This window comes from Pyrgilauda ruficollis, unplaced genomic scaffold, assembly GCF_017590135.1.
Source record: "Pyrgilauda ruficollis isolate IOZ18807 unplaced genomic scaffold, ASM1759013v1 scaffold38, whole genome shotgun sequence".
NCBI classification, from domain to species: Eukaryota; Metazoa; Chordata; class Aves; order Passeriformes; family Passeridae; genus Pyrgilauda; species Pyrgilauda ruficollis.
The window spans coordinates 6,877,984-6,948,347 of record NW_024525267.1 but is presented as its reverse complement, the minus strand read 5'-3'; the positions used below and the strand labels follow the sequence as shown (position 1 = coordinate 6,948,347).

At 43.3% G+C, this 70,364-nt stretch overlaps 4 protein-coding genes and 1 pseudogene across 11 annotated transcripts in view; 4 read left to right on the top strand and 1 right to left on the bottom strand.

The window, feature by feature from the left end:
• The first annotated feature begins 3,364 nt into the window (after nucleotides 1-3,364).
• Nucleotides 3,365-14,077, top strand: GPR132 (G protein-coupled receptor 132). 2 transcript variants are annotated; one of them, XM_041476349.1, is made up of 2 exons: nucleotides 3,365-3,797; nucleotides 12,232-14,077. In XM_041476349.1, exon 2 carries the CDS (start codon nucleotides 12,256-12,258, stop codon nucleotides 13,363-13,365), a length of 1,110 nt encoding a protein of 369 aa, XP_041332283.1. In that variant the 5' UTR covers nucleotides 3,365-3,797; nucleotides 12,232-12,255; the 3' UTR covers nucleotides 13,366-14,077. The 2 variants fall into 2 exon arrangements, with proteins under 2 accessions (XP_041332283.1, XP_041332282.1); XM_041476348.1 differs by lacking the exon at nucleotides 3,365-3,797 and adding an exon at nucleotides 10,350-10,406.
• Nucleotides 14,078-26,560: 12,483 nt separating this feature from the next.
• LOC121358201 lies at nucleotides 26,561-29,457 on the top strand (annotated as a pseudogene).
• Nucleotides 29,458-31,116: 1,659 nt separating this feature from the next.
• CDCA4 (cell division cycle associated 4) lies at nucleotides 31,117-38,786 on the top strand. Its single transcript, XM_041476372.1, has 3 exons — nucleotides 31,117-31,230; nucleotides 34,412-34,492; nucleotides 36,804-38,786. Exons 2-3 carry the CDS (start codon nucleotides 34,454-34,456, stop codon nucleotides 37,557-37,559), a joined length of 795 nt encoding a protein of 264 aa, XP_041332306.1. The 5' UTR covers nucleotides 31,117-31,230; nucleotides 34,412-34,453; the 3' UTR covers nucleotides 37,560-38,786.
• A 7,182-nt stretch (nucleotides 38,787-45,968) lies between these two features.
• On the top strand, nucleotides 45,969-60,128 carry LOC121358231 (SERTA domain-containing protein 2-like). 5 transcript variants are annotated; one of them, XM_041476266.1, is made up of 5 exons: nucleotides 46,075-46,099; nucleotides 47,443-47,549; nucleotides 47,750-47,848; nucleotides 48,851-48,969; nucleotides 56,556-60,128. In XM_041476266.1, the coding sequence occupies exon 5, from the start codon at nucleotides 56,560-56,562 to the stop codon at nucleotides 57,409-57,411; it is 852 nt and encodes a 283-aa protein (XP_041332200.1). In that variant the 5' UTR covers nucleotides 46,075-46,099; nucleotides 47,443-47,549; nucleotides 47,750-47,848; nucleotides 48,851-48,969; nucleotides 56,556-56,559; the 3' UTR covers nucleotides 57,412-60,128. The 5 variants fall into 5 exon arrangements, with proteins under 5 accessions (XP_041332198.1, XP_041332199.1, XP_041332200.1 ...); XM_041476267.1 differs by lacking the exon at nucleotides 46,075-46,099 and adding an exon at nucleotides 46,180-46,601; XM_041476265.1 differs by lacking the exon at nucleotides 47,443-47,549 and having other exon boundaries at nucleotides 45,971-46,099.
• A 5,604-nt stretch (nucleotides 60,129-65,732) lies between these two features.
• The window catches only part of CLBA1 (clathrin binding box of aftiphilin containing 1), a 10,370-nt gene continuing 5,738 nt past the window's right edge, over nucleotides 65,733-70,364 (bottom strand). For 2 of the 3 annotated variants that reach the window (XM_041476416.1, XM_041476415.1), the window contains exons 4-6: nucleotides 69,265-69,394; nucleotides 67,387-67,500; nucleotides 65,733-66,407 (exon numbers count right to left, since the gene is read on the bottom strand). In XM_041476416.1, coding sequence (XP_041332350.1) covers nucleotides 66,240-66,407; nucleotides 67,387-67,500; nucleotides 69,265-69,394 — 412 coding nt within the window. In that variant the 3' untranslated portion in view covers nucleotides 65,733-66,239. The remainder of the gene's footprint in view (nucleotides 66,408-67,386; nucleotides 67,501-69,264; nucleotides 69,395-70,364) is intronic. The other variant, XM_041476417.1, reaches the window with a different exon arrangement.

Below are 70,364 nucleotides of genomic sequence, written 5' to 3'. Positions count from 1 at the left end.
AGGGCATAATCAGTCACATTCAACTTAGTGGATTTCCACCCCTGAGGCACACAGTACATCACCACACCAGTGAAAAAGGAGAACTGCCAAATTTCTACACACCACTCACCAAACCAGGCAAACTTAAAGCAGGAGGGCTTTCCAACACTGATATGAAATGCAAGCAGCACTTATGCTGCCTGACTAAGCAGCAGGAATCTGACTGTGTCAACCTGCCCGTCACATGTAGGAAAGCCACTGAATCAAAAATCTTAGCAACTGACAGCCCCATGTTGTTAATTTCCAGCAGCAGGACTTGCATTCCCTGCAGACTGCATGCAATGGATTGGTGTGCATGATCAGACAGAAATCCTTGCAAGCTCTGTGCTGGGCTCAGCTCAGTGGTTTTGCCACTCAGCTGGCCTGGCTGCCAGAGCAGCACGTGCATGCACCTCGTGTAAAAAAACCACTGCAGGTAGAAGGAAGTGGCTGTGAGGAAGCTGAGCTTCAGTTTAATAAAATTTAACACATCCTGTGGGAGATCTAACCTGTGGTTGAACCTGATACAGACTGAAAAAAGCACCATCTTTTGTCCCTGTCCCAGACTAACAGCATCACAGACAGCCCAAGTCTGAGATTCTTGCTAGACAAGCTACTGAGATTCTGTGCTAGGCACAGCTGTGGATCACACTTGTGCAGGGGCACTCATACAGTTCTTTAGCCACAGGAGCACAGAGCAGAATTCAGCGCTTCTTAACCCCTGGACTCTGCTGTCCTAGAGACTCTTGGGCACTTTCCTGCCTTGCTTACAATTAAGAAAGTCTCTTTTGCCATCCTGTATATTCTGCACTCGTCAGACAGGTCTGCAGCTCTGTTCCCATTCAGTGCACTGCCTGCTAACAGGAGAAGAGACAGACATTTGGCTGTTTCCTTCTGAGACCTGTACTTCAAGATACTGTTTTCATTTCCTCACTTCCCATGCTGCAAATTTAAAGCCATATTCTATAATTTTCAAAAAAAAATGAACCTTGGTTACCTACAAAAAAAGATGCACAACTGTACAAAATTATCTTTCTGGATAATTTTTTGCAATATATAACCACAACCCTGTATTCAGTTGCAGGTGGAGAAAGGAGAGGCAGATGATCTGACATTTCCTCCATTTATACGTTCTTGTTGGTCACAACCAAGGGAAGATAACATTAACACAGAGCATTTCATACACAGTGGAACAGAGAAATATCTCACCTCTTGATAGTTTCTAAATGAAAGAAAAGGGGAGTGAACAGCTCAAGCCTAAATGTCTTTCAGACACATTGGATCCCATCAGTTCTCCACAGTATTTCTGTTCACTGATCAGTGGTGCATAAGCAATTTCTCTGTCACAGTGCTGTGAAAATAATTTTTAAAAAACTCTGTGTTATATAGAACTGAGTTAAAACAGGGCTAGACCCTTTTCTCTCTTATTGTTTGGACAGTCACTGTACCTCAGCAGGAAAATGATAAAGAGTGCATTGAAAACATCACTTACACAGTTTACCTTGCTTGAACGTGCTACCTTAAAGGCAACTAGCTAAATAGCACCCAGAAATTAAATTGCAGAAAGAAATATTCTCAAAATGCCCAATCTGAACTCACTGAGGTTAAAAGAAACATTTCCATTTAGTTCAGTTGGATTTGGCCAGAGAGTTTCTGCACTCTGCTTTAAATGGCTCTTCATCTGATCTTTTTTTACTGACTAGGTGAGACATCAGTACAATGCAGCTCAGACCAAAATTTATATTGCTGTACTGTTTGTATTATCTCTACCAAAACCAGAGTAAACTTACTTGACATGTTTGTTTTGGTCTAGCCACCCACAGAAGGTCTACCTTGGTGTTCATCTCCAGTCACAGAAGATCTTATCAAAAGTTTTTGAAAGCATCTTCCAATATGAAATCTTGCATCAGTCTCCATCTTGCAGGGGAATGGTTGTGGGTGATGTCAGTTGAGGCTGTACTACTGAGAGAAGCATGAAGAAGATAAATAGCAATATTTTTCAAGTCTGACTGGAAGATTCAAGGGCACAGAGATGGGTCATCTTTCATTTCCCTACGGAGGACCATGCAATTTTCAAAGTGTCATCATTAAATCCAGCTGGAAAATGCAAATGTGTCTCTGACTCTCCTAAACCAAACATCAGGGAGAAAACAAGCAGGCAGGTATTTGACCCCACAGCTGATTGCAGCCAGATGGGAACCGTGAGCTGGTACATCACAAATACCACAGAGGAGCCCCTGGTCTCTGTGAAAACTCCAGTTCTTCAGGTCTGAGAGCACTCTGCTCTTTTCTATCCCACATGTCTGAATGAAAGACAAATACAGAGACAATCCAGCTGCAGTCATCTCAGAAACATAATTCCTTCGTTGTGTTTTCCTTTGGGTTTGATTTCTACACAGAGAAGGAACAACATGAAATCACACATTTGAGGCAGTGCACAGAGACAGGTTCCAGCAATATGTCCAGTCAAGCTGAACTGGTACAGACAGAAATTTCACCTCTTCTCCTCCGCAGATGGAAACCAGCTTCAGCCTCTTTTTTCTGGTTCTTGAGAATAAATTGCTCTTTACAGAAAGACCCATCCCCAGAAACATTCTCCAGAACCAAAGTAACTTTTTTATACCAGAATGAAAGTGCATACCAAACATTTCTTTAATTTTCAGAAGAAATGTTTCACTTCCAGTACAGATACCAAAAGTAAATTCAGTTCTCTGCTTGCCTTAGGTTGCCACCCTACAGATCCTTCCTGTCCCACCTTAGCCCTCAGCAGTCTGCAAGCACTGACAGACCCTCGTGGGGTCCTGTGAGCACCTCACTCAAAGTGGCACTGGTAGGAGTTGATGGAAAAGTTGCCTGAAAACTTGATAAATCTGGTCATAACTGGCTTTGACTGAGTGACACACAGCATCTGCAAAAACACATGGAACAGGTTCTCACAAACAAGGTCTACGCTGGCAATGTAACATTGGGATCTTCTTCCTCCTTCACATAAAGCCTGAACTAGGGCACTTGGTAAAGATCATATGCTCCTTCTTAACATTGCTCTTCACTATTAAGAAACTCCCGCAACTCAATTCTTCTTCTAGAAGGTGTTTAAAGCACCATCAAATCTTCTTTAGCATTCTCAGCCTTCTCTATCCCAGCTGGCACCAGAATAAGCTCTCCCTCCGATCACCACGCCCTTTATTGGGCTCTAATACTGTTTCCCGTTTTTCAATACCCAGCCAATTCACACATATTCAGGTGAGTTCATTCCCAGAGTGGGAATTTCCTCCACTGTAGGAATCAGCATCTCCTGCAGGTGCTCTGCCCCTGAGGAGCCACAGGGCTTGGGGCAGTTCATCAGTCCCTTGTCACCCTGGGGCATGTTTGCAGTGATTTAGGTGCACGTCCAGAACAGGAACCCAAAAAAGAGCCTGGCAGTCACCAAAGCAACCTCCCACCCGCTGCACAACCTCCCACACTTGTGCAATTCTGTACAAGTGACAGAATTTGACAGCAAACTCTTAATTTTTAAGGCTGCTTCTCCTCCTAGGTGCACTGCTGGCACTGGGCAGCCGCTGCTTTCTGTGCACGCCCAACTAGAAGTGACACACTTTTGGGGACTCTGATGAAGCTGTGCCCACAGAACCTCTTTTAGCTCACAGCACTTAGGACTGCACGTGGCATCGTCAGCTACTTCCTGCAGCTCTGTCAGAGCAGCCTCCGAGCACGGCACGAGCTGGAGCACTCCAACCTCTCCTCTGCAAAAACCAGGGGAAAAAAAGGAAAGAAAAAAGGTAAGTGTTCCATCTCTGAGCCAAGGCATTGCTTCTATTTGGCAGCGTTTCCCTTTGTTCTGTTTTGGCCTCTGTTTCTCCATGCCGTGTGTCTGTGCTCAAGAAATGCAGATTGTGTTGAAGCCTCACCAGAGTCTAAGTCTCCTTGTGACTGATGTAGTTACTGGGTCTGTATTAATTAATTGCAGTTGATGCAGCCCCTCCTGCCTGTCTTCCTTGTGAATTCTCTTTCCTATAAAAACATATTTCTCTTAGAAATCAACTTTAGTTCCAGTCAGGGATAGATGATTACTAGGACTGAAGGATTTTGGAAGAATAGAGGTTGCTGTGAGGTGAGCTTTAGCTGTTACTGCAGTGCATGAGCCATGAATACAGAATTATAATAGAAATACGAATGCTGGGGGTTTTTTCAGGAGAATTCACATCCAGCCTTTCCTCTCATCCTTACTCTGCTGGAAAAGCAAGGCAGGTATTTAATTGTCAAGTTTACCTGCTGGTCTATAAAGACTAATTGGATACACTACATTCCTTCTTTTTCTTCACCTTTTATTCACACAGCACTGCTGATATCTGGCGCTCAGGGATGTGGAGACTAACTGGAGTTTAAATTAACTTTTTTTTGTCAAATATTTTCAGAGTTGACAACTTTTCCAAAGACCAAAGAGCATCTGGGTTTATTTTAAACCTGTCCTTCTCATAGTCCCATTTAGATCTGCTACTGTATCTAAACCAGCAGCTCTTTAACTTCCAGCAACTTCGTTGTGGGGAAGAGAGGTGTAGGGGGGAAACAGAAAAAAAAACCAAAAGAAAGCAAAAAACCACAAACCCCACCCCCCCCCCCAAAAAAAAAAAAAAAACCCAACCAAAAAACAACAAAAACAAAACAAAACAAACAAAAAAAAAATCCAATTTATTCCGCTCATTAGTACACAATGGGCAAGACTGATTTTCTTCTCAGAATTTTTCCAAAGTTCTCTGCACAGGACACTCTATTTAACGAAATGTAAAGTTTGAATTGGGCACCCCCTCTGTACAGATTTCTACCTGAAAGTGCAGACAGCTCTTTCAGGTTCAGCATTTCCCAAGCCTCCTGGGAGACACTGATCTTCCAGCCTCGCCACGATCACACAAATAATTTTGCTGTCAAGTGTCAGAATGCTTTGGGAAATGTCTGCTAACTGGGATTTTTACATCAATAACTTCCAGGAGAGACCCTAAGTGTGCCAACAAAGAATGAGGTAGGCGTATAAAGAGGCAGAAGAGATCAGAGATGAGGATGAGGATTCAGACAAAACACCACAGATTCAGCAGAAGTGAGTGTGCTCACAAAGATGTCAGAGGTGTGTGTACATGCAAAGAGGAATCTTTGAGCGCCACAGGTTTTCTGGTATCACTGAAGTCTTAAGGGGAAAGCCCTGCTGTTGGTATGGTAAGGTAGCTACAGGAGGTGACCTAGATGTCAAAAAGGAAAATGGAAGTTCTCCAATTAGTGGAGAGCAAATCAGAGGACAAAAAGGAACAAAGAAATTGTGTTTCACAGTAAATGGAGAAGGAGGAAATATTTGTTTCTAAGTTCAGAGCACTGTTAAATACCATTTGTAGGCACTGTTAAAAATAGGATTGTTTCAAGTAAAAAAGGCATCGTGGTTTTTGCAAGGCTTTACAAACCCTATTGCTCAAAGACATCTACTTTAGACAAAAGTAAAACAATTCTGAGATTAAACTAGCTAGACTAGTCAGTAGCAGCCATTATGTCAGTGAGCCCAGGTCTAACAGATCATTAAATTATTTTGGGCAACTCTTTGCTCTGTTTTTCCCCAGCACCATCTTTAGTACTGATGGGGATGCACCACAGCAGCTTCCATGCAGACCCACGAGGGCAGGGCCAGGATTCCTATCAGGGAGAGATATCACAGGGTCAAAGCTCAACAGTATCTTCACATTTTCCTCCTCCTGGAAAGAGAAGCCATCCTGTCTGTGCTCACTCTTTGCAGCACAGATAAGCCATGCTCTGACTGGGGGATTGGACAGGGATGAAAGAGACAAACACACCCTGGGGATGAAGAAAGAGCCTGTGATCCCTGTGGCTGCAATGATTGCAGTGAAGGTGTCAGTGTAGGAAAGAGGGGACACTTGTGGATTTGGGAGTTTGATCAGATGTGCTTGGTTATGAATATGCTCAGCAACTCCACCTGAACAGTTTCTACCCCAGAGATGATTTTGAGTCACAGTAGGTTGGGGTGGACATGGCCTTTCTATGGACTGGGCCTTTCTATGCCTCTAAGTGTGTTTGAAGGCCTGGAGGCTAAGAATAAGGAGGATGATATCCATAAGGGGATAAATCCTAAAATCTAAAGGATAACAGAGCACCACTTTTTAAGGGGAACAGTGGTGGGTTTGGACATAGGTCTTGGTGCTTCTTTGTTCAGCTGCTTGAAGTCAGATTTTCCTTAAACCTGGTAATAAAACACATCCATCTCTAACTGTGTCAGCATAGCCAGACCTCCTCACCTTGTTAAAACATCCTTCTCTGATATCTCAGCCTGTTCTCCAACATCCCAGACTGTTCTTTTAGTAATCCAGAGCAGTATACATCCACTTCTATACCCTTAGTGCCAAATCTGCTGGTATTTGCCTGTGCTTCAGCATCCTTGAGCACTCTGATGCAGGAGAGAGGAATGGCAATCACCACTCTCATCCACTTTTTCTAACACTCTGTAGTTTCAGCGCAAGCCAGCAGGAAAGTTTGGTCAGCTGGGTTTCCAGATGGGCCCCTTCTTTAACAAAAGCTGTATAAAATTAGCCCAAATGACAAGGTCACTAATTAAGATGCAGCGGCTTTCGGGAGTCACGGAGTGCTTGGTGGTTTCAGGTGTGGTGAGGTGTGAAGCAGAGCTGCTCTCACTTGCTCACTTTCACTGATGCTGCTCCAACACCTACACTCACCTCAGCCTTTTGGCTTGACAGGCTTTACAGTTTAGCCCCAAATTTATGACAGCTTTTCTGGGCTTCCTGATGCTTCTCCTGGCCATGGATCCATTCCTCTGGCTCTAGGATCTTTTCCACACAAGCTGGTGGGTACCAGGGAATAAACCTTCCCTGCAATAGCTGCACTCTGATGCTCTCAGGGAGGACTGAGAAACTTTGCTAGGTCTGAAGTCCCAAAATCCTGACTCATAGCCTTTGAATCATGAGACCAAAGCCCCCTGGTACAGGTGGATTTTGGGGTCTATTTTTCACCTGTGAACTTCCCCTACCTACAATGTTTAAGGAGTTTTACCTGCTTTTATATACATTGAATAACGTGGCCTTAAACCCAGTACAAGCATCTTTTGTCAACATTTCTCCCCCACCCAGCAGACATTCTTCTCTCCTGTGCAGTCCCTCTCCAGGTAGCATGGCACTAGGACACCCAGATTAAGGAAGGATCACGCTTTAAAACTGGGCCTTTGTCAAACCTGGATTATGCCAGCTCCCCTTCGTAATACCACAGCTGCTCATTTTAGCAAATTTAACACATTTAGTACTACTGTGGGATTTCTAGATTGTGGAAAGGGGGAAGTGGATGTATGGATTTATGTAAAAACCTGCACTTAGGTATTTAAAAATCTATCGTCATTGAGAGTTCACATCTATGAACAGTGTTATCTTGAGGTAAATCAAGTATCTTTCCCTCCTCAGGAAAGATTGCTGAGCTGCTCCCCTCCTGAAAGGCAATTGATTAATAACTTCTCTCTTCTACCATGTATCTTCTTTATTATCTTCTTTATTTTTATATTTATTATTATCTTTATTTTAATATCTTTTTAAGACTGCTTATATCTGCATTACATCTCATATCTGCAATATAGAATTAAATATAAAGGCTGTATAACTAATCCCAGGGTCTTGCTGCTTTCAGCCTACAAATGCTGAAACTTGTTTTAACCAGCACTAGCCAAGAGAGGGGTTATCTGCTCCACCAGTGGAAGAAAGATATTTTAGGGCAGAGTTGTGCTCAGGCTGGATTCCCAGGATAGCTTTAAAACACATTTTTTTCTAAACAGAGTTTTGAAACTATATAGTGCCAAGATTATATATTCGTATATTATTTTCAAATTTGAAACAAAGTTGCTTGAAAATACATGGGTTTATGTTCAAATTTCAAATTGTACAGCTTCAAATCCCGCTGTGTTGTATGTGTCAGTAAAAATGATTGCTCTGATGGGCAACCAAGTGGAGCCATGACTGTTTCTCCTTTTTATGCTGAGATTTGCTTATAGGAATGACTTAATTTACTAATTTCTTTATTAATAATGGAAAAAAATAAAGCAGTTCACTGACTTGCTGGGCATGTGGGCCACGATCTGTTTCTATTCAAAGACACCACAAACACTTTTCCTTCTTTCAAGAACAGCAGAGCAAATAGCACAGCAATTTCTCAGTTTCAAGTTAAGAGACACAAAGGTTTATCAGTTGATAATTTACAGGCAATTATTGTAAGTTCTGCATGAGGAGAAGCCCAGGTTCAGACACTGGAAGGGTGACACTGCTGGTGACAAGCACTGTAGGTGGCATAAATGTCACATCTGGGAGCTGATGTGTTTCAATATAGATTTGAGTGTCCAACTGACTTCCTGCTGGCACCCTCGTGTCAAACCCTTCCAGCACCACATTCTACCAAGGAAAGCACACAGAATCCCCAGGAGAAACTCAGGGCCTCTTCCACTGAAGGCTCATTTATGCTTTGAGGCACTCAGGTTGTTTTCCTCTACAGATACTGGGGGACAGGAAGGAAAGTGTGAAGGGAAAGTTTGTTTTCATTTTAACCACCATAGCAGTTATTTCACATTGTTCCTAATATCCACATAAATGCCTCAAAACTTTAGGCTGTAACAATAATCCCTGGAAGAGATGGATGATCAGAAAAAATATTAGAAAATAAAAAATATATTAATGTGCTTTGCTCATGTAATTGTATTCATGTTATGGATTTTACTGTGTCTTTTTTTTTTCTTCTGTTCCTGTGTATCTCAGGTGAGTTACTCCAAAGACTTTCAACCATTCTCTGTCCAACTATTGTGCTTTTTTTGACTTACCCTTCTCTGCCTTGTAACCATAACTGTAATTTTCTTTTTTTTTTTCTTTTTCTAATAATGGCTATTTTTATCACTCCAACTTCTCCTTTGGAAACTCAAAGAGTTTCACATAAGCGATTCATACACAAACAACAGAAAAGAAAAAAAAAGACAAAGTAAAGCCTTTTGCTTTCCTGCTTGTTTTCATTTCCCTTCTTTTACACTTCAGTGTTACTGAAAAGACTTTTCTTGAGAAAAGATTAATGCAACTGGCCAAAATGAGCAGCAGGAGCCACTGCATTTTAGGAGTATGAAATGTAATTATCTAAATGTCTAACACCATGGACACAGCATAAGAAAATTAGAAGAGTGTAAATACAGAGGAGGCATGCAGCAAATCTTAGTACATTACCCCATCTTCCAGTGATTTGTGCTCAGGTGCTTTGTGACCTCTCAAATATATTAATATTTGCTCAGGTGCTTTGTTATCTCTCAGTCCTGGAAGATGAGATGTTTTGCACACCTTGAAGGTGAGAATCATGCACATGACAACTGTGGTATGTCTCATGCAGTGACTCTCACATAGAAAGAAGCCTCAGAGTGCTGACAAAAATACATTGAGCTCCTGATGCAAAACACAGCTGCTGTAACACCTATGACTTGGGAGACCTAGCAGACCAGGAGAGGCCACAAAAAGGTGAAAACAGCTACTGTGGAGAGGCTTGCTCAACTGAAGGATACAGGGCAGCAAAGATAACTCACTCTGAGCTCCTGATGCGAAACACAGCTGCTGTGACACCTATGACTTGGGGAGACCTAGCAGACCAGGAGAGGCCACAGAAAGGTGAAAACAGCTACTGTGGAGAGGCTTGCTCAACTGAAGGATACAGGGCAGCAAAGATAACTCACTGGAAAAGTTTGTATCACACAAATGCCTTCTTGGATATTGTTCATTCCTGCCATCATCACTACGTTTTATCCTTTATAAATGCTTGAAAATTGGTGGGTGTGATAAATCTCTTGAGTTCTGGTGTTCAAACCAAAACTGATCACCACAAATATTAATAGAAAATGGTGCGTAGTTTTTTTCACTGGTGTAATTATTACTGGATTTCATTTGAATTAATACTTGAGATGCAGGTTAGCCTCGACATCCCAGAGGAAGACAAAAATGGGAATCGTCTGGGCTGAGAAAAGCATCAAACTATTAAACTCTAAAGGTCTGATAGGAATGTCTTTCAATTGAAGAGGGCTGTAGAGGCACAGAGAAGTTGACTTTAGTCACAGGGTGGAAGATGTTCCTTCCTTCCTGTAGTAACACAAGGTGTTACTTCCTTCCCCTTAAGGGTGTGTCAACACAAGAGAAAACGTCACCAGGATAAATGTCATAAATTGTCTGCTGAGTGCTGCTTTGTGATCTTCAGTTTGAGGAGGAAACCTCTCTGCAGGCCTGGAGAACTGAGTGGAGGCAAGTGAAGCTGTGAACTGGAGGTGGATGCAGTGGCCAGTGGAAGAAGACTCTTCCCTGGACAGGGCTGAGAGGCTGGAGAAGGTGAGGAGTGGAGCAAATGGGTGGCCTCCTCTCCTCCTTCCTTATATTGGGCTGGGACTTAGAGCACTTCTCCTCCAAAGCTCCAAAGCTGACAGGTCAAAGCTTCAGGACAGTCCTTCAGCACCCAATTTTCTTTTGAAGTGCAGGTCCATGCCCATGGCTGCACTTTGTCAGCTGAGGCATCGTGCTTGGCACTGACAGCCACTTACATGTGAAGGTCTCTTCATCTCAGCCCCAGCCCTGTGGCTTAGTCCATATGCCAAACACCAAGGAAAAATGCCTGCTCCAGGCAGGTAGCTTAGAAAGTCACAGGCATCTCCTTCCCGAGGCTCCCTCATGGGTGCTGAGCATGGGAAGGAGACTTGGAGCAAAAGTGGGAAGGGAAGAGGCAAGACAAACAAACAAACAAGCATCGGGAGCATGTATCCCAGAACCCTTCCACTGTTTACTGCCCTGCACCATCACTGACTGCTCTGGGGGAAGCCCTACAGAAAGGAGAATATTCAGACAAGCACAGGAAGATCAGAAGTGAGCAAAGGCAGGAAGAGGGAAGGAGAGAGCACCCTCAACCACTCCTGAAGGTGTTTTTATGGAGGTGTGTGGGGTAGACAAGCTGATGAGTAACTGAGGTGGTGTGTGACTTGTGCCCTGTCCCTGCCCTGGATGTCACCATCTGCCTGACTGTGAGCTCTATTCACCTGTTGTGCTTTACCATAGAAAGGGAGGTCTCCAAGACCCTCTGTGGTGTGTAGGTGTACAGCTGCTCTGTGCTTTGCAGGTGTGCAGCAGCTCTGTGCTTTACAGGTGTACAGCAGCTCTGTGGTGTGCAGGTGTGCAGCAGCTCTGTGCATTGCAGGTGTGCAGCTGCTCTGTGCTGTGCAGGTGTACAGCTGCTCTGTGCTTTGCAGGTGTGCAGCAGCTCTGTGCTTTACAGGTGTGCAGCAGCTCTCACACCACCAGGCGTGTTTTGAGTCGAGGACGAGCTCTGTATGTCAGTTCACAGACGAGGCCTGGGCAGAGAACCACTGCTGACCCTGAGATCAAGCACCTTTTTTATCCCCTCTACACAGCAGTTTGGTAGGTGGCCCAGAAGAGACCCTTCCTCCTCCACCAAAGGTGGCAGATGCTCAGGGCCAGCAAAAACCACATCACCACCAGCCCTTATTGCAACCACCGTGTTCATAAGTTAACACCAGCTCAACCACCCTCTGAGTTAAGAACCTTCTTCCAATATCCAACCTAAACCTCCCCTGACACCCCTTCAGGCTATTCCCTCAGGTTCTGTCACTGGTCTGAGTACTGTGCCATCTTCTCCACACAACAGTGAGGATTCTTTTCTCCAGTCGTTGTGAAGATGGGACAATACTGAACCCAGCTTTTTTTTTTTTTTTTTTTCCCCAAATATATCTAAGCTGGTCCACAACTTCATATTCATCTGCCTTATTTCTGTAGACTGATCCCCATGTGAGATTTTGGGTGCAGGTGATACTTGGCATGAGAATTGATGGCAGTTTTAGCATTTACAGTATGATTTTAGAATGGGAACTGACAAAAAGGAGATGGATGATTTTATGTCCAGGGACAAAACTTCAGATCCCCCTTGAGAGAGCTTCCACATAGCCACCAAAATCCAGTCCAACTCTCAGAGGTGGAGGAATGTGGCCCTCTCTTTCTCAGTTCATGTCTGAGGAGGAACCTTTCAAACATCCCCCATTCCACTTGCTCCACTGATATGTCAAGTTGGCACCTATGGGACCATAACCTTTACTACACATATTTTTAAGTGATGCAATGCTAACTTTCCACCTTGTCTTCTGATTCTCAGGAAATATCAGCTGGAAATAGAATAATGGAACGCTGTCTACATGAAAATTGTAACTCCACTTGCCCAGAAATTCCTTATCAAGAGAGTCAGACACTTCTGGTTGTTTTTTACAGCATCGTTTTTACTATAGGCCTTCCAGCAAATTGCTTAACTTCTGTGCTTACGTTTGTACAAATCCGAAGGAAAAAAGTAGTTGCCATCTACATTTTCAGTTTATCATTGTGTGATCTGATGTATTTAAGTACCTTGCCTTTGTGGATTATCTATGTGCAAAATGGGCACAATTGGACCATGGGTGACACTGCTTGCAGGATAACAGGATTCATCTTTTTCTGCAATATCTACATCAGCATTCTGCTTTTGTGCTGCATCTCTGTGGATCGTTACATGGCACTGGTGTATCCTCTGCAATCAAGGGGGAGAAGACAACAGAAAATAGCCACCATTATAGTCTGTCTTCTCTTTGCTGTGGTTGCAGGAATCCACACTCCAGTATTTTTTATGGAAGATAAGAAAAACTGTACAGAGGTGAAAACCTGCTTTGAGACAGTGCCCCTTGACATATTATTGGCTTATTTCAGTTTTGCTAGATTCCTGTTTGGATTTGTCGTACCCTTCCTAATCCTGTGTTTTACAAACTGCAAAATTTTCCAAGCTATAAAAAGAAGCAGCAGCTTGACTTGTCGTGAGAAAGCCAAAGTGAAGCATGTGGCTATTGCCGTTATTGTTATTTTCTTGATGTGCTTTGCTCCATACCATGTGGTTCTCTTAATAAGAGCCATATACTTTCTGGTTCATCAGGACTGCCCATGTCCATTTGAAAATAAGATATATTCAGTTTTTACAGTGTTTCTGTGTTTAGGCACTGCAAACAGTGTTGCTGATCCAATCATCTACGTTCTGGTCAGTGAAAACGTCAGAAAAGACTGTTATAGGTGCCTGAGAAGATGGAGAGGGAGACAGAACTCATCCAAGCTAAATTCATCCACTGATCACAATACTGACAACATAAAATTGGAAATGCTGAAAGAATCAGAGGAAGGGGGCCAAAGAAAAAAAAACAAAGAAATAACAGATTCATCTGACATTCAGAAGGCCTGTACCAGTGGCAGAGATCAGGAAAGTGGCAGCTAGCTGGTAGCTGCTGGAACAAATATGAAGTTCCCAATGCCAGCTGCAGGACAGGAGTTTTTACATGCTGACATCATCTTGCACATCCTGCATGGGCCATTAACTCCTTGAGGTCACTATGGGAGCAGTAATTCACATTTCTGTTTGTCTCCTACAATTAACTTTGCCCAGCAGTACCACTGATGAAAATACTGCTTTGCTAAGGATACGTGAAATAAATGAAGTAATTTACTTTGACTCAATTTGGGATCTTAAACTTTTTTTTTTTGTTTTGGACTGACTCTTTCTCTCATATGAAATAAAACCAGTTTTATCTTCTGAGCAAAATTTTAAAAAAGCACTGCAGAGGAGAACAATATACTGTTCTTAATGTTGAATTTTTTGCTTCTTGAGGAGGTACATGTTCCAGTTCTCATACATGTGCTCTGCTGTTAACGTTTGTGGTTAACCAGTGGAAAATATTAAAAATGAGTAAACGTCTTCCTCGTAGTCTAGTATGTAACTTCAGATACATCACATATTCCAGGAGAATTAGATGGCAGAAAAAATGCCTGATAACACAGACCAACAGTATTGCTGCTGCATTAGTCAAGATCCCGCACTGCCCTGAAATTCTTCAAATTACAATTTTAATGCTTGATAGTTTACAATGAGTAAATGTTATTTGTTTTGCATAGACCTAGAATGTACTGAAATATACAGAAAATGTATATATTTCCATGTGGAGTCAGGGACTGCTTTTATGCCATCTCCAAATGTTTGTTGAACTCGTATTTTGTTTCTGACTAAGCTAACCCTTCCCTTTTGTTATTGATCCCACTTCTACTGTGTAGGAGTCTGTAGAAGCTATGGGTAGGCTCACAGATGGTATGGAAGGTTGGCAGCCTGGAGAGCACAGTCCTTCCTCCCCACAGCTGGGAACTCCCTCAAACATCGTGAGAGACGGTCTGAAGTTCCCCTTGTTTGCCTCACGACCGTCCCAAGGACAGACATCAGGACCCTGAGGACCCTGATGGGAATTCTGGCCTGCCTGAAGTGGGTGCATGCCAAAATCCTGAGGCCCCTGAGCAGAGTTCTGGCCTGCCAAGTGATTGTTCACAGCTGTGTCTACAGGGACTGCTTCTAGCAGGGGGAAACGTGCCCTATATGCTTGCACCTGCTTCACAACAATAGCCCAGGAATTTTCCCACCTCTTGGCCAGATGAACCTGCTGGGGCAACTTTGGTAGCTCCCCCATGGAAAATCCTTCTTCTGCTCCACTACCACCATGACAGACGGAGATTGAGACCCCCATAATCGTGATACAGGGGTGCTGGGCTGACTGAAGCAGGATGCCTGCTATGTGTTGCCTGCAGATGTGTTCATGGAGCTAGACTGGTTTCCCATAGAAACCAGTCCTGAAACAATGGGTCCCACTCGCTGCTGATGTTGACTTAACCTGCTGAAAACATGGACTGTCTGTACCCATCTTCAATACCTTTTTCTCCCTCAGAGATTGGTCTCTCCGACGTGACTAGGTGAACTCCATCAACTGGACCACAAGGACTTTCTCTCTCTACGTTTGGTAGCTATACCCTCTCTTTCTCCCTCTCTTTCTCTATTTTTTTCCTTTTTCCTAATTCCTTTAATGCATTTGCTGTAGTCATTCAATAAAAGGTGCATTTATGTTGATTGATATTGCAATCCCCTGTTGTTTTTTTTGCACTCTGAGATCAGCCAATGAACAATCACGACCCCCGTTTTATGAGCAGATTGTGGCAGACATGCTGGGGCAAATTTCACTGTTGCTGCTGCCACTTCTATTATGAATAACTTGTTGATAGTAGTTCCTTGTGCCTTCAAACAAGAATTTAAAAAATAAGAATAATACAAATCTGGCAGTGTTTATCTAAACAACTTCTTCATATTTTTATGGGATTCAACAGACAGATCAGGAAGCAGCTTGAGTACGAGTTTGTAGAGCGTTTCACAGCAACAGTCCTTTTAATCTGTGGTGGTGTATTTCTGTGACATGTTGAAATTGTTATTGACTATGACATTTCTGCATTGAATTAATATTAACCAGTCTTAATATAAATACAATACTTTTTTATTATCTTAAAATTGCCATAGATATTTCTGTGCTTTATTCTTATATATTCTTACGCTTTTGTAAAGAACCATTATGCCAAAGTTATACATCCTCAATTGATTATATTTATTACATATTTCATTTTTTAATTATTTAATGACTCCTCTGGTATTTATATGTGAAATGATTTTGTCCTCAAAAGTAGTCCAATAATACTAAATTGTTTCTTGGAAGAATGTGACTGTTTCTTGGAAGAACGTGAAATTCTGTTGAGGTGCTAATTAAAAAATTCTGGATTTTTATTTTTATATGCATCTCAGAGATCAAATTCTCTAAGGTATCATGGAGAGACCTGCAAGGTGCTGAATATCTGTAACTTTCAATTGCTAAAGAATTCTGCAGCAGCAGCAGAACATGGCTGCTGACAGCCCCTGCCAGCCAGAGCACTGGTGACTCATCTCTGAAGATGCACATGCAAACTGCCCTGACCTCAGGATTTTCATAGTCTGAAATCAAACCTTATTGAATAATAGCAGTGAATTCAGAAGAAACCAGAGGTACAGGCTTCTGAACTGACTGACATGGATGCAGTTAGCTACTGACCTTGATGAATTTAAACATCTCTGATGATTTTCCTCTGATAAAATGTGAGTGTTGAGGGAGGGGATTGTCCTGCTCTGCGCTGAGCTGGTGCGGCCTCACCTCAAGTCCGGTGCAGTTTTAGGAGCCACCATATAAAAATGACATTAAGCTATTAGAGAACAACCAAAGAAGGGCCATGAGGATGAAAGCTCTGGAGGGGAGGATATGAGGAGTGTCTGATGTCACTTGGTCTGTTCAGCTTGGAGACTGAGGGGAGACCTCATCATGGTTTACAGCTTCTTCATGGTGGGAATCAAGGGAGCAGACACTGGTCTCTTCTGGTGACAGGGACAGGGCCTGAGGGATGTCCTGAAGCTGAGTCACAGGAGACTTAGGTCAGATGTTAGGAAAAGGTTCTTCACCCAGAGGGTGGGTGGGCACTGGAACAGGCATCCCAGGGAAATGGTCACACACCAACCCTGAGAGAGTTCAAGAAGCATCTGGACAATGCTCTCAGGTACGTGATGTGATTCTTAGGTGCCCTGCACAGAGTCAGGAGTGGGACTTGATGATCCTTGTCGATCTCTTCCAACTCAGGATATTCTACAATTCTATGAACTAACACTGGAACCCAGTGCCATAGATGCAGGGGGCAGGGATTATAAGGGTCTGCTGCAACAGCTGCAGTTCTGCCTTAGTGAAGCTGCATGCTGTTCTAAATTACTATGTCATTCCGTATCTTCTCTTAATGACAATCCTTGGAGTTTCTCTGTTCAGACACACTCTGAAAAAAAATTTAGAAGTGACAAAGATTTGTGCAGCCTGATCTAACTTAAAATTTTACCTAGATAATCTCCAGAGGTGCTTTCCAAGATAAAATATTCTGTGATAGATTACTGAAGGGGTTAGGGGCCTGGTACCAAGCAATGTATCCACATGGGAAAACTGCGAATGCTGACTTCTTTGGATAAACAGAAAAGCAGCTTTATGGCTGAGTGAGTGCATCAAGAAACATTCCATGATGTTAAAATATCCCATCAGATAAAGTGACTGTTTCTTGTCTGGTAATTCAAGCACACAATCTATTTTTTGTCAGACAGTATCTGACTGTGCCACTCAGGCAAAGGAAAGGTCTCAGCTCTGGCAAAGTGTGAGATACACAGCAAAGAGCAGATCTGAGTGGATTTATAGTGTGGGTCTTTCCACCCTTTCCTCCTGCAGAGACACCACCAGTGAGCCCACAGGGACTGCTTCATGCTGTGAAGAAAGGTTCACCTGCTACATCAGATCTGCAGTTCTCAACACAACCATCTGGATCTGTACCCATAGGGATCTGGCTCCCAACTTCCCCAACTCAGTCCAAGCTATGAGATGAGTTAGAGAGAGTACAGAGCCAAACCAAGGCTGTGCCTCCCAATCTGGCCTTTAGATGGCCAGGTCTCCACACAAAAGTTGCAGAGCAGGTAAGCTGCTCACTAGTGTAAGGGGTGGGATTACAAAATTTCACTCTTTTATACTCAGCATTTACTCAGGTATAACTTCCATCATTTGACTAAAAGAAGAGTGGGCTACAGTATAAATAATACATTATTTTATTTTTACATGTGTCTCAGACACTTATAATGTACCTGGGAGATAAGCTCATTGCTGATTATTTGAAGTATGACTATAAAGCACAAAGTGAATAATTTCTGGCTATGAACTAGAGCTGGCCAGACTAGTTTTTGTAGACAATATATGTGATTTGTTTGCTTATTCATCAATTTTAAGTTATATCTGAAGACTGCATTTTTTTTAAGTAAATGTTTAGGGTAACTCACTTATAAAACTTTATTCCTAACTAAGAAATGCTTTCATGTTCTGTATTAAATTTTGCCTCAAGAGGATTGCTACAATTTTACTAAAAAGCTGGCAAAACCCCACAGGAATGAACTCAGACACTCCACGTGTGACAAGTTTCTTCTGCAGTTGGTCACCTTGTGACTGTACATGTACAGACATGTCAAATTTCTGCTGGGTAGTGAGTTATGAAATCTAACTCAGAACCAGGCTTTCAGAAATATCCACAACTTAATGGCTTCTCTTACTGAGCTTATTCTACAGCTTACACTGTGGGACTGGTCTTCGAGGAAACTTCCTCTGTACAGTGAAATGATGCCAAAGTTCCCTGACAGTTTGGAATGCCCATCTCATTTTCAAACGAGCACAAACTAACAGTAGCAAATAAGAGTGGGGGAACTGCATCAAAGAGATGCAATAATTTTTTTACCTCTCTGGCATGCAGGGAAGCATAGAGGTGCCAGCTGGGATCTCCCAGCATGTCTTCTGCAGCCGGGTCTAGAGGATGTGATACCAGCTCTCTCCATCTCTTCAGTGCCTGCTGGAAGTGGGTGGTTTGCATGGCACTCTCCCTCCTTCCCTGCAAAATGAACCTCTGCACAGGAGAGGGCGCTTCTGCTTGCAGCAGGGATGCAGCACGGCCTCAAAGTGACAAGAATGTGAAGCACAAAAAGAGAAATGTTATCCCAAACTGGACTAACACTAATACCCTGGTAATGGCTATTAGTAGCTGCCATCATGAGCTGTTGGTAAGAAAGGGTAGGGCTCTGAACTCATTATGTCTAATCTGTAATTCACATCACTGATAACTTCTAGGACTTTACTCTCTTACTCTATCCTGTAAGAAATGCTCAGAGGTAATGAAGCAAAAACCAGCCTTTCAGACAGAAACTCTGCTGAGGACATATGATAAGATATGGTAAAAATTTACAAAACATCACATGAATATTGTCTACAAGAGCAACCTCTCACTGCACCATGAAATGATCCATCCAGTTTGGTAGTCTCTGTCAGTGACAGGGCCTGTGCATTTCAGCCCATGATCACAGAGCATCCTTCTATGTTCAAAGGTCTGTCTTGAAATATTTTCTTCAGGGCGATGAAGAATGAAAGACAAGAGAGACACTGTGGGAAAAGGGTGCTGTATGATATACAAAGTCCTTAAAAACCTTGTAAACCTTAAGTCACAGATGTTCTGAACAAATATGCAAATATCCATGTTCAGAAAGCTACTTAGAAATGCAGCAGCCTGTATCACAGTTCCCCATCTGTAAAATGTGACATTTCTTCCCTTGAGCATTGTCTGGCTCCTCGGTTTAAAATACAAGTCCTTGCAGGAGATACTAGAAAGCACGAGCAGGTGTGTCTATGCATATTCAGAGCTTATTGCAATGGAGCAGAGAACAGCGTGGAGGCAAATAGGAGGTATTAAAGCACAAATTCTAATTAGTCAGCACTTTCAGGGTCAGATTCAAAGTATTTATTTGCTTCTATTTATGCTGGGGCATCAGAAAAAAAACCACGCAGACTTTCATTTTAATTTTGTGTCTCCTCCTGATAACTTGGGCCTTAGAGCCTTGGGGGTTTTGCTGGGATTTTCCTCACTGTGATATTCTGCTGTTTGGAGGTGTCTTGTTGTTTTCAGAAGACAAGAGTGATACTGATCCACAGAGTTGATTTCCAGACTGGAAACACTCAGGACCAAGCACTCACAAGGCTCATGCTACCTGCCTAGGTACAGGACTGAAGACACCAGTAGCACTACTGCAGTGCTGTACACAGGAGACCTCCAGCAACAATCTCTAAAATCCCTAGTTCTTGAAGATCTATCCATGTGGACTCTGCCTCTCAAGCTCTTCCCTTCCTGACACTACTTTGAAGAGTTTGGAAGCACTCTTAGCACCAGTTTTCTGGGATGAAGTCTCTGTCAGTGTGAGTCTGATACATTTGAGACAACAGCACTATTACTTATCAATTTGATACCTGGGGGCAGGCGAATGTTGCCTTTCTTAAATATAGTCAAGAAGATGTGGCTCACACTACCCACTACAGGTAGTTTTCATTCTAGTATGTTTGACATTTATAGGTGATGAGGCAGTGTGTTGATACAGGACATTTGATAAGGTATAAAAAAATCCTGTAATTTTCCATGTAGCTGCATGTATGGTTTCTAACTGTCTCTGATTCTTTTGTTCAAATCCTTCCTAAAATAAGGCTCTCAGTGGAATGCTGCAATGCTGCATAGCTGGCAGGTACAGCTTTATCCCAAAGGTGACAAATGCAGAAGTTTCACATTAAACTCGGGACTGGATGGAGTGATATGGAAAAGGGGAGGAAAAAAGTACATTAAACAGCAAGGGAACTCAAGGAGTATCACCAAATCTTGCTGTTGTGACTTGTGGGAATGGCCCACAAGATTCTAGACAGGCCAAGAACAAATCTGAAGTTTCAGCAGAAACAAGAAGAGGACAAATGAGGATCTTCCTCTGTACAGAGTGGAGTGAAGCAGATACAGACAGGCTGAAAAGTCAGAAAAGTTTGATGGGAAACTAAAGGTCAGAGGGCAACTTCAGTTTACACAAAATCAGAACTCAGAGGTGTGTGTGATTTTATAACTCGGCACGGGGCTTTCCCTAGAGAGGCTGAGTGGACACTTCTTGATTTCTTACAGGATGAGTCATTGCCTTTTCTGACCAGAAATATTCCCCTCTCATGAGAGTGGGGAAGCTGGAAATTATACTAAATGTTTCTCTTTTTGTCATCCAAGCATTCAGTTTCAGATACTAGAACAAGTTCCTAGTCAAATTCCAAGATAAGAAAATAACACTATACAAGAAATTCCAGAACGAAATTAAACCAAAGCCATGAAAATAGACATCCTCCTCCTCCCTTAAGGATGAGGAAAATTAAATGTGAATCTGAACTTTTTTTGCTGGATCATAGTTTCAGATCATGATTTTAACTCCCTAGAATTTGGAGAATTTGGGGAGTTTTTCACTTAGAAATGTAGTTTGGGTACAATCTTCCATTAGGTAGGGCAATATTAATGTATAACCCTGACTTGTCCATCCTTCGGTACCATATCGAGTTGAATAGCATGAAAAAAAGTTTTTATGAAAGCAACATATCATTGAAATATTCCACATATCAGTCAACTATGAGTTGTGACTCTGCTGCCTCTATTCTGAACCACGTAGAATTTTCACCTCAGAAATAACACCGAGAGGTTAATTCACCATTTTCTATATTTCCAGCTTTTGTTTAGGATAAATTTCTTTGTGTTTTCCAGTGTAATTCAAGCTCTGTCCGCTTTTAAGTCAGAATTTAATGTTTTTCCAGTAATTCAATGCAGTCACAAGAGGGCACCAGACTCTACCCTATTTCTCCTGCTAAGAGTGGTGGATTTCACAGTGGAAGAAAAAAACATTAGTACCTCTTATATCCCTGAATTTCACATCCCGTAAACATAATTAGTACGACTTTGTGCTGCTCCTAGGTAGAACAGTCTGTACAGAGGAGTGTGTGTGCTTATCCTCACCATACAAATAGCTGTTGAGCCAGACACAAGATCAGGCTATAATATTTATCCAAATATGGCAGAAACACAACCTTTTTCAAGGATGGCTACAAACAAGCTGAGAAACAAGAAGAAGAAAAAAAAAAAAAACATTAGAAACAGAGAAATCACGGGGAGAAAGAAACAATTCTCTCGCATTAAAATTTGAAAACAATGGAACTTGCCAGGATCTGTCCATGATTCCCTGGAGAGGATGTAAGTGGCAGGAGGCAGGCAGACCATCTAAGGCATTCAGCTGAGCCCCATGCAGTATCTAAACACCCAGCAAATTCTGAACAACTCTTTGATGAGCCCCACTTTGCCTCCCTGCCTCGGCAAACCTCTCTCCACATCATCCTGCACCACGGCTCACAGCAACTCCTGCGACTTTATCCAAGTCTGTTGGCATTTGGTGATACTTGTAAGTAACACAAATTAAAGATTTATTATTCCATTAATAGGAGACATATTGAAATGATTGCTGGGAAGCCACTGGCTACTGGCAGACCACCAGGAGACAGGAGTTAACATTCCTTTACTGCTACAAAAGTCAAGGCTGTCATTCCCATCGAGGTGCAGGACCAGAGCAGAGAACAAGACCAGCTCACAGGCTGTTATCTCTCTTCATAGTCATGCTTCTAACTTAAAGGGTTAACCCTTTAAACACAAGGCACACATGTGTTAGCAATTTTTCTCTTAAGAAAAAAACCTCACATTTTTAATATGCATTTTCATGCCTTAGTTTACCTACTTCTTATCCTCACTTTTTGATACTCTTATTAAACTGTAATTGTTTTGTTCCTACTATAATATATTTTTACAAACTATGGAATTCTGCTAAGCCATCAGCAAATCAACATCAGCAATAATTCGTGGCTACAGTACATTTTCCTTTTAACCTATTGATTCATCAGACCCTCAAATAAAATTTGGAAACAATCCAAACACTCCAATAAGCCATCACAGCTGTTTTCTACTCTTCAAGACTCATACAGGGTCATTTTAATTTGCAGATAAAGCATTCATTTCAATAACCAGCATATTTCTTCTTACTGATGCTTAATTTTATTCTTCTTGTTATTTATGATGGGTCTAAAGAAAATCACATTTATGCTTTGGAAAATGTAAAACAATTAATGCTGTCAACAACTTGTTACTGAAGTCTCAACCACCAGAATTATTATTATTATTATTATTATTATTATTATTATTATATGAAAATCAGTGTTCTTATTTTTCTACTTTTCCCCTGTAGATTTCATGGTCCAAATGCATACCAACTTTAAGGTAAGCTTAAAAATAAATAACTACACCACATATTCCTAAAAGTTTTGTTAGTTCTAACTGTGCTTTTGAATTATAACTCTCCGGTCTGCCATGACTGCAGAAATTAGTTTCCCACTGATATTGTAATTTTCAAGGACACGGCTTGTAGGAACAGCACGGTGCCTCCTGAAAGGCTGGTTTCAAGAGCAAAACACTGTAATATCAAAAGATGCAGAACAGCAAAGGTGCAAGCTCAAATCTGAACTAAAAGATTTGAAAGCCACACTCTAATGTATGTTCAAAAATATACGAAAAAAGGAATTATTCATTAACTTCTTCAGTCTGCAATCACTCCAGGCTATTTTGTTCTTATAGTATCTGCTGTTTCAAAGGAAGGTAGAGCTGATGGGGGAGAAAAGATCTTCACATGACCAGCACAAACACATTCATCAGAAACAGACTAGCTCCCGAGATGAAAATACTGTTCTTAGCTGGCTGAAAAGAAAGGAATACCTTGTGTACTGACAGGCTGCACATGGTTTTTCAGCCTGTGGGTGCTATTTAATAGTAGATGCTTAGTTGCTATAGCAACTGTCATAGCCTATGGTATTTATGCTTAGATACAGAACACATATTTTAAGCAGCACCAGATAACATGGCACTCAAGTATCCAAAATGCACGTTTAAAAAATCCCTATTAAGAAGTAGGTCTGTTCTTCTAGTTATTAAAATTCCTTTCTAAGGCAGCACTTTTGCAACAACAAAACAATCTTGTCCCTCACAAACATAAACCTGAACTATCACAATGAGCTACCTTAAAATAAAACCCCAAACAACATTCAGCACTTTAAAATCCATCTCTGCTGACTGCTGGTGCAACATTTGGAGACTTCTGCTGTTTGGTCCAGCGCATGGTGCTTTGTCACTAGAGGTTCCTATTGTTATTAACTTGGTATCATCTGGGCTTTGTTCCTCCCTGCCAATGTCCACTACCATACACTTTTCACCTGCCATGGAGAGCACCTTCTCTGAATTGGCTGGCAACTGTAGATCTTGCTCAAAACACTGCTTTTTACTTTTATTTTGTAAATAAACATCAACATCCTGGTTGAACAGATTAAACAAATACTGTAATGAGGGCATTATTTCTTTCAGTGCCTTTCCACTGTAAGAGGAAACTCATGGTCACTGATTTCAACAGTGAGGGCCTGTGAGGGGTCTTTAACTACAACCAAACCACTTCAGCCAGGCAGGCTAAGAGAGTGAGTGGACTACTGCAAACCTAACTGCTTCCCTGTGTCCTGTTAACACTCTATTTCCTGCAATCAAAACATATCAATACCCCTCCTTAGCAATTTATCATTGGTTCCATAAAGCTACTAGCTGCTTGGATAAAAACAGCAGGGCTGCTTTTAGTTCACAGAGTATCTCAGTCGGTACAAGTTCTTACAAAGAACTCATTTCTTGGCTCATGTCACTCCTAATCCCCATGGCCTCCTAGTAGATAGATCAGATACTCAGATACTCACAGCCATAAAACCCAAGGCCTGAGGCTGGTGGCCTGAGGCAGACAGATTTGTGCCTAGGAACAGAATGCTTTGCCATTGTTGTGCCGACAGCCACACGCCCCTCCCATCACCTGCCTACTGCCACTGTTCAGTTTTCCAACCCCCAGCTGAGCCAGCAGTGCCATATTCAGACATGTGTTAGCTGCTGCGTGGATTAGCTGGGGTGATGAGTGCTCTGACTGTGCTATTTTCATTTTGTAAGCCACTAACATTTGATGCCAGCATCATTATCATCCGACATCAAGCTACAGTTAGCCCGCAAATGTTCACTTGCTTACTACAAACCTTCTGGGTTGTTTTACAGGCACCAGTTGCCCACTGCTCTTTGTTTAATCCCTCCTGCAGGTAGGAGTATCATCCCAGCTCAGAGCAGTGAAGGAGAAGCCTACCCTCACGTAAGGCTGAGAACTTCCAGCCACGTTTGGTGATCCACACATTAACACACTGCAACGACCCAAAAATTTTCTCTCACATTCAGTGCACTGTGACTGCAGACTGAACGCAGTGAAGTTGGATCCTGTACCTGGCTTATGGGGCCCAGCTGAGCTGCTACTGCAGGCTTGTTTCTTGAGGAACAGGCACATTTAATTACTCCTTAGCTGGTTTTCCATCTGCCTCTGGATTTTTTAGGGGAGCTCTGCTGCAGGAATGTGCTTGTCTGCAGAAGCACTCAGAACTGATTCATAATGCTCCCTATCTCAGAAGTAATCAGAATTTGCCAGGTTGGGCTTAAAGGAAACTGTGTGTACTAGGAGTGGGCCTCCTGCCCTACTCTAGAGCGAAATTAAAAAGACAAACATATCTTAAATGCTTTAATCAAACAGTAATTATGAGATGAACAATACAGACTCAGAACAAGTCCACGTTGTCTTTAGCAGGCAGAGGCAAGCAAGCTCTGTCCCTGTTCTGAACCAGTGGGATCACAGCCAAAAATACTCTTCCAAACCACAGGCAGTTGTGCTGGTAATGCAGAGAGCTTGAGCTAACACACCTTGTCTCTCAAAAAGAGTCGCCAGCCAGAACACAGCACTGCACTGGCGACAGCTCACAGCTTCCAGTTCAGGGCTGAGTCATGTCTGGTTTTGTTGGGTTTGGGGGTTTTTTTGTCTTTTAAAAGGGTAGTGTCAGCCCTGCTTCTGGACACTGCGTTTTTGTTAATTTCTGCGGTTTTATAAACATTATCCAGCTCTAAACAGCCTTCCCGTCACAGCCAATGTGTGAAAGTCTGGCCAGCTCAGCAGGGGGCTGAGCAGCTTTGAGAAAGGAGCAGCAAAGCTCCCGAGGCATCAAGCACAGCCCAGCACAGGCTTGCTCCAGACGGGAAGGAAGGGGGCTGGGCGGGAGGGAGCAGTGGCTGCTTTCCAACGCCCATGGCACGCAGGTCACACCAGGCGGTACCAGCCACCGCCGCAGGAAGAGGCAGGCAGGGCTCCAGAGCAGGCAGGGCTCCCGGCAGGGCACGCAGGGCTCCAGAGCAGGCAGGGCTCAGGGCAGAGCACGCAGGGCTTCGAGCAGAGCACGCAGGGCTCAGGGCAGAGCAGGCAGGGCTCCGGGCAGAGCACGCAGGGCTCAGGGCAGAGCACGCAGGGCTCAGGGCAGAGCAGGCAGGGCTCCAGAGCAGGCAGGGCTCAGGGCAGAGCACGCAGGGCTCCAGAGCAGGCAGGGCTCCAGAGCAGGCAGGGCTCAGGGCGGAGCACGCAGGGCTCAGGGCGGAGCACGCAGGGCTCCAGAGAAGGCAGGGCTCCAGAGCAGGCAGGGCTCAGGGCAGAGCAGGCGGGCTGCGGAGAGCCGGAGCTGGCTGCCGGCTCAGCTCCCGCAGCCGCTGATGCTCAGCTCGGGGAGGCGGCACGGCTGGAGCACAGTCAGCTCTCAGGGATTGAAGCCAAGCCCATCCTTCCACCGAGCACGAGGCATCCGCTGCCCAGCCAGGGGAAGGGAGCTCAAGGCAGCAGCTCCGCTCCACCCGGCCCTCCTCTGAGCCTGGGGCTGCTGCTCAAATCACTGCCTCCATGTGCTCAGGATGGATCTACACCTCCGACTTGCTTGGAAAGATCAAGGCAATGCCTGCTCCTGTTACACCAGCCCTGGTGCCTCCTGTTTCAGACAAAGAGAGCATGCCATTCATATTTTATAGAGGCTGCCAGTGCTTTTAAATCCCTTCAGAACTTCCATTCACTCTGGAGATCTTGCTGCATGTCAGTGATGACCCGGCTTCCCAGGAGAGACCTGCTGAGCTGATTTGCACCATTTTCCCTGTCACCCATGTTATTCATTTCCTCAGCAGGCAGGCTGCTGTGCAGTGTCTTACTAGGCGCAATGCCTTCCAATCATCTAGAAGCGTTGGGTATATGCTCTTGTGAGAAATGGATTTGTAAAGAATTCTCAAAACCTGATAGAAAGTTCACACAAATTTATACATTTGTATGTAAACACTGAAATAAGGTGTATTGATTTAGGAAGGCTATAGAATAGAGATTATATTGTTGAGAGAGACTAAACTACAAACAAGTTGCAGCAAGTTTTAAAATATGGTCTTGTAAAAAATATTTTTAGAATTAGATATTTTAAAGAATTAGAACTGTGAAAGATGTATTGTAGTAGGATTAGGTGGGGAAAAAATATAAGTGATTGCTGTTAGAAGTAACAGTAGCTCTCCTGACGATCCTGGCCTGTGATTCCCTCACTTTTTTCCTTTTCTTTGTATGCAGTTACTTTCTTCATTTCCATTTCCCCTGTCAGGTAGTTTTGCAGACATATTTTTCCAGTCTCTAGTAAATACTTCAGGCTGCATTGTTTTGCAAAGATCTGTCCAGAGTTTTCCATTTTGACTATTCAAGTTTTGTTTCTCACACATGTGAGATGTGAGTTGCTTTCTGCTGAGAATAATCAAATGAGGAGACATCACTAGTTTATCAGATTTTTTACGAAGATGGAGAATCTTTCACTATTTTTCTTTCACTGGTTTAGTCAGAAACTTAGATGACGTAGTTCTTAAGCCATAAGACATCCTCCAGTTTCACTGGAGAAGTTATTGGGGAAAAAAAAAATTAAAAAATGTTATGATCCTCTCACTGTAGCTACACAGAAAAAAGAATAAGGAGAGGGGACTTAAGTACCTTACTCTATAGAGATGATGCTATCACTAGAAAGAGCAATGCAAATGAACTCTTCGAGCAGTGATCCTTCAGGGAACAGCCCCCACACTGCCTGGAAAGAGGCCTCCACGGAGGCTCAAAGGTTCTTGCAGGATTTGTTGTGGGAATACCTATTTGAATTCCTGCTGAGCAGAGGCTGCCGGGGGGCGTGGGAGGAGGGTCAGGCCCTGCTGCCACCAGCTGTGGGAGGCGGCAGAGCCTGGATCTGTCTGCTCCAGGAGTATGCTGAGTGTCTGGAGTGATGGCTCCTGGAGTGACTAAGGCATCATCGTGACAAACCAGGCACTGCATTAGGAAAGACTGTCCCCAACAGGAATGGACTTTTTCTAGATATTTTTCACACTGACCATCTTTTGTTTCACAAGCAATTTAGAGATTACCGGGATTACATCTTGGTTGACTGCATGTTGGGGAATTACACTGTTTACTTATAAAAATGTTAGAAATTAAATGTCTAGGGTTAAGTTTAATTGTAACTTGCTGAGAGTCTAGCATGAATGGGTCCTGCTAAAAACCTGGTGTCATGGAACTTTAAGTGAACTTTGTCAGCATGGAGAGCTAAGCAGGGGAGTAAACAGAGAAAGACTGGGTATCTTCAGATAAGAGTTGAGATCCTGAAGGGCCCCAGGATGCAAGATAAGAACAATTAATGGCCTGCCCACGTGGACATGGAGAAATTCCATGAGGTGTTAGAAGACTCCAGACCATAAACCATCATTGGGCACAGGAAGATCAGGTGCACAGACTGTGGGGATATAAAGGCCCAGGGATTTCTTTGTTTGGGATTCCTCTCCAGAGGCACCACCTCAAGCTGAAAGAAACCGACTCTCGCTCGGAACCTAAGGTCTAAACTCTTCATTAACATTGCAAAACTTTGGGGGTGACACAATTCACAACTGGGTACCTGGACAAAGTCTTTGCACCATGTGAACAGCAGGAAATCTGGCGTAAAATGTGTTTGAGGTTCTTGTTGGGAGTGGCTGATACGGAGTACTCAACTCTGAAAGCAGAAGCTCCTTGAAGCTTAAGGGACACCAGACACCAGTGTGGGAGCTGTGGGTTGTGTGTGATGAGTCAGGAGAGTTTTACCAAACAGCACAAGCTGTAGAGCACGTCACGCTCTTCTACCAGTGCATCTGCAGGACTGGGACAGGGAGAAGAAGGAGGATAACTTGGATTACTTTGTGTGATGTGTTGAGCCTTGACTGAGGCTGCATTCTAACATCTGAGAACATGGTGTGATTATGGACTTGTAGCTGATTGTGGTAAAGACCTAGAAATATAGTTTCACCGTAATCCACTGACAGCTGTAAATGCCAGTTACAAAGCAGACACAGTCATCATCTGTCCTGGTCACTGTGTTCTAGAGGGCCTGTTCTGCAGTGCTGATTCAGTTGAACTCAAAGGCTGTACCTTTTATGTTGTGGTAAAATAAACAAAAGAAAGGAGACCTCTTTCTTGACTGTACAGAATCCAATATAAGGACCTCCAGTTTGAAGTGAGTGTCACATGAAGTTGTGAAGGGGGTTTTAAATGTCCATCACAGGAAAACCACCCTGGAGAATTATGTGTTACAACATGAAACCAGAGGCATAACAGTGCAGACATCAGCCAAGCTATTAATGAAAAACTCAGATCTGTGTGATGCCAAGGGTGCTGGTGTGGAAATAGATCCAGGTAGTGCATGCACTCTGGTTGAGCAATGGTATGTACAGCTGCAAGGAGAGAATACTTAGAGACAACTTCTTAGATGAGTATTATGACATTCCCAAGGTAACCATGGTCAATAATGTGATCCATAATAATAAAGGATATAGTGTGGTCCTGGTCAGATCAATGATATCTCTGACATAAAGGATGTTTCAAGCTGCCAGAACAAAAGGGAAAACAGCCCACCCAGTCAGGGGATGGCCAACCTTTGCAGAGGCTTCAGGCATGAACAATTACCTGAATGCACAGCTTGAGGAGAGAGCTGACACTTCTGAGCAAACTGAAAGCAACTACGAAATTGCAAACGAACTTGGGGCTACTTCAACAAAGAAGAGCCAGATGAAGTGACAAGAGATGACAGAGTTTTGTCCCAAAAGCAGATCTCGTTTTGGTATGGAAATGTTATTTCCTCCTGCTTTACTGTATGACGCTACAGTTCTGCTGTTTCCCAGCCTTTCCTACACAACCTCAGCCGCAAACCTCGCCGATCCTCCAGCTGCCTATCCCACCCTTTCTCCAGTTCCTTCCCCTCCCCGTGCCGCCGCGCCCGGGGGCGGGAGGCAGCAGCTGCCGCCTCTGCGGCGCTCCGGCGGCCCCGGCCAGCCGCCCCTCCTTCCCCCGGGCTGCTCCGGAGCAGCCGGCACGTAGCTGCTCGGCCGGGAGAGCGACCGAGAGACGCTGGGGCGGCCTAAGTGGTTGCAGATGTGCAGCTGCATCGGGCTGGGGTCACCGCGGCAAGGTTTGGGGAGGGGGTTTGGCTCAGCAGGGCGGCGGCAGCTTTAGGACACAATCAGTTAGGTTGGAAAAGACTTCTGAGATCCAGTCCTGTCAAACAGGACCTTGTCAACTAGACCATGGCACTAACTGCCACGTCCAGTCTTCCTTCAGCACCTCCAGGGACGGTGACTCCACCACCTCCCTGGGCAGCCCATTCCAGTGCCTAATCACCTTTTCTGTGGGGAAATTCTTCCTAATGTTCAGCCTGAACTCCCTACAGCACAGCTTAAGGCTGTATTCTCCCTTGCCCTGTCACTCGTTTCACTGGGAGCAGAGCCCGACCCCCACCCGGCTGCACCCTCCTGTCAGAGTGATAAGGTCCCGCGAGTCTCCTCCAGGCTAAACACTCATAAGCTGCCTCAGCTGTTTCTCATAAAACTGGTGCTCCAGGCCCTTCAGCTCTGGTCACACTCCAGCCACCTTAAGTCTTCCCGAACTGAGGGGCCCAGAACTGGGCACAGCACTCAAGGTGTGCCCAGCACAGGGGGATGATCACTTCCCTGGTCCTGCTGGCCACACTAATCCTGACAGAGGCCAGAATGCCGCTGGCCTTCTCGCCCACCGGGGCACTCTCTGCCGACTCGTGCTCAGACAGCCGCTCCCTGCGGGAGTGAGACATCACCCCCGCCCCCAGCACTCGGGTTCCTGGCTCTGGCTGCGAGACCCGGGGCTGGGCGGCTGGGCCCGAACAGGAAATGCCACAGGCCTTGCTAATGGAGTGCTGAGGCCTCCTGTCACCCCGCGGGGCGCAGCTTCGGGGCTCCCCGGCCCTGAGGGAAGTGGCGCCTGACGGCGGGGAGGGCCCGGACCGGGGCGGCCAACGCTCCCTTTCCCCTCCCCCGCCAGGGCTCCCCGCGGGCTGCAGCGCGGCCAGGTCTGAACCTGTTCCCGCCGGAGATCGTGGCCGGGAGCCCAGACGCACCGCGGGGCCCTGGCTGCGATTTGAAATTGGGGCGGCCCCGCCTCGCCTCCGCCTCCGCCTTCCTCAGCCTCTCACGGCCGAGGGGCAGGGCCCGGCTGCCATGGCAACCCCACAGCCTTCGGGGGCGGAGCCCGAGGGCGGGACAGGGGCGCTTTGTAGCCAATCGCAGCGGCGAGTAGCTCCTGCAGCGCCTGGCGGCAGCCAATAACAACCGCCGCCGCTCCCTAGTGGGCGCGGTCTCAGGGGAAGGCCCGCCCCCGGCGGACGCGGGTCCCTTTGTGGGGTTTGACAATAAGATGGCGGGCGGGGGGAGGCGGGGCCGGTTGGCCCCGCCCGTCCCTCAGGCGCGGAGCGGGCGGTGAGGCGGGAGCCGAGCGGGAGTTCCTGCGCGGGCGTGCGCCGGCGACAGCAGTGGCAAGGCGGTGAGTACGGTGGGCTGGGTCGGGCTGGGCTGGGTCGGATCCGCGGGAAGCCGGTGCCGGCGGAACCCGTGGAAGGGACGGGATCGATTCAAAATGGCGGCGAGAGCGCGGGGCGATGAGTAACCGCCGGCAGCGCTGAGGGGGCCGGGGCGGCGGGTCAGGGGGCCCGTTCCGCACTTCTCCGCTCGGTCCCTTCCGCAGCCGCGCTCCTTCATCGTCCGCGCCTCTCCCGGGCACTCCGCTGCCCTCCCACTGCCGGGGAGCTCCCCCTCGCTCCCCGCCCCGGTCCCGCCTCTCCCCCCGACTCTGCGGGCTCCCCCTGCTCAGCGCTCCCGGCCCCCACCTGCGTTTCTACGAGCTCCTGCCCCATCTGCTCAGCCGGCCCTTCCCCAGGTGCTGGAACCCCTTCTCAAATCTCTCGAGTGCCGGAGAGGTGCCTGCCAGCCCCCTATGCCCCGGGGGTGGGCAGACCCCAGTGCTTTATAGGGGCCTTTGTTCCAGTCTGAATAGCGATGCTTCTGGCCTTACCATCCTCTGCTGTGTCTGCATGCCACCTTTTACCTCGGCACCACCATATGGGCACACGTGCGTGGCTAAAAAGGAGGAGTAGTCTCTTTCCGTCTTTTTCTCCACTGTTACACAGAGCTTTGGTTTCTTCCCACGGTTCTTAGAAAAGCCAGTGTTGGAGTGGAGAGGATTAGAGTGGTAGAGGGGAGATATGGCCCCTTCTTGCCTTGCCGTGCTAACCATCATCACTGTACTTACGGCTGTACAAAAAGCAGCACTGTGCTTCACTGAACCTCCAGCACTGGCCTAGGTACGTCTTGTCTGCTTTCTCCTAAAGATAAGCACTGCTGAAATTCCTTATCTTCTCTGTTACCCCAGCTAGAGGGAAGCAGCTTTTTTCCCTTAAGTACTTAACTATCTCTTTGGCAGCACATCACTATGAGTGTCCAAATTGAGTGTGAACCTGGAATGTCTTAAGTTGATGCTCTAATAAGAATTGAATCAAATTTCAAGCACCTTTTTTGTAAAGCAGACTGGGAATTTGTTGATCCTAAAAGCAAAACTTGTAATTAATTACATAATGCTGTGCTATTATTTATTTCAAAAAGCAAAATAATAAAACCCACAAAACTCCTTTTTCCTCAGTGCACTGTGCTGCAGCTAGCTGTTGTGTCCTTGACAACATTTTTTCTGCATAGCTGTTTCAAACAGCAGTTTAGTTGAATACACAAAGTTTGGGCTCATGACACTGGGGTAGCAGAGGAAGAAAGGAGATAATGTAGCTCGTCCAGATGCTGCCTCTTGGATAGCCAAAGATGCTGCTTGAAGTTATCAGGGGATTTTGAACACCTTAACTCTGAAGCAGCAGCAGTCTTGCTCTGATGCACCAAAAGGTTTTACACAATGGCTAATGCCTTATACTAGCAGAGGTCCATGCGACCTAGGGAAGAACCTGAAATCACATGCAGAAGGTTTTACACATTATTATATTGCACGGGAAAACTTCCCTTCTGTAGTATGTAAATAGATTACAGACTGGCCTGGCCTGGCAGCATCCCCTGTCATTTAGTTTGTGGATGTGATAATGGCTCTTTCACCAACAGCAATGGTCCCCTCCTGTGTTGTCCACTATTTTGGGAGGCAAACGGCCACAGCTTCTCCCTCTAAAATTGTCAGATGTACCAAATAGCCCCAGAAAATATTTCAATTTGTTTTTCTCACGACTGCACCGTCTTTACCTGTAGTTCTTCGCAGGGTGGTGGGGGGGATGTTTGGTGTTGAATGTTTTTTTTATGCCCTTGTCACCTACCCTCCAATAAAGTAGAAATTTTGGGATTCAAATAGTTACCAGACACAGACTCTCAAAGAGATCACTTTTCATTTATAGAATGTGTTCAAAGTGTACCTGGGGAGCAAAAACTTCTGAACTTTTATAGTGTCATAAAGTGTTTGCCAGAAATAAGAAATAGTTTATTGACTTGATATGATGTCTGACTGAAGTTGTAGTTCAGATGCCTTAAGACACTGTTTCTAAAGTTGCTGTGAGCTCAGTCCCTAAAAAAAAGAGACTATGAGTTGTTTGAAATACAGTTTCCATGACATAACATCATTTAGTTTGAATATCTGGGATCAAGTCAAAAGTTTTTGGCTTGAGAATGTTAAAGGTGTTTTTTTTTTTTTTTCCATTGTGGTATTTTAACGAGTATGCAACTTCTTGAGGAAAGACATGTTTTCTGCTCTCCCATCCCCAAGTCCTTTGTCATCCATCTTCTTCCTCCTCCATTTGAGAGCAAGCAGTCTTGAAAAATTGTTTATTACTACACAAAACAGAAAATAAGAACAGATGTCCATGTGCATCCTCTTTATTTGTTTCTTTTCCAGGTATGCACTTCAGTTGCAGACACAGAACTGTCTTGTACTGCACAGACATGTCTAGAAAAGTATCTGAATTGTTTCCATAGTTTATTATAAAAGTTTTTGTAGCCTGTTGGAACAGCTTTCTTTCTCATTTCAGTAGTTAAGGGAATTGTTGCATGTGATGGGAAGTTGTATTTGAGATATCAAATCTTATTATGCTTTTAATGGGTTTTAAAAACTCAGCCTTTATTGTTAAAGCAGTTTAATTACTGCCATTACTTTCGTTATTGTCATCTTGCTAAGTAAATCTTAGTCATAAAGTTTCTATGCTGGTAAAGGAAAATTCTCTCGTGTTTTGCGGTGTTACAGTTTTGTGTTTGTGCCACCTCATTTCCTCTAGATGCTACAGAGGTATACATGGGTTTGTACAACCAAGGTGAAAACAACCTAGTTTTGTAATAAAAGCAGGGAAGACTTGCTTTCATTACCTTTTGTTTGTGTACACTTCAGTGCTCATCTGGAAAATTGCTGTTTGCTCTTTAAGTGGCAAAGCTGTAGGCATAAGGGAAAGGCTGGTCCAAAGGTCAGGGCAGTAGCCTAGGACTTGGAATTAAACTGGCATTTTCCTCCTGCTGCAGATTTTGGGTGTAGTGTTGGCCAAATCACATTTGTTCTCTAATTGTGCATTGGGTTAATAGCACTATTCAGGTTTGTGGGAATGATGCTCACATCACACAGGATAGAGATACTGAAGGAGAACTGTCTTGTTCTGCATCTCCTGTCCCTGCCTGACATCCTGCTTCCCTGTGCTTGGCAGGTGGTGCTGTCACTTCTACTGCATGGACTCTTGCTCAGTAGCATGGGAGAAGAGGAAGGACTGCATCAAACACAATTCCTGGTACGTCACTTTTTGCTCCTTAAATGAATCCCTAACCTGGAACTCTGTGCAATCACGAGAACAGGATGGCAAAAAACGGGCTTTATGATGTAAGATACTAATTGAAAACAAGTTTTAGAAAAAAATCCAGTGACTGCTGTGAAAGGTTTGCCTTTAAGAACAGATAAATGTTTTTCCTCTGCTTCTAGGTTCCCAAGTGTGTGTGACGTATTGAGGTTTTCAAGTTTTCTCCTGTGTTCTGTTCTGTTGGTGTGCCTTAGAAGGCATATAAATGCCAAATTATAGATGTATGAAAACCAGGTTAACATTCAATTGAAGTTTTCATTACTCTTCACAAGAATGTAAGTTGAAATAAAAGAAGCTTCAAACTCTGCATAGTGTTTAATGTTTGATGATGTAATCATACATGATTTGTACACAGTCCCAAAAGATGTTTCTAGAGGTTGTTTCACATGGGGGGGGAAGGGTATGTTCAGAAATTACTTTACATAGAAGTGTAGGAAAAATTAAATAGGATATCCTCTGATAGGAAGTTTGCAGAAAAGTCTGAAAATCTAAAAGGAACTATCGAGCAACAACAATATCAACTCTTTAATAGGAGTAATGGAAATGTTAGGTTTCAGGATAAAATTTTAGAAGAAACATCCAAAGTATTTAATGTATAGCTAATCCACGGGTAGCTTTTAAGAAGTTAGGAAAAATGACAACAAGACCAAGTTTATTCTACATTATACTCTCTGCACATTATGATTTCTAAAGAGTTTTGTACCTTCAGCAGAACAAAATCTTTTAAGAGTTGGCAATCCCAGTGAAGGTTATTTCATGGATATATACAGCAATGTTACAAGTGTTGTACAGAGTCAGCCCAAGTGTTTATCTAGCTACTGTGCTATCCCCAGGTTTTCACAGCAGATAAGCATGTAATGTATTTTGAAAGGAACAGTGTTGTTGCCCTTTGGAGGATTTTTAGTGTCTCTGAAAAAGCTGAGAGAGAATTTCTTGAAAATACGTGGAATGTACCATAGCAACCAGAAAATCAAGGCAGAGTTTAGGACTTATCAAGGAAAATGGGTGGTTATGTAGAAAGACACTGCAATAGTATTTTGGTTTTATCAGCTTGTAGTTGAAAAGCTGTTTTGTTTGGGTCACTATCTTGAAAAAAGCTGCCAAATAGTAGGCAAACAGGAATTCTAAGGACAGAAGACTAAGAAAGAAAATAAGGAAGAAGCATAAATGTAAAGGTCAGGCATCAGCTTTCATTTGCAGCCCAATTTTTGTAAGAGTTAAAGGGATATACTCTGCATTTTTAAAAAAAAGTTACTTGGTATTCTAAGGGACCAGCTTCAATATTTGCTTGGGGCACTGTTGTCAGAATTAGTGCAGTTCAGAAGAAGAGCTGAGGCTGGTTCTTGAGAGGTACCCCATGTAGAATTCAGCAAGTGATTCTAGGTGTGCATACTGAAAAGCCTGCATGCACCCTGTGTATTTTTAGCTGGTGAACCTAAGCTATGAATACGGGAATTTTCCTGTCTTACAGTCTACTGGGAAGGGAGTACAGAAGCCCATACAGAGGATGATAATGACTGTCCTTACTGGACTTACCCAGTTCTTACTGGAATTACTCAGTTCACTTACTCACCTAAGGAAGGGAACTGGAAGGACTGCTTTGGGCACCTCTGCTGAATGTCTCAAGTTACATGGAACAGATCTAGATATTACTCTCTTTGTAGCTACATAAGCTAATATTTTCACATGTGCTGCCCATGGGTTGTTTTTTTTTTCCATGTTACTCTGTTAGGCATATTAATGTTCTGGAGGGGTCAAATCTTTTAAAGATGGTGTGCCAGGTTGTATTTTTATTTCCAAAATCAGAGGTTAAGCATGCCAGTAGAAACGGGAGGAGCGAGGAGAAGCTGCCTCTGCAGTAGGGGAAATACAGCCGGTGAGATGTTTGCTTCTGTGCAAGGCAGCAGCTCCTGACTTCCATCAAGCGTGGAGCTTCATGGGAGCCAGGAGCTGGGAGCCCCTGCCTCCCTCCGATGCCATGCCTTGTGGTCCTGCTCACCCCTGGTTCCCGAATGTTGCCTTTGGGACCTGGTCCACATGTTCCTGACCCCTCTTGTACCACACTGGCCATTCTAGACATGGTATGACAATTCTGATGTTTCTATCTTTAAAGAATTTGCTTTTTAGTAAAAGATTAAAGTTCACTGTTCTCTTTTTTAGTACCTTTTTGTCCTCCTCCCTCTTGAACTGTTCATGTTGTACATGATTTTTTTTGTTTGTTTGTTTGGTTGGTTTTTTTTAACAGGACACAATGTTTGTGCGAGGATTAAAGAGAAAATGTTTTGATGGTGAAGAAGATATTGAAGGGACTCTGGCTGGTATTAAGGCTATTCCTTCCTATAATCTCCAGCGGCAGTCACTCCTAGATATGTCCTTGGTTAAACTTCAGCTGTGTCACATGCTGGTGGAACCCAACCTTTGTCGCTCGGTACTTATAGCCAACACGGTACGGCAGATCCAAGAGGAAATGACTCAAGATGGGACTTGGCAGATGATAAATACACAGAGCACAGGGCAGGCATCCCTGGATCGTCTTGTTTCAACAGATATCCTCTGTCGTTCATCTAGGGATCAAGCTGAGGGAAAGCATGGTCCAGCTTATGGTACTTTCAATAAAGACTTTGAGAGTGACCAGGCACAAGATAGTTCAGAAACTATGTCAACAGCCTCTGCAGTGCAAGCATCTAGAAACCTGCAGAGCAATGTGTGGGAAATGGAGAGTCCACAAGAAAATAAAGGAAACTTTCAAAAATCTTTAGATCAAATATTTGAGACGCTGGAGAATAAAAGTCCTAATACTGTTGAAGATCTGTTTTCAGAAGTTGACAATTCTTATTATGACCTTGATACTATGTTAACTGGCATGATGAGCAACACAAAAATGGGACACTGTGATAGTCTTGAAACGTTTTCTTCTCCAACAAATACAGCTTCTAACTCTAATTGTAAATCTGATCTTAATGACCTTGATCATATTGTGGAAATCCTTGTTGAATCCTGAACCTCCTTGTGTGGAGGTAAAGATCTGTTAATGGGAAGAAAAGACTTGAGAAAGCAATTTCCACAGTTTGTTCTATCAAATCTGCACGAGTATTTTACAAATATCTATATATTATATAGATACATATATTAAGAAGCACTTCATATTGCAAAATAGTGTTAACTCTTAAAAGTTAACCGGCAAGTTGTAGTGTAATAATCTGATTTATTGTCCACTGAACTGTAAGTACATATGGTAAATGCTTCTACACTGGGGGTCCAAGGCTCTTGAAATTGGGCTCCTTTTACCAATTTGTTCTAGCCTTTGATGGAGGATATCCTCAGGGAGAGGGATTCTCTTGTCTTCATCCACTTCTCTCATAGAAATGGTAATAAACAGAGAGAGAAGTTGGATAACTGGTTTCCTATTACCCTCCAGTTTCCACTTGCTTACACCACAAAACTCCTACCATACCTGCTGCTTCTGTTTTAAGTCGCTACATGGCTCTTAAAGAGCAGTATGCAATAGTTCTTGTTATCCTTGCTAGCTTCTTCTGGGTTTTGCTACAATTTTTACTTCAAAAATAGTTTTAAAGTGTTTATTGGTGTTTAGATTTTTCCAGGTATTTTCCTAAAATATATTTTTTACTACAGATGTTATGTCAGCTGCTAACTTAGTAACTTTTGATCATATCTGCAGTTGATGTATTTTTTGCAAGATTTTCAAAAAGGGATGTTTTTTTACCATGAGCTACCTGATGTAGTTCAGTAAAGTGTATGTAAATGTAAATATACAATTTTATACTTTGCATTAAAATGTAAGAGCTGTTTTCATGATTCTGTTTTATAGAGTAGTACTTTACTAAATTGAGAATTGTACATTTATGCTTTTCATACCCCACATATTTGAGTATCATTATAGGAAGATCTTTGATCTAGCTAGACACAATTACATTTAATTCATTTCAGACCATACTTTTTTGTTAACTACAAACCTAAATGATGCAGGTTTTTATTTATGTGTATTTATATGTAAATGTCATCAAGTGAATTGTTTATCATTGACGTCTACCATCAAATATTTGTTTATATGGGATAACTATCTTGCACTAATTACTACAAAAAGTGTTATTAGCGGCCTTTAAGTCTCACTGGTTGGTTTGTCATGATGTCTTGTCATAATTAATATGCTCCACTCTTACCAAGGGTTTCCTCTTGGCTTTTTTTAATAACAAAAAATGTAATACAACATGGGATGGTGGTCTTTTCTTCCAGCACATTCGGTTTAGAGTGTATATAACTAGTCTTCTTCCTAGGAGGGAAAGGGATAATTTGAGTATAGCCTATGATTTTATTACATAATAACAAATGTTTCCCATCAGAAGCTGCTGCTGGGGAAAAGCCCCAAACTAGCAGGGTGTAGGGAAGGGGGAAAATATGGGTTGGTTTCCAAAATGTGTTGGCCATGGCTGTGCCAGGGGAAGACATCTGTCAGTAACGTGGTTGTTTTCTGTAGATCTGAGCCAAGCCAGTTGCTGGAGAAGAGAACCTTGCTGTGTGTGACAGGCTCTGCCTTCCCATGAGTGACCTTACCTACAATGCACATTCTCAAGCCTGCAAAGGGGATTCGAGGTGGGGGTGCCAAAGGGGTGTTAAGAGCATTTGAGTATCACTTCAAGAGTAAGAAGACCACTGAGCTTATGTGCTCTAGAATCATCTGCTTTGAAGAAAGCTATCATTTAGCTAAATTTTGCAAACTCAAACAGTTGAATGTGTACCGGCTCCATCTTCTGAAACCATGCACTTTGTGTGAGTCTTCAGCGAACTAGAAGATGATTCCTTATATTAAATTTGGCATAAGATAACTTGTAGTTGCTGCAGTTAAACTTTGATTAATAACTTCATGCTAAAGGATGAAATAGCATATAGGCACTTGCAAGTTCAGTCTGTAGGATACAGCCCATGCTACGTGTCTTAATTGAGAGATCACTCATAGGTATTGCAGCAATAAATGCTGATTCAGGAGGATCCAAATATAGATAAAAACTGTTGTATCTCTCAGTGAAATAAACAGTATCAGAAATTCTTTCAAAAATTATAAATCTGCAGGTAATTTTTCTTGATGCTTTTTTGTGTGTGAACCACAGAACTGGAAAGCAGATGCCTTAGGGTAAAACACAGGGCCAGGCAGTTTCAGTTTTATAAAGGGAACATCAGCATTGATTGAAATAACTAAGTATCTTCTGTTCCTCTGGCAAACTTTTCCAAAACTGCTCTGAACTGTGTTGAAAACTCACAGGTTTGAGCAATTTTGAATGTTCTGCTCTGCCCCCACACCCTCCATTTTCATTAAAAGAGCAATTTCATGTTAAGATATTTTAAAAATGCTCTTCCCCACCTCTTTAGTGTGCATCAGTCTACATGTTACAGATAGGAATCAGTATTACTTGTTCATAACTGTTAAACTGTGTATGTCAAATGTACATGTGTGTATTTGTAACTCTGTACTTTATTACTGTATAAAGCATCTAGCTGGGTGCATTCCTTTACTTAGGAATCTGTGCCTACTTAAAACAATTCATAGAGTCTACTTGGCTTAACAGGAAAGCTGTTAGGTAAGTAGGCATTTGTGGAGTTAAGCACTTAAACAGAAATATATATCCTGTTTTATTACATTCTTAAAACTTATGCCAAATCTTATGTGCTCTTACAAGCCTGATATCTTGGCTCAGCAGGTATAAGAATTGGTACTGCTGCAACTTGCACAGTCACCATGCAGAACTGTTGGGTGCCTACAACTGGTCTAACTTTGCAGAGACCAGCCTGTAAAATCAGCTTGTCTCCCTATTGCTTGAATAACGTGTCTCAGTCTAACTCAGCTTCTCGTGCTTCTACTACAAATGGTGAGATGATACTTGCTGCTGGGGATTTTATTAATTTCTACATATAAATGGGAAATTAAAGAAAACATAGCTTCTTAAATTAGGAAAGGCTTCTGACAGATTTTGCTGCCACTCCTGGCAGCCGTTTTCTCTTGTGCTCCTGGGGAAGAGTTGTGGAGCTTGCACAGCATCAATGCCGTGTGTCAGACAAGGCTGTTGTCTGCTGATGGCACTGGGCTGTAGACTTGCAGCACAGCAAGCACTGTCAGGCACATAGCTAACATCCAATCTGCTTCCTTTGCAGGTAGCACTGAGTATCTGTCCCCTTCTGTGCCGGTGGTTTTATTTCTCCTTTTCTCTTGCCAGAAAATCAGAGCTCAGGCATTCTGCAAAGGCAAGAAGTGCAAGGATCCAGGCTGCTGTAACAATGGCTTGTCTGCTTATTGCTTCTCTGTGTGGTGTTTGTTAGTTTTTTTTAACCCCCTCTCTCTGCCGCAGCTCTGGGAGCTTGCCTAGCAAAAAACATCACCTGTCTCTACAACCAGAGCTATATTTGCCTAAAGGACAAATTTGGTCCGTGAAGAGAGAATCAGGTCTTTGAATAAAAAAAGCACCTTTCCTGACCAGACTGCCTTGGAGGCACAGCAGTGAAGGGTTTCAGCCTGGAGCAGGTTAGGGATTCTCACACGAGCTGAGCCTTCAGACTAACCAGGAATTACCTGTTCTCAAAGCTGTCCTTAGACTTTTTTGAAGTCTTGGGTATGTCTGGGCTGCTTTAGTGAGCATTTTAAAAGGCATTATTGTAAATTGACTGAGCGTATAGTTTAGTATTGTAACTATCAGACCATTATGGATTTTTTTGTGTCTCAGAATGTTGATTTGTGTGACTGCTTTACAGTCGTGCAACTTATTCCATATTCCCTTACAAGTAAATGAACTGTCAAAAGCTAGAATGAAAAAAACCCCAACACATTTGCTTTCTGACATCTACGATAAGACAAATAAAAATGCTTTCAAAAATTACTTCTGTTCAAAGTGAAAATATACTTGTGTCTCAGGCCTAGGATGTAGTCCCATATGCAAAAAACCCCATGACTGATGATGACAAATTTTGTTTGCTCATCAGTTCTTAAATGAGTGTTATTTCATGCTCTGACTAATACTAAGAGTACAAAGTCACCAAGTTTCAAAGAAATGAAATAAACATTCTCGGGAACATGTATTTTTGTCAATCTGGCTTACTAAATACAAGGTTTTGCAAGGATTGTCTGAACTTTTTTTGGTGTCTCTTGAAAAATTGACAGTTAAGTTTTCCTACTTTTTTCCAAGGAATTTTCATGGAGAGGTGAAATCCCATCAAATAATTTGTCAGGAAAGAGACTTATTTTAGATGTTTGTAGTGCTTTAAAAAAAAAAAAAAAAAAGCTAGTGAAAAATACAGAAATTTCATTATTTGACATGATTTTCATAAGTTTGTATGGGAACTCTTTCTTAAAAAAACCCAGTAATTATTCATTTGCTTAGCCAACATTCCCCCAAAATGAGTGGTTTATGACCTGAAGAATTATTGTGGCAAATGTTCATGCATGACAAACATGTCAACAGGAAAACCTAATGCCAGCGGCTGCTATGCATTGCTAGGGAAACATTTGAGTAATTTCAACTGTCTTCTTTTTAGGGAAGAGTAATTGAAGGTACAGGTGATTACATGACTGCTTTCAAAACCAGAATTAAACAGAAATTGTATCCCCATATATGCTGTATTTGGAAGCTCCACGGAGCTTCCCATGGAGTGGGAAGTGCAAGGATGTACTGCAATAGTAAAATGCTGCAGCAAAGGAAATAGTATGTACTATTTTTCATGTTCTATTTACAGACAAGATTTGGAGAGGAAATCAAGAAAAAGTAATGCACCTTCAGCCTGGAATTGTGCAAGCTTACAAAACAGGACTTACAAAGGGAAGAGTGGGTATGTTGATAAAAAACTCAAAAACCAAAAGAGTTTAATATGTAAAAGAAAAAAAGCCAGTGCTTGTACCAAATTCAGTTTTCTGTGTTTGAAATCATTACTGAGAGGAAGGCTAGATATGGAAAGCACCGGGTGTTTGGATTATTTTGTGTCCAGTGAACTGACTGAAGTTTAAGACAAAACTGTTGAATGGTTAATTGTTTAAATTGAAGCTTGGTACTGTCATTTGCTTTTTTGCCTCTGCTTCATTTGAAAGGTATAGGGGGAAAGTGCTTTTTCTTGTAAATAGTGATTCTCTTGACAAAAGAGAACAATGGCTAATTTCCTACTCTGAGAAATATTCAGTAAGGTGTTGTTAGGTTTTGTAATAACCATCTTGTGTCATGGCTTTTTCTAATAAACTTGAGTAGGTGTAGGAATAGTTTGTTCACAGAGGCTTTACCACCAAGAGGTGGTAAAACTAACCAGGGTTTAGTGCAGTGTGCTCTGCCTTTCTCACTTCCCTGTGGAAGGGTGGCATGACGGGATCATTCAGCTGCCATTCAGCTTCAGAACAGCTAATTCATTTCAATCAAATCCGTGAGATCTCACAGTCACTACATTTTTAGAATGTTTCCAAGTGTGGAGATACCAGAAGAAAACAGCATTCTGTACTGATAACCAGTAATCCAGATAAGGGAGAGATGTAAGATTCCAGGCATGAGACCAGCTTCAATTAGAGCTTGTACCTGAGACACAGAGTAATTAATCACAGGCATAAATCCATAGGAAAGCAGTCTCCATTACTGCTTGTGTTCCTGGAACTGTGTTTTTTAATAGATGCCGAGTATGAAGGTAAGAAGAAGTAGCAAACCCCCAGCATTCCTTTCAGATGAATTATATAGAGACCTTGATTGGTTTGGATGTTGTGTTTTTTTTTCTGGTTTATGTAAAATTTGCTGCAAAAGCAAATATGCTGCTCGTGAGAATGGCATCCTGGCCTGCTGCAGTGAGTACAGTCATACTGAAAGGCCATGTTTAAAGCTTTAAAAAATCATATACAGTCCTTAGTTTGCCTCAAGCTTAGTTCAAGTCAAAATGGGAGAGCATTAGACTCGTAGAACATGACCTCATTTGAGAATGTAAGGACCTTTGAAAGGAAGACTTTTGTCAAGAAAGACCTTGTATGTGAGCTCAGCCCTCTGAATTCTTCACTGTGTGAGACAAGCATGGCTCCTCTAGCACGAGACATTAAATATTGCCAAGCTAAACGAGGTTCCAGTTCTTTTATGTGAACCTCACTGTTAACACAAGCAAAAAAGTGACCAAACCCTTTGCGAATAATCACCATATTTTGTGTCATTTCTATTAACTTCTTCAGGTGTGAAGCCATGAATCCAAAGTTCTGATGCACGCACTTAAACAACTCCAGCTTCTTTTTTGCTGTAGCTCATGTCAGATAATGTTTGAAACAACAGAACTTTCTAGAAACATATAGAAGGCACATTCACCCTTTTCTATTGCACAGAACTGCTTACAGAACAGCTGACCACCTTGGGTTAATCACTCAGGAAAGAGTGAGGAGAGCAGGGTGACCAGTGTTGGTGTCTTTCTGGGAGGTCTGCTGGACTGGAGGAGAATGGCTGCACCAGAGGCTCAAGCATTGAGCTGGAGGGGGAGAATTGTCCAGGACTGTACTGGTGCTGCAGGGCTGCCCAGAGGTTGCAGACTTTTGGCCAGCAGGGATCAAGTCTGCAAAGCCTAATCTTGGCTCAAGCTATGGGGACACTTTGGTGGTACTGCTAGTTAAACTATCCCTTTATATTCCATATTAGACATAATGATTCCAGATCCATCCCTTCTGCACCAGCTCCCTTTGCCTGTCCTGTGTCTGTTCCTTGGAGATAATCCCCAGCAGATGGCAGGGGTTGGTCCTGGTGCAATACTCCTGGCTGTCCCTGGTTGACTTCAGCAGACAGAAGAATCCTGAACATCTCAGAGTTACTCCTCCATTTAACCCACAGTGTGTGGTGGGAAGGAAGGCATCTGGGGGAGGTATTTGGTCCCCTCCTCCCCCTCGGTGCTGACACTGGTCCTGCACTCACTCTTGGTGCAGCAGATGGACCATGGGGGTCGGGGTGTCACCCCTCAGCCATTCGGGGAGGCGACACAGCTCCGGCAGCAGTCAAAAAGGATTCATTAGCGCTTCTCATGGCAGCACTCGCTCCCCTTCTGTGCTCCGTGACCCCCAGCAGTGAGGTCAGAGCACAGCTGTGGCTGAGGAACCCGGGGCACCCTGCTGCAGGACAGAGGTGGCCTGGAGAGACAATCCCCCATCCTCAGTGAGGAACCCGCGGGGGTCACCTCCGGATTTCTGTCCCTCTGCCCTTTGCCCCCACTGCACACTCCTACCCCTTCACGAGTGCCCTCAGGAGACACAAGGGTTAAAATCTGTTGGACCTGAGGGTTTAAAAGAAAAAATCTCCTTGCTGAATAATCACAAAAAGCAGCTGATCTTTCATCAAAGTTGTAGTGTTATCTCCACCAGAAAATTGCAAATGTTTCTGTAGTATTTATGAGACCGACATTGAACATTGTGTGTGAGCTTGGTCTGTGCTTGCTGTCCATGTAGGAACCCGTCTGTGCAAACGTCCTTGAGTTTTGTTTGGTTTTAATGTCCTAGAGATTGGCTCTTCCAGAGATGGGTTTAGATCAAGCAGCTTTTAGGGGATGCATCAGGTAACCAACCCATGGCAGGGTTTGACAAAGGATGAAAACCGATCTTCACAAATACTTCAATGTCAGATTTTGAAATCTGGTTTGCACAAACACTCGTGCCAATGTAACCTGATTACGCAAATGCCCGTGAAAAGCAAATATGAGGTTTGAGCATGGCTAAAACCACCTCATCTTTGAAGGAAAAAAAAAAAAAAACAAACCCAAGTGAATATTCATGACAGAATTGTGCAATGTTTGACGTAGCTCTAGGGCTGCTCGGGAGACGCGCGCGCCTCGTTTCCCAACAGGCCTGGCACGGGGGCGTCGTAGGAACGCTGCTCTGTAGAGGCCCAGGGCGTGCCTTTTACTGAAATTTGGTACTTTTGGTCACAGACGGACTGCGAGTTTATACAAAAAAAAAAAAGGGGGGGGGGGGGCGGGGGTGGTTGCGGGCTTGGGTGCGGGCTGGCCGGTGGCTCCGCGATGCTTTCGAGGCTGAAAGCGCGGCAGCGGCGCGGTGCGGAGCCCGGCGCTGTGCGCTGAGCAGCCCAGCGCGGTGCGGAGCCCGGCCCGGCGCGGCCGCTCCGCCATCCCGGCAGCGCGGGCGGGGCCGCCCCCGGAGCGCCGCGCCGGGGAACGCGGGACTCGGCGGCGCCCGCGTCCCCATTGGGCGAGCCCGGAGCGCGGCCCCGCCCCCCAGCTCTCGCGGCTCGCTCATTGGGCGGCGCCGCGGGACCAGCCGTAGCCCCGCCCCCTAGGCTCACCGACCAGTCAGAAAATGGTTGCCGGGCAGGTTGAAAGGGCCGCCGGCCAATGGGAGGGCGGGCAGCTGGCGCGCGCGGCACACGCAGCGCCCCCCCACGGGAGCCGCGGGCGGAGGGAAGGGCGGAGCGGAGGCTGCCGGGGCCCGGCGGGGGTGGCGCTGCCTCCGCCTCCTCCCGGCCCGAGTCCCAGCCCCGCCGAAGGGAGGGAGCGCGGCCGGCTGCGAAGGAACGGGGCTTCCTCTGCTCCCAGGTGGGGCGCCGGTCGGGAGGCGGCGGGAGGGCGCGGGGCTGGCAGCGGGGGCAGGGGGAGGGTAGCGGCGGTCGCGGGGGGACGNNCCCGGGGCGGCGCGGTGCGGAGAGACGGCGGAGCCGGGCTGGGGCCGGGGGCACGGCGGCCCCGGGGAGCCGGGCTGGGCGCGGGGGGAGCGCCCGGAGCGCGGCCGGCGGTGGAAGTTGTTCGCGCAGTTATAATTAGCCCGGCCGGGGTCTGAGCGAGCCGGGCGGAGGAAGGGGGAGGAGTGTAACTTTTCGCAGCTCGGGAAGCCCAAGGTTGTCTCTGGTTACCGCTGCCCACGGCCGCGGGGGGGGCGGGACGCCCGCAGGAAGCACCGACGCTCCTTCCACAAAGGCCAAATGGTGGCAGGAGCCGCGGGAGCGGCTGCGGGAGGGCGGCAGGAAAGGGCTTTCCCTGGATCCCAGCGGCTCCATCCTGGCGCTCCTGATCGCTGCCGCTCGGTAGTTGCGACTTACGTGTAAGCTGCAGTTACATTTTTAACAGCGGGGTTTGCTTGGCTTGGTAAACGTGTGTTAGTGTGGGCTGCGAGCAGGTGGATGGGGCTGGAGGAGCGTAAGATTGGGCTCTATGCATATTGCAGATTAAGCTCGCAAATAGGTGCAGTTAATAATTTCTGCCCCAGTTAGGCCTGGAATTTTTCGGACTGTGTTGGAATGCTCGTTTCTAAAAGCATAGGTAGGAACCTTTATGCAGTAGTTTTCCGCTTTATTTTTGATGTGGCTGAAATTCCGTAGTTCAGGTAGTTAACTGCTATGTGGGAAATACCATTAACATTAAAATGATGCTGTAATCTCAAAATTCTAGTGTGACCCCCTAAACACGTCTTGGGAAGGGAAGACAGAAAATAATCCACTAGAGACAGAATTCATAGTGATTTACAGCTACTGTGTCTTCTACAGTTGTTTTTTTTTCCCCTAACAGATTGTAAAAATTACACCTAACAACCTTACTTTTGTACTTCTTCCTGACACTTAACCCAGTGTGCCCAGAAATCATACTGGGCAAAAGTCAAAACCTCCACAGTTACTTCTGCAGGAATCCTTTGAAGTGTCTAATAAAGAAATTAAATTTGAAAACTTCTTGACTTCATCTCCTTCTATCAAAATATTGGACTTCTAAAACACAAGTAACAGTACTATTTTTTTATCCAGTGCTTCTAATTGTGTTGGGTTTGGGGATTTTTAGCTAAGGTGCTGAAATCTAAAACTTTTCATCATTTTACTATGCTTGTTAGCTTTGTGAAGTTGTTTTAGCATTAAAGAATCCTAAAACTCTAAAACATGTGTTTTTATATTCAGTGTATAGAAAATGCAGTGACTGCACACCTCTCCCTGTGACCTAACAAGTACACTTTAATGAACCTCAATAGTGACCACCTGAAGTCCTGCTGTTTCAGAGCAAATAGGTTATGAATCTTCATTTGTCTCTTTATTTGGGGCTTTTTTTTTTTCCTAATTATTTACAGATAGCATGGATATCATTATACTGGGAAAGAAGTCAGCTTCTAGGAGGAGGAGGGAGATGTTAATGTGTTTGTTGCTGGGGGTTAGATTTGGCTTGCTGAGGTCACGGGCATTTTACTGCTGTTTTACTGCATTTTTACAGTTCCGAGGTTCTGTAAGCGGAGGAGCCCTTTGGTAGCATCAGGCTATGAGTTGCTATGTAAGATGAACTGTAGGCGTTTACTTGCCCGTCTGTCTGAATGTAAGACTGCCTTTCACTATGTATTATTTTAAGATTTGTGCAATAATGTATGAACCCCTGGTTTTTGATGACGAAGGGCTGTGTTTGTGCAGCCAGTACTGATCCTTGCTCCTGCGGTGCATTTGTGAGGCGGTTTGCCGTAGCTGGCTCAGGTGTCTGTGTGTGTGATGTGCACAAACAGGCATGTCACATCCGATCCTGGCTGCAGGCTGTTAGCCCCTGCGAGGGCTTTAATCCTTGGAATGCATAACTGTTTGGTTCTCCAGGTGGAGGTGAGACCTCAAGAGCATGGATCGTGCGATTCCCTCCACATTTCCTAGCCTAGCCCATAGTTTACTGTCGCTTCAGCCTTTTCACACTTCCCGGTTAGCAATGCCTTGAGCTAATCTATGATTTAATCCATGTGGTCTCTAGCCATACTGCAGATGCTGTTATATCAGGGGTTTGATGGAAATGGTGCCACATTGAACATTAGACATAATCATAGCATACCTTGTCAACTCTCTTCTCATACTGGTTGTGTGTATGCTGAAAAAGAGGAAAGTTGGGGAATTAAATAAAAATCTAACTGCTTTTGCAGCCTGTAAGCATTAGGGGATAATTCTGAAATGTAGTTCTTCACAATGCATGGTATTCTTTCTCCTGATTATGTAATTTTGGAGATGATTGCAATTGTAAATTGGTGTTCAGTAACCTGAGAAAGTAGCAGTGCATGTCCTTATCCTAAAGCCTAATGCTTAGAGGATCAGCATTTTGCAGTACCCATTTACAAAAGATAATTTCCACATTTTATGTGTTCACAGGTAAAACTGTTAGGTCCTCTTATCTCAGTGTATTCATGAATTTTAGGGGGCTTAACCCACATTTTTCTGCTTTAATAGAATTTACCACAAATAATTTTAAAAAGTTGTATTGAATTGTTCTGCTTGATGCTTCTGGTTAAAAAAATATAAAAACCATCACATAGTAATTAAATGATTTTGTTTTGTTTTTCCTCTTAAGTCGCATCATCCTACCTTGGTGGATGGCTTGGCCTCTGGGATAGTTCAAGACTCTTGGATGACCACGCTTTATGCAAAATCCAGAATCTTCCTGCCTGGACTCCTTTCTGTTTTCTAAGGGTAACTACTTATTTGTTTTTGTGAAATTGTATCTTACATGCATAGGACATATTCTGATAATGGACTACAGATGTTATATGTGGATTAGAATGGTAAACTGAAATAAATCTTTTAAAAAGGGGATAATATTATTTATATTATAAACATAATTTATATTTATAATATAAAGTGAGGTAAAAACTTTGGTTTGAGTGTTCTGAATTTCCTTTACTGTTTTTAACTTGATAAGGGGGAATTATTATAATGCAATAAAGCATATTACCTTAAGATCACATTCTTATTGGAAATTGCTTAACTAAGATATCAGTCTTATGGTAAGATCCACTGTTCAGCTGCTAAAATTGAGTATTGCAGTTTTGTCTTGTGAGAAGGTGGCACTTTGGATACTGAAGTAAAGTTGTGTACTACAAGAGAAAGAAAATTCAATGATTTCTGATTTGGTTACTGAAATAAAAAATGCACAGTTTTCCTCTATCAGGAAAATAGCTTTTTTTCTTGTTTGCTTTTGCTGTTAATGATCCAGTTTTTCTGTTAAAGTATGGCATGCCAATTTTTAATATTTAATAAGCTGTAACTTCCTTTATTAGCAGCTCTTTTAGATCACTGTAGCCCTAAAATGTGTGTCAGTGCTGTGTTGGGGAATGCATCTAATATCTCTGTTTGAAGCAAATGTGGGATTGAGAGCTGTGCAGTTGACTAGAACAAGCTGTGAAGAGGTCTGTCATTGCCTTTGCAGCTCTAATGATCCTTTGTCTCTCCAGTGAGATGCTTTGGTGGAACCATGGTGGTTTGGTTCTTGTTGTTTCCTTTATGAGTCTTATTTTCTCATTTAATTATAGTTTGGTTTTACTATGGGAGTTTCTAGGTTTAGTAACTCTTGATCATGTATTAGCTTTTGCCAACTAGTATTGGTTCTTAGTTTAAGTGATTCCAGGCCCTTCTTCCACTAAAAAAAAAAAATCCACCCAGAATACCTGAAAAACCTTGCTAAACACACTCCCATGGAAAATATACACATGAGATTTATTAATAAATGTGGAACAAGATACAGAAGTGACAGACAAGAGTGATAGTGGCTGAGTTTGGGGTTATTCAAGGATGGAAGTTTTTCTCTACTGAGCACTGGAACCCACTTGTTTTAGCTGTGGAAGGTACAGATCCTAACGGAGGAGTTCCTTCTCCAGAGTGAAATGCCATGGTCTGAAACTCAGCTGCCATAGTTTGTAAAGCAAAGCTCTTATCAGTGCTTTCTGAAATGAAATGGGCGTAAGGAACTTAGAAAGATGTCCTTAAGTGCAGGAATTTTCCAGATCCCAGTAGACATAACATAAACAGGTTGTTGTGGGAGGGTTTCAGACTAACCTTTATTTAAAAGTAAAACTTATTTCCAAGGGCTTCCTAAACATCATTTCAACTCCTAAAATATTTGTGTATGATACAGGTTTATTTTCTACTTCCACACATAGTGAATGACAGTGGGAACTTCATTAATCCCAGAATAATTCTGTAGTAAACTCAGTCTTCCTCTCATTCCTCTTCTGTACCTAATGAATGCTATTCAGGCTAGTCTTACTTTCAAAATGTGGGGAAATCCTTAGGTGTGGGGTTTTTCTGTTTTGTTTGCAGAGTTGTTTTGTGTGTGTGTGTTTGTTTGTTGTTTTTGTTGGCGTTTCTTGAGTCTGAACAGTCTGAACATATCTTGATTCTGTGTTCCAGTTGCTTTGTACCAGACAGTGGGCATGTTATAGGTCAGGATTTGTTGACCAGAAAAGTTGACATTAAGTCTTCTTTCTTTGAGCAGCCATTTTCTGGTTATTTCTGACTCCTGTGAAGAAGTTATTGCATAAGAGTTTAGGTATGGGAGTAAGCTGGTAGGACTGCACTCCTCCCTGTGTGCACACTTTTAGTCACTTGTGCCTTCTCCAGCAGTTACTCATCTTGGCTAAACTGGGGCAGGGCTGAGGGGGGTGGGGAGGCAATGGACTTAAACACACTTTTGTGTATTTGGAAGTATATTCAGGTCTAAGCTTTTTTCATTTGGTGTTTCCTAAGGCATTTAGTCCTTCCCTCACTTGCTCAGGGTAGCAGCTAAGATGTAGTGTGGGGATCTCCAGCACCTGATGGGGACCCCAGATCAGAGATGTTCTGTGTGCTCTGACAGCTTACACTGTTATGTAAGGCATGTCCAAGTGATCAGCACTAAGCCTGGATGGGAGGAAGGGATTTGTGCTGTGTCTGTTAACTGCACCTTCAGCCTTTCCACTTCCTTGTGTACTTTCTTCTACGTTAAATAAAAGCCAACAGCCAGTCTAGCACTTAATTTAAACTGCTTGTGAAGCTGTGTTGCCTAAAAATGTGTGTCAGGTAGGGGAAAGATTATCATTAAAAATAGTGTACAGCATACATCAAATAAATCTGGGGAACAGCCGTAACTGTTGGGGTGTTTGTCTTCCTTAGCACTTCCTGCAGATGGATGGGTGCTTGTGAGATGTGTCCATGAAGAAAGGGGAGAGCAGAGCCCCAGGTTATCAGCCAGTCTTGGTCAGTCACTAACACAAGTCTACAGCCCAGAGAGTCTGTCTGTCTTTACTCCTACATGGTTTCTACAGTTACAAGGCAAAGGAAACTTTGAAAGGGAATTGCCCAAATTACAAGAGCAAGGAGTCTCTTAATTTTGATTTTAATACATAAGTTGCATTACTGCAAACTGGACAGGCAGCTTTCATCATTCATGAGGTGCTTACACACCTGCAAAGCTGGTATTTTCGTTCTGTAAGAAAAAGTAGTATTTCACTTTGAGACAGACTTGGGCTGAAAAATACAGCAGTGTGGCTGTACAGAAAGGATCAACCAAGTTTGAATTTAATAATACTCTAAAAAGAAAAGACAAAAGGTGCCACTATGAATTCAGTTATCTTTATCTTCTACCTGGATAGTGAAGGCCAGGTACTTTATTGATGATCTTGCTATTTAAACATATTTAGTGGTAAATAAATAACTGTTGTGTAGTTTAATACAGTGCTCATTTTTATGCATGAGAAGTTTGTGTTCAGACAATACTAACCGTGGCAGTCATGTTTCATACACTCATTGTTTTATAAGAAGCTCTTCTCTACTAAAAATTAAAGTTCTGTGATGTCCTGAGTTCTAAACATTGTTTAACTTTTCTCTTTAGTTCTTGCTTATATTCAAAAAAAGTTTTTAAGTAGTAGTTTGCCCAGATAGAAGTAATTGAGGGTTTTCACATGTTGCTTTATTCCTTGAGAGTGTTCCCAGCTGTACTTCCCAGCCATGTGTCAGTGGCAGCTGCACTGTCAGACCGTGTGACAGATGGAGCTGAAATGGTGGCACGGGCCCTGTATTGTCCACAACACGTCGCAATGTGGATTTTTCTTGGTAGCCTGGAATGTTTCTTCTGAGTAGCTGCACCCTGACCAGGCCTGTTTGTTTGGTATTGTGTGGATTTGCCAGCCAGGGACGTGCTTCTTCCCTCCCAAGTTTTTTTCAAACCCTGGTATGGTGTAGGATTACAGTGCCTGGATGCTTCTTCCCATCTTAGCAGGGAGGAGTTGCAATGAAATGTCCTCCATGGAGGACTGGAAGGATCTGAGGAACATGCAATCAGGGCAGAAATTCTGTGCAGACTCCATTGTAGTTCAGTGATGTGAATAGAGAGTCTGGCACTCCAAATACTGAGTTCACTTTGCTTCCTTTTCTCTATATCTGAAAAATTACTTTCATTTAAAAAGCATTCTGCCGTGAATGGCCTGTGACTCAGTTTGCATTACTATAATGAGAGAGAATGAGAAGATGCCAGGAAAAATGTTGAGATGTGTTGCTCCTCATTGTTCCTGTTTTTTTCATGACAGAAGATTTTAAAATAGATCTCAACAGAAAAAAATTTTTGTTGTGGAACTTCAAGTTCAAGAAAAGGGTGACTTAGAGCTTGTTGCTTTTATAATTGAACAGCTATGTGAAGACCTCACTTTGAAGTTGGCATAAACTTTTAATTTTTATTCAGTTTATTTACTTGCAAATTACAGAGTTATCAGATTGGCACATCCCAAAATCCTGTTAGTTGACCCAGTTTTTTGAGATGTGAGTAGGTTCCTGGAATTAGGCTGGAGTAAGGAGAGTGCAGTTTCTGGAGACTGCTTTAGTGTGCCCAGATTGTGCTGCTCTGAGCTGGCTGTGCCCTGGTGTCAGCCGATGGAAGGGCAGACACTGCTCCTGGTCTGAGCAGGCAGCTGGGGGTTTGTGTGTGCACGGCTGCTTGTTTGCCTTGCTACCAAAAACTGAAGTGGAATAAGCATTGCATAATTAAATAATGCCATCAGCGTCTTCTGCTGCAAAGTAGTGCTGTGAAAGAGAGCATCTGACTGTGAATTTTGGGTTTGGGATGAGGTGTCAATACCCAGCCCTGCGAAGAACAAGCTACTTAGAAAATACACAGTAGAGTGTTAAGGATCTGATCCCATCAGAAATTCTGGTGTTAGAAAGTAAAGCAAAAGGCCTGATAAAATGTAGATTAGCTGCTAACAAAGGGGCTTTGTGTCTTTTGTAGGTCAGCAGCTGAGTGTGTTTGACAAGAACTGAAATTTAATGTCTCCTGTAGCAACCATGACACTAGTCATTTTTAAATCCACTCTACCAATGGTACTCTGGTTTTTATTAGCCTTTTCAAATTTCTGTGTAACCTCTGAAGTCATCTAGTTCCTGGAGGGAGAGTAGGGGATCCCTCCTGTTAGGAAATAAATCATGTTAGACAGAATTTCTAAAATATAAGGTAGTACTATGTTTGTTTATTTTAAAAACACATCTTGGGAGTAGGGAGTATGTTAAGTAAAAACATTTTGAAGTTGGAGCAAATAGTGTTTATTGCACTTCATTTTCATAGTCAAGTGCTGTCATGCTCAAGCTTTGTTACATACTTCTAAATTGCTCTGGGACCAATTTTATGAAGGAAATTTGAGGAATGAAAAGAGGGGTGTCTGCCTATATGAGCATGAAGTATTTAGTCTAACAAGACTGCCATTCGAATTAAAAAGTAAAACATGTCATATTAAGTTGTTTCTGTGAAATTATACATCCTTGCATATCATAGTCTGCTTGCTCTTTTAGCTTGCTTACAGAATTTAAATACTAGCACATTTTTGAGATGTTAGGAATTAACATTTTTGTAATTCAAAAAGATAAGAATAGTATGTCCTGTGTGTCTAACAAAGTATAAATGTGTATTTAAAAAATATTAAAAGCAGTAAATTATCAAAACCAAGCATTCTGAATGTGTGATATGTCAGAATTGCTGTTTCCTGTGTGGTCATATCTTCATTCCCTTATGGGTGTAAATTTTGGTCTGCTCAATTAATTGAGAGAAAAACAAACAAACCCCACTAGTGTGCAGTGTATGGGAATGATGGTGCTTAGTGAAGAAACAGCTGTTATGATGCATAATTTTTTTTCTTACAATGATGCTGTGAGGTAATGCTTGAGGTAATACACAACATTTAAATACTAGTTGAAATGGCGAGTTCACAATTTTACTGTGAGTTTATGATTTGCATAAATTGTTTTCACTATGAGAGTCGGCATATTTAGCTGTAGTCTACTTGTCCCACGTAAATGTGATTTTTTTCCATAGATTGTGTCAAAAATTAGCAGTTACTGACAGTATTGAGGATCCTTCACACACACGCTGCCTTCCCGGAGTACTTTTATATTTTGTGCCTGAACTTTGTATCCCTATTTGTTCTGATTTTGTTGTAATGGAGTGCTCGGTGCTGGCTGGGTCTGTTTGCTCTTAATGGGGTGCTGGAGTGGGAGAGTGATACATGATCAGTGTGGGATGATGACCCAGGTGAACAGGCACACCACTTCAGACACTTCATGGTTTTTAAAGAGATTCAGCTCCTGCTGTGGCACTTTAGCAGAAGTTTTTGAGAAAAACAGAGTTCCAAAGTTAAAAAGTTGCAGAAGTGGTAAGATTACAAGTAATTAAAGTTTGTTGCTGTTTCAAGAGTGACTGTGTTAATGAACTGAAGATAGACCAGACTAAGTAAAAATGCAGTCCTAGGACAACTTGAATTTCATCCAGATATGTCCTTAAAAAAACCAAAAAGTGTCTGCTGTTGAGAAGTCTGACACCTCAAGTCCTGTAGCAGCTGTCTGTTTTCTCTTGTGTGTCTTGCTGAGGAGGATGCAGTGCTTGCTTGCTTTCTGTTCCTCCAGAGGGGAAGAGTTCTCCAACAGCCTTGTCTGGGCAGATGGACATAACCATGGAGCCCTGCAAATCTGGAGAAATCCTGAAAGTAAAAGAGGCTTTATCCTGCTGCCTTCTCCTTGTCCCTAAAAGTTTAGCAACAGGCTAGCAGCTGGCAGCTGCAGCCATCAGCTGAGCTATTGCTGGCAGCATCCAGTGCTCACATGAAAAGGAAGTTGGGAGGCCCTCAGCAGCGTGCAGGGTCTGGATCATTGTGCGTGAAGGGTCTGCCCTTAATCTGCCACTGGTGTCTAATTTATAATTGCTTAATTTTTCTTAATAGTTTGGGAACAAGGTGTCTGTGTTCATGGACACTTTAGGATGTGTGTAACTAAGATTTTACCAGTGTTTTCTCTGCCGAGCACGCTCCTTTTCTGTGTTTATATGAATGATTGCAAAGGGCTTGTCATCCCTAAAAAAACTCTTAAGACTTGGGATGGTAATTGTAAAGTACCCAAGCAGGTATTTGTTTGGATCACTTATATTTTAGATCTGTGTGTACAGGTTTTTGTACCACGTTGTTCTAGACCTACTGTATTTCAGTGCAACAGCACACAAAGCAGAATGAAAGCAACTAAATTATATTTTTTCTCTAACAATTTTACCAAAATTGGTCACTTCTAAAACGTTGTTTGATAGCTTCTTGCCTGATGTTCTTAGTGTGAAGTCAGTAGCAGGTTGTGAACCAGCAGCCATGAGCAGCCATTGTCTCTCTGTGAGCTCAGTGGCCCAGCCAGATTTCCTCCCGCATTTAACCAAACCACCAAGATGTGGAATAGATATAAGGATCCCATGGGAGGCCCTGCTGTTGGTGTTGCTGTAAAACAATTTTGGGTCACCAAAGAAAAAAAGAGAAGAGTCAGCCCTACATAGAACTCTATGCATGTTGTCAGAGACACTGAGCAAGACATTAGAACATCTTAATGAGATCAAAATGGGTGTTGAAAACTAGCTTGAAATCTTACCTGCTGTACCCAAGAATGAATGTTGAAACGGAAATTATGCAATATTCTGTAGTTTGATCCTTAATACAAGCACCTGTTTTATTTCACGTGGACAGTCAGATATATTTAGAAGTCTACAGCTTTTTAAAAAGAGCATTAGTATATTTCTTCCATGTTTTCTGTTTAGAAAAATTGTTGCCATGAAACAGTATAGCTGGAAAGTGCATCTTTTCAATGGAAGTACTATTCTGTAGGCTTTCTTTCTATCTCTTGATGTTCTGTGACATCAAAAGTCTCAGCTAACCAATACATTGTACACTACAGGGTTTTCAGAATTGTCTGTTGGGCCTGCCCAAGGTTAATTCAGGATTGTTGTCTTGCAGGTTCATGTTGGGGAGAGGCCTAAAGCGCAAGCTGAGTGACTATGAGGAGAGCATGGCTGGTCTCACGAGTGCCTTTGATTCCAGTCGAGGTCTGCCCTACCCACTCAAGAGGCAGCTGGTGCTCAACATGTGCCTCACCAAGTTACAGACGTACAAAATGCTGGTGGAGCCCAACCTGCACCGCTCCGTGCTCATCGCCAACACCGTGCGGCAGATCCAGGAGGAGATGAGGCAGGAGAGCAGCCAGCAGCCAGTGAATATCTGCCCTGGCATTGCTCCTGCTTCTCACAGCTACACAGGGATGGAGTCACCTGGCATTTCCCTTCAGTTGCCTTCAGGTGTTGGTCAGCAAGAGTCCCACTGCTGTGACCTGCGGTCTGTGGAGGACCCCATTGAAAACAGCCTGCTGATCGTTTCAGACGACGACATGTCATCTGCTATTTCATCTATTCTGAAGGATTTGGACTTTGTGGAAGATATCAGCCCACCTACCTGTCTGGTTCCTACTGCAGATGACCAGCCAAAGTTTCCAGATAATACTGGTCTGAAACTAGAAGATGACAGGCAGGATTTGAAGGGAGCTGAATGTGTGTTTGGTTCCTTTGAGATTTCAAATTCAACCAGTTACTTGAAGGATTTGGCAATAGATGACATTTTTGAAGATATTGACACTTCAATGTATGATTCAGACTTCTGTTGCCCTCCCCTGATGCCACCCAGATCACCATCTCTTGCTACAGAAGAACCATTGAAAACCTTCCCATCTTGTAATTCTTCTTCAGCAAACAACATTCAGATATGCAGAACAGATCTGAGTGAGTTGGACCACATCATGGAAATTCTCGTTGGATCCTGATACTTGTTTTACCCAAAGATACTTTTAGACTGCCACTTGCATTTGGTTTCAGGATAAAAGCCACTGGAATAGTTGTAAAGAATTCTTTAAAAAGCAAACTAAATAATAATTTGTCCATAGTAGAATTTTCTAAATAATTCCAAAACTTGCAAACCAAAAAAGTGGCAGATTTTAAAAAAGAAAAATTATTTATCAGAACTGTGCAATCATCATTTTCCTTCCAGGGTGTATGTGGAACAATGGGCACATACCCCCATCACCCCTCATGCCTCTTTCAATAAACTTTTTTATGTGCAATTTTTAATTTGACAGAAGAATTTACATGCAAAGCAAATTTCATATGAGGTGATCTTTTACAAAGCCTCCACTTTATTTTTAATATCAGAGTCTATGCCAAGCTGGCATCTGTCAAGTTGCAGAGTTAGATTGTGTGGATTGCAGACACGTTCTTAGAGATGGGTATATTTTAAAAATGAGACACGCTTTGCTTTCTTTTGGTCAGAAAAGCAGATCAAGACACTTACCAACAAAGTCTCTTGCATTTTCTAAAGCATTCAGAACTATTTATTTTTGTAAATTTTATAGTCTTTCTACATTTTACTATGTTATTTCATCATAGTTCAAATATAATGGACTTCTAGTTGGATGTGTTTAGCACTACCTCTGAGCTGAAATGCTTTAACTCTTTCCAGTGCTTCATCTGAGACTGCAAATCTTTTTGTTTCTGTTTCTTTCTGGGGGAAAGTACTTCTAACTCAATAAGTTGATCCTTTGACAGTGACCTAGCTGATTCGTGAAATCAAGGGTATTCAATGTTTAAAAACTTCTAAGTATTTACAAATTAATTTATATGTAGATTGTGCAATTTAACATTTTTCTGTCAGTATTATGTGCTTAGATTTTGAATAATCTTGGCGTTCTTTAAATTAAAATTTACTATGTACAGGTAGCTTTTTATTCTCTTTTGGAAAACACTGTCCTTAAACCCTGCTTTCACTACAGATTTTAAGGTGATTTTTATGTGCAATATTATTTAAAGAGATACACATTTTTATACCTGGCATTGTGGGAAGAAACGCTTCAAACTTAAAACCTCTAGCACCTTTGGAGGATACTCAGCCAACATTTCTGCATCCTTTCAGAAGCCAAGCTGAGAACGCTGAGAACACATCGCCCTGTGCTGTGACAGCCCTGGAGCACCCGTGGGGCTGTGGGGAGCCAGTGCTGGTGGCTCTGTCCCTCCCAGGGCTGGGGCCACCCGGGCTTTGGAGCCCCAGAGCTGCTGCCCCAGCCTGTCCTGGGTGGGGCAGGGGTGTTTTTATGCAGGTACACAAAAGTCCTGCTCAGCTGGAGGTGAGATTTGCAGTGAGAACTGGTTTTCCATCAGGCAGTTTGGGTTCTCTGTTTCAGCCTGAACCGAGGTCTAGATCGATCCCTGCTATCGTCTTCTGAGTTTCACACTTGCACATTGCTTTTCGGTTTGGATTTTGTTTTGGTTTTTTTTTTTTTCCTTCTTTTTTAATTATAAAACTTTGTTCTTGAAAGCTGCAGCACCTGTCTTGGAAACTTGCAGTTGCAAAACCTTTGCTTTGGTTTGTTGTATTTTTTGGGTTTTTGTTGTTCTGCTGAGACTTTTTATGAACGGAGTGTCGGCAGAGGGGAAAAAATGTTGCCTGTGTGTTGCATCTCACAGAAGCTGAAATCCTGGCCCTGTTGAAGGGGCCAGGGTGTCACCTGGTATTTCTGGTCTTAACTGATGCTGTGGCACACCTACCTTGTGCAGAGATCTCCATTTTTTACTGTGACTCTCTTGGTTAACAGTTAGCTGCCGACATAATTTGGTATCCCAGGCCAATGGAGAACCATTTCGGGTCACATCCTCGCAGCCATCTGGGTTGTTTAGCAACTGAAGGGTATAAATGTATTTATATGCATATGTTGTATTGATTCTAATATAAATCTGATCTAAAGCATTTTGAATTGCTGGATAAAGGGATTTGTTTGAAGAGTGTATAACTAGTTCTTGAAGAGGTACAGCTTCAGAATGTACACAGATTGTGCATTGTGTATAGACTACTCTGGCTTTTCCTCAGCCTCTACTTTTGTATTAAAAATATGACTGAATAAATCCTTGAAATATTAAGGGCCTTCTGCACTGTGATGAAACAGAGATGCGGTTAAAAATGTCTTTAAATTCAGTGATGAGGGATAAAATAAAAAGACTGCATCTAATCTCTTTTTGCATTTGAAAATATGGAATGTTACTATGCAGTAAAGATATTTTGGTAAGAAAATTGTATCATATAGCAAATAGTGAACACTTAATAAATCCACTTACCTTGCAGTCTCTACAGAAACAGAAGAGAAGACAACTTGCTTTTCAACATTTATGTACTAAAGTTTTTTGTATACTGCAGCAAAAGATTTAATTGTTGGTAGATCTTTTATCAACAATTCAAAATGCAATTTTTGTACAAGTCCTGGCTACAGAGCTCTGTTTCTAATTGGTTGCTTGTGTCACAGTGCCAAGACTATGAGCTGGTGTGTAATGCAGTTCGGTTATGTTTGGAATTATGTGCAAAGGGAAGTTTAATTTTTAAATATGCACAAATTAATTTTAAAATCCTTCCATGTAAAATGAAGTTAGAGGCTAGTTGTGGTAGACCTATTTATTGTATGTTTGGAAATAAAAGCCACAGTTTTGCATTTAAAACAGTTATATTTTGGAGCCTTTGGTATGTGTTTAAAAACAAAGCATAAAAAAAATCTATGGCACCCTGCCACCTTTTCTTTGGTCTTTCACTCACAAAGACATAGCATTTTCCCTAGGTATTTGTACCTTTTTTTCCCTTCTCCACATGCCCCCTCTCTCCCATCCTTTGTCCCCAGAAATAATAAACACCTGACAAACCTGTTCAGAAATTACACATGCCAGGCCCCGTAACAGGGTTCCACATACCCTGAAGGATGGATTCCTTTAGGGAAGCACCACAGCTTGAGCTGGGTGCCTCCAAAGAGGGACTGTGAACGCTGAAATTCCTGGGCAGTTATGCCTATAACAGCAATAATTCAGACTATTGATAAGGTCTGGGGGTCTTCATGGTGTTTGCTCCTCCATTGCTTAGTGGTTGTTGTCTTACACAGCATCTCATCCTCCTCCCATTTGGAATTTGGAATCTTTTAATAAAGTTACACTCATTTACCACAATCCATAGTTTTTTCAGCTATTGATACCCAAGCTGTAGCTTTGCTCTGGCTCTAAGTTTTCACTGAGAAGCACTACACCCTCACATCCCCTTTGCAACCAAAGCAGGGGTGGCTCACAGGGCATTTTTCCAGCTGGTGGAGCAGTGGGGATTCCTGTTGGGAGCAGGTGACACAGGATTTTAGCGCTGAGCTGTCCTCTGGGCTTTGTCTCCAGTGCCCTGTGAGGTGCTCCCAGCTCTCAGTGTCCCTTCAGGGCTTGCTGTGCCTCAGAGCAAGTGTCACATACAAATGTCCTTGACACACACAGTGGTGGCTCTTCAGACCTGCGTGCTTGTCAGGCTGGACCAAAGCCCTGCCTCTCTGGGCTACTGGAAGGCTGCGTGTAAAATCAGACCAGCAGCTTCAGGTTTAGAGTTTTCCATCCTCTTCCTGTTGTAGACCTCTAAAATGAGATCCTGCAATGAACTTTTAAGGTTTGAATTGAGGCAGAATCGCCACTTCCCCTCATTTTTAAGTGTTTAAATATAGACGAACCTCTTTATGTGCCATTTTAAAAATTACACCAAGTTCCCTCCATTTTAAGGGAAAAAAAAGCGTTCATATCATGTAGATTGAGGCATAACTTTCACTGATGAGCCTGCGCTGGCTGCTGCTTACAGATTTCCTCTTCCCTTTGTCATGGAGCCTGCTGGCCACAGCGTGTAAGGCACAGTCTGGAAGGGGCTGCACACAAACCCGGTGCTGTCACCACCCTGCCATCGGCTCTTGGAGTGACTCATTCCTGAGGAAGCTGCTGTGGATGCTGCAGCACAGAGCTGAGCCTGTGCCTGCGGCAGCAGAAAACGCTGCCTTTCAAGGGTGTGCTGCAGTTCAGTGTTTTAAGAAAATATTTTTGGAGCTTTCAGTGGTGTAGGCTTTCATACACTTGCATGGATTTTATCCATGCTGAAAGATCTGAACTTAAAAGCGTTGAGAGCAGCACAGCTCGGTGCAGTGCTGCCCCAGACAGCTGCCTGGGGAGGGCTGGGTGCTGCCCAGGTGCTCTGCCCTGCTCCGTAATCTGTGTGCTGGAAGGGACACTTTAAAAGCCTAATTTTCCAGCACGAGCAATAGAAAAATGCACAAAATTAAATAACCTATCCATTAGTTCTGTGAGGAGGATGAGTTATAAATTAGCAGCAAAACTAATTTTGAGCTGCTCAAAATCAGTGTTAGAAGTGAGGCATTAAGCTCTGAAGTGCGTCTGTAGAAGTGTGTGTTAATAAAGTAGATGTTTGGGGAAGCTGGAGGATTTTTGGCGTTTCAGGATTTGCCCAACATTCTCAGGAATCTCGCCTTGACTGAAAAAAGCAAAAACTGTTGCAACTTCATTCCATACATTTTTCCCTCATCAGGGCCTGCTTATCCCACCCAGCAGAGCTCTAAGCCAGGCTGGCTGTGCTCTGGCATCCAAGCTGTGCTGTGGGAGGCAATTTAGGAGCTTCTCAGACATATTTCAGTAGAAGGAGCAAAAACTTTTTCTCTTTTGAATCTTTCAAAGTGGATCTGGAAAGTTAAACTTGGATACACAGGGAAATTTGTGAGTTCACAATTAATTTGCAGGTAGCTCAGTTTTAGCCAAATTCCTTTTGCTGTTTTAACTGGAGTAGGCATATTCCAGAATTCCCATTTTTTAAACTATTAAAGCTGATCTTCATTATTAAAAAATACCAGAGTGCTTTTAAATCCTGCAATGACCTTTTTGAAAAAAAAAACTTCACAAGATTTATTTTTTATTTGTTTTTCACTCCATCTTCTGCATATGCAACCAGTGGGGGGCTTATAGTATGGTTAGAAAACATCCTGGAGTCTGACTGTCCCCCTCTTTTGCTTGACTCTTTTTAAAATTATTATGATTAATTAAATTTCACATTTTACAATATGCATCGAAAAATTTTCAGTCTTTGATGAAGACTGAAAAATTTTCAGTCTTTGAACTACAATGAAGTTGGTTTGAGGGAATTTTGTCTGAAGAATATTTACAGCATTCCTTCCACAAAGGGAGCATTTCAGTCATTACACTGCTGATTGGAACTTTGTAAACTTTGCTCTGTGGGTATATTTTCCCTCTAATCCCAGCAGAAGAAAGAGGCATTCCTGTCCAGCCCTGCTGTCCAGAACTCCTGCCTTGCTCTCATTGTCACCTTTTCCAAATCCTAGGCAAATGTCAGAAGCCTGCGGTATTTGCTTTCTGCAAACACAAAGTACAGTAACACGTTCAGTTCATCAAAACTCGGGATGTCTCAGCTGAGAGTTTGTAACTAAGGTTAGAAACAGTGAAATTTGTAGCTTGAAACGTGCCGAGGTACAAAGTGACATTTCCTCTGCGTGCCACTTCCAGAGCACAGACACCTGGTGCAGCCGTGCCTTTGGGAACACAGTGTGCGCTGGCACCACTGAGGACACGGTGTGTGCTGGCACCACTGGGGACACAGCGTGTGCTGGCACCTTTGGGGACACGGCCTGTGCTGGCATCTCTGGGGACACGGCGTGTGCTGGCACCACTGAGGACACGGTGTGTGCTGGCACCTCTGGGGACACAGCCTGTGCTGGCACCACTGGGGACATGGCCTGTGCTGGCACCTTTGGGGACACGGCGTGTGCTGGCACCACTGGGGACATGGCGTGTGCTGGCACCACTGGGGACACGGCGTGTGCTGGCACCTTTGGGGACACAGCCTGTGCTGGCACCTTTGGGGACACGGTGTGTGCTGGCACCACTGAGGACACAGTGTGTGCTGGCACCTCTGGGGACACAGCCTGTGCTGGCACCACTGGGGACACAGCCTGTGCTGGCACCTTTGGGGACATGGCGTGTGCTGGCACCACTGGGGACACAGCCTGTGCTGGCACCACTGGGGACACAGCCTGTGCTGGCACCTTTGGGGACATGGCGTGTGCTGGCACCACTGGGGACACAGCCTGTGCTGGCACCACTGGGGACACGGCCTGTGCTGGCACCACTGGGGACACGGCGTGTGCTGGCACCACTGGGGATATGGTGTGTGCTGGCAGCTTTGGGGACACGGTGTGTGCCGGCACCTTTGGGGACACGGTGTGTGCTGGCACCACTGAGGACACAGTGTGTGCTGGCACCTCTGGGGACACAGCCTGTGCTGGCACCACTGGGGACACAGCCTGTGCTGGCACCTTTGGGGACATGGCGTGTGCTGGCACCTCTGGGGACACGGCCTGTGCTGGCACCACTGGGGACACGGCCTGTGCTGGCACCACTGGGGACACGGCCTGTGCTGGCACCTTTGGGGACATGGCGTGTGCTGGCACCACTGGGGACACGGCGTGTGCCGGCACCCCGGGCTGGCTGCCAGGGACAGCAGGACGAGGAAATGAGTCACGGAAAGCGCGGTCACTGCTTGTGCAGAACACGTCAGGCGCTTCCGGCACCCCTCGTCTCCCAGGAGAGCCACGGAAGGCAGGGCTGTGCTTTTACTATCAAGCGTGCCTGAAAATGTTGGCTACACTTGGGTTTGTCTCCCTGATCTTTTGTCAGCTGAGAGAGTCCAGTTTTGTCTTTGTGTCCAAATTCCCATGGGGGCAGGAGGGTTGCTAGAACTCCCCAGCCTTGAAGCTGAATTGAATTCCTTTGCCATTCAAACTCTGCTAATCCTTTCCCCTGGAATGGTGAATTTGTTCATCTCAGACTGGAAATGGGAGTTCCAAGGTCCCCCAGTAGTGTCATGCAGCCATTGCTGACAGGTAGTGAGGGCTCAGGTGGCCCCAAGCCCCTGTGCAAAAGAGAAAGACCTGGAAGGTGGAGCACAGCACCTTTGGAACCCCAGCAGTTTGTTTCCCTGCTGAATCACATGGGTTGAACCCTTTTTTTCTTTCCATTCTGTACCTTGGACAGGGCTGTAAAATCTGCTAATATGAGGGAAAGATGACGTATTCGTCTTTCTCCCAGAGTAACAGTGCAAAACACTTTTCGATCCATTCATCCCGTGCTCACCAAGGCAAAGGCAAAGTTGAAAGCTCAGAGGAAAAGAGGGCTCAGTAATGTTACACACACTACAAGTTGCCCCCTAAAGCCCCTCTGCAGGCCCCTGCTTGTCTGAAGGCATAAAAATGGGATTTTAATCTTACAATTGGTTTTAATAATGTTTATTACTAACCTCAACTATTCATTCACCATTTACTGGCAATTTAACATTTTGTGAGCTTATGACCGCAACATATTTAATGCATGTTTATGAGCTCTGAAAGAATATAAGGGAAACTGAAAATTAATTCAAATCTAGGGTTAACTGAAAAAGTTAATCCCGTTCTTTATACAGATGGAGTTTCTAGTTTGGCATTGCAGGACTCCCTCCAGTGCCAGGGAAGCTGCAGAGCCACTTTAAAAGAGCATTTTTTTCAAATGCCCTGTTCCATCTACTGAGTAAGCAGGACAGAGTTCATCCCATGCTAAAAGCACTGAGGTATCATCAGCATTACTGAAGTTATTACAGCAACTGTTATGTCACTGCTGAACAGTTTATAGATTAAGGGTTGAAGTCTGCCAGTGCTTTATAGTATTTTTAATTCTAAGAACAGAATATGCACATAATTAAATAATTAAGTGACTTAGTTTCGGAACACCCAACTCTGTTCACTGCTTTCAGCACATAAAATATCAGTTGCCATGCTTAGCAACTCTTTAAAACAAAAAGCCATATAAAATTTTCATATTCAGAATGGCCAGAGCAGCAAATAGATCAGTAACTTGTGTAAAAGTTACTGCCAATGAATAAATGAAGCTGTTGCAGTTGGCAGGGAGCCAGCATGGATTCTCCTGAGTGACACTGAAGTGCGTCCCCTGCGGCACTCAGGCATGCAGGAAGATGGGCAACAAGCAACAGCTTCCATAACATTTTAAAAGGGCAGGAATTTATCCCATTATTCACGTCCTGAACTGCAACGCTGCTGAGCTTTCACAAGCAGGGGATGCATGGCTGGATGAACCCAACGTGTCCTGTGACAATCAGCTTCAACAAGGTCATTTATTTCAGCCAGAAATCAATCCCAGAATGAAGCATTTTGCTGCCTCCACCCCTATCACCACAGCAGGCTTCACCAGGCAGGAATTAAAACACTTTTATTCTGCTAAACCCCACTGAAAGTCCCCAGATGAAGAAGGCTCTTCTCATTACACCCAGCAGTGGCAAAGCCACAGGTCTCAGCTGATCCAAACTGGAGCAAGAATGAGGAGAGATGGTGACAAGGCACGTTGCAACACATCTGAGATTGTGCAGATTTTGGCAGGGAAAGAAGGGTTTTGATTGAAGAGGCATTAAGGTCTGAAAGGTCAGTAGTTCAGGAGAGTCCACCAGAGTTATCTTGAAGCAGCATTTACTGTAAGAGACACGACTCTGCAGCAAAACTTAGCAGGGCAAAATTACAAAATTTGACTTCTCAACTAAACAGGAGAAATATCTTCTAATAACATGGCCTTAGGTCCCTCATATACAGCAATATGTCACTTTCCTGAAGAATGTCTGTGATCTAAAGTACCAAGTCAGTAACAAAACGAAGGTAAACTGCATTCAGTTAAAAAAAAAAAAAAAAGGCTAAAAATTGCATTTAGTTCAACAAACATCACTACTGAAAAATTTCATTTTTAGATTGTGCGTAGAAAAAATCTGCTTCTTCCTTGGGATTGTTATACACTGTGTGTTTTCATTTGATGATGTGGTCTTCAAAAAGAGGTTACAGTTGAAAAAGTGACCATGTCTGGAGTCTGGTGACACAGAAAGCTGAGTGAAAAAGAAAAAGTTAAATTTTTCCATCCTACAGGAGGTTAATCACTTTGCATATGCCAACCTAATTTTTATAAATTTTCATTAAAATAGTATTTTAAAAAATTATTTTAAATTTTTAGATGAAAAAACATAAATATGAAGATAAATGGAAAGTATCCCATTGCAAGATTTGAATTACTTTAAATTAGAAATAGCAACTTGTGTTTTTTAATGAATTTTTCTTTGAGACACCAAGCTGCAGGATTTGTTCTTTCCCTTATGAGGCTATCCCAGAAAAATATTACCCTTTTACCTTAACTTTGTACCATGATTTTTTTTTTCTTTTATTCTTTCTTTGTCTACCTCAAACCACTTCTCCTTTGTCTAGACCCTGTTCCTGAATTTTACACACTTCCAATGTGATTCAGCCACTGTGATCCCCCCATCACGTACTCACTGAAGAAAGCAGAACTGAATTATGAAGGAATGAGTTGTACAGTCCTTTTAAGTTTCATTTCTGAATTCTCCATCCCATCATCTCCTAAGTACAAGGTTCCCAGACCAGTTACACACCTTGGCTGTCCAAGGCAGTAAATAGAATAAAACAGAGCAGTGAAAAGTATGTCCCAAACTATCTGTCTTCACAGTGACAACAGCTGCTCAGTTTTATTCTCCACTGAGGAAGGGACCTCGGGTTAAGCACACTCCTCCAAAATACCTTGCTAAAACAGAGCGAGGTGACTGAGGTGTTTTACAGCAATGGAGAATGACACAATTTTCCTTCCAGCTTGCATTGCTACAACAAGAAACAAACAAGTGCCAAGGTATCTTTTCCGGAGCAGTCAGAGAGGTTCCAAAGAGCAAAAACCAACTCCACAGCCAAAAGCTGTACAGCACCAAGCCATTGCATGAGAACACGTGCTGGAACAGCAGGGAGGAACGTGAAATACACTCCATGGTTCTCTGGAGGTCTCACTTCCAGAGTAATCCTTACCTTGGTCTGGATCAATGCTTTGCAGTCATTAACACTGAATCCATCAAATCTAAAGTCCTCATTATCTTTGACATTTGATTCCTCAAAAATATCAGCCTGGTTCTCTGAAATGTCCTATAAAACATAATTTACCTTTTATTTATGAATTTATTTATGCATTTCTCTCTGATTTCGATGCATACAACGTAAAGAGAAGTTTCCCTCAAACAACAACCACTAAATTTTACTTTCTGAAGCTGCATTTTATCATGTGTCCCCCTTTGCATTAAAACAATTTTATGCCAGGACCAGTTCAACAAATGATGCCTTACGTTTCACCTTTTGTATTTTTCAGATTCTGTCCTGCATTAGTGTATAACTCTGAAGTCTGTATAGAATGCTAGTTAGCTTTCTTCACATTTTGGTCAGACTAAACAATCCTTTTAGGCCTGAGAACCGAGGTCATCAACACAGCCTCAGGCCCAAAAAGTACAAACAAAAGTAAACTGGGGAGAGAAGCAAACTGGGGGAATGTGACTTCAATACCTGACGGTAAAATTGAACAACTAACCTCTGATATGCAAACAGACCAAGCTTATATCCATCTGAGAAAATTGCTGACTGCTGTCCATCTTGGGTGCAGCCTCTGCAAGGCTTTGCACTGCCCAAGGAGCATCTTTGAAAGCACTTGAATAAATACCTGCTTTATTCTCTAACTCTGCCTAGCCTCTGTTCCAGGTAGCTCCTCAAGGCATCACCTACCACACATGGATCTGTGGCTTCAATTAATAACAAAGCCATTTCCAATTAGTATTAGCCTTAATTAGCACCAAAGCATTGCTGAGAAATGCCTCTTAATCAGTACTGTTAAAAGCAATACAGTTTTCCAGTAATAGATGAGAAGTAATGATGTAAGTTTAAGCTGCCTGGGCATTGATTTAATGCTGGGGGGCAAGAAAGAAACAGAATGGGAGTTTAGCTGTATTAGAGAAATGTCTCCAGTTTTCTCTCTGTTAAATTACAGTTCTACAAAGTGACTTTTTCAAGTGCAAAACAGGTTTCTACCTTCAGCACCATCCTTCTGTTTGCATATAACTTGCATGAAAAGTCAAATATGCCCATAAAATCATTACCTTGCCAATCCCATGCTTCAGCATTCAAATAATCAAATTGAAATAGTTACTTCTGAAAATTACATGTGACTAATTAATCCCAGCTAAATAACTGAATTCTAAACCATCCCCGACACCTGTACCTTCTCAAAACAAGAGATTGTTAAACAGAGACATTTCTACTTGAGATCTTTCAACACTGCTGGTTTGGTTTCAATCCAATTTAAAACATACACTCCCTCAAGCTTCACAAAAACAGACAGAGGAATGAAGTGAGGAAAGGGGAAGCTGAACACACTTTCAGTTTCTTCACAGTAAAATCATCCAGTAATTACTGTAACAGCCTCTCTGATTCAGATCTGATTTTCACTTAACAGAAAGTGAATACAGATATTAGAGGCTGACAGTTTTCCTGCACTCTGAGCAAAAAAAGTAAACAATCCTACTGCCCACACACCAGGGAGCTGCTTCTCCATCTCTACCACCTGACAGCTACTTCTCCATCTCTACCTAAGCTGGGTGTACCACCTAACAACAGGGAATTGTGTCAGGCAGACTTCACTGTAAAGACAATTAAAGTGTGATCCTGCACAAGTTCATAGTTACTTACACATGAAGACGAGAAAACACTAAGCTATTGTCTTAAAAAGCTCTCTGTTTAAAAAACACAAACCCTTGTGACTCACCCAGGTCTAATCCCTCATGCATCTGCATGTGCAGCTTACAGAAGATCAGATTCCCAACCCAGTGTTTATGCTGGCAGAATGGAAAACCATTGTTCAATTACCTTGTGATTTGCATCTACTCCGAGAACACTCCAGAGGTTTTCCTGGCAATGAGATTTACTCCAGGGATGTCTTGAGCTGGGGGTATTATCAAAGTCTCTGAGTGCTCTCCATACGTTTCCAGAATCCATGCTAGGAAACAAAACACACTTTGAGGTTTCCAGTGAACATATGCAACAATTATTTTCACTACACACAGCTGTACACTAACCTTCATCTAGCAAGCAACTTGTCTTAAAACTCTTTTCACACGTGTCCAAGCTGCCAGCCCAATGCACTAATGAGCTGGCATGACAATTAGTGGAAGCAGTAGGTCAGCAGAAGCGTGTGTGTGCTCCTCAGATAAGAAGGGCATCAGAAGCACATCTCAGACTGCTACAAGCCAACAGCTCGCAGTGTTCAGCTGCTTCTGTGAAACGTGGGCAGAGTTCAGCCCTGTCAGCTCTGCACTTTGCCTTTTCTGTCTCTCAAGTCTTTCTCCGTCCCATCGGCCACACTTCACCCCGGCAGCACCTGTCCCACCAAAGAAGCCAAAGGCACTCACTGCTGAGACAGGGAGAAGGAGGGAGCTCCCTTGACGTGGCACTTTGGATTCTTACACTGCACTGATCACACAGAAAAATTCAGTTGGGCTTTACTTAGTTTGCAGTTGTCATTGACCCTAGTTACTCGTCACAGTAGATCAGGAAATTTTTGTTTTTACCTGGCACTCTGCTGTAATAGTGCAGTGCCCTTTACAATTACATTTCTCCACAAGTTTGATGCTGATTAAAATATAACACCTATGCAGGGAACACGGCTGAAAGGGTACCCACATTAAAAGTTTTACCGACATTTCTTCTGAGTCTTAGGACATTTCTCAAGTAGGGTCTGACACTGCTTTCTAGACACAAAGCCTCCAAGTCATGAAAAAATAACTGCAATGCTGTTCAGTAACTACAATGCTGCTCTGAAGCTGCTGATCCTTAAAAAACATGTAACAGAGCTAGAAGTGCTCCAGCTGTTGCAAGAGAAAGCTTAGTTAATGATACTAATTGCTATTATCAGAGCCCAGGAAAGAAGCCAGATGCACCACAGATTCTGAAGCACATCTGGTTAAACA

What these genes read in the sequence shown, in the direction of transcription:
- GPR132 (XM_041476348.1), top strand. Translation starts at nt 10,350, where the DNA reads ATGCAGTGGCCAGTGGAAGAAGACTCTTCCCTGGACAGGGCTGAGAGG. An exon ending in GGGCTGAGAGGCTGGAGAAG is followed by an intron (nt 10,407 to 12,231) that starts GTGAGGAGTGGA and finishes TCTGATTCTCAG; the next exon opens with GAAATATCAGCTGGAAATAG.
- CDCA4 (XM_041476372.1), top strand. Translation starts at nt 34,454, where the DNA reads ATGGGAGAAGAGGAAGGACTGCATCAAACACAATTCCTG. An exon ending in TGCATCAAACACAATTCCTG is followed by an intron (nt 34,493 to 36,803) that starts GTACGTCACTTT and finishes TTTTTTTAACAG; the next exon opens with GACACAATGTTTGTGCGAGG.
- LOC121358231 (XM_041476264.1), top strand. Translation starts at nt 56,560, where the DNA reads ATGTTGGGGAGAGGCCTAAAGCGCAAGCTGAGTGACTATGAGGAGAGC.